The sequence below is a fragment of the Gossypium hirsutum genome, chromosome D12 (assembly GCF_007990345.1).
Source record: "Gossypium hirsutum isolate 1008001.06 chromosome D12, Gossypium_hirsutum_v2.1, whole genome shotgun sequence".
Lineage (NCBI taxonomy): Eukaryota > Viridiplantae > Streptophyta > Magnoliopsida > Malvales > Malvaceae > Gossypium > Gossypium hirsutum.
In genome coordinates this window covers 7354653-7426741 of record NC_053448.1, presented here as the reverse complement: position 1 = coordinate 7426741, position 72089 = coordinate 7354653, and the positions used below count along the sequence as shown (strand labels likewise).

The window sequence follows — 72089 nt, the reverse complement described above, 5'->3', positions numbered from 1 at the left end:
CTCAGTAAGACTGGGCACAATTGGGCTTATAGTCTTTGCTCTGTTCCCGTTACACGACAACGAGCAAAGAGGGGCAGCTGTAGGGCCCAATTTTTTTCCCAGCCCACTAAAGAGAAAACAGAAACAAACAAAAATAAAAGACCCAATACAGTGGCCCAAAATTTAATTAATTACAGGCCCAAAATAATGTCAGCCCAGCAAAAATTAATTTGTTGAACCCTAGCCTCATGTTCAGCGCCGCAAGCCCCCAGCAATCTCCAGCAGACGTCCCAAGCACCCCACGTCTCGGGGCCGACTTCTCCACGCGCGCCGTTCGCGCGCACGACACCTGCAAAGAACAGACTCAAAAGAGTCCGATTGAGATAAAATAGCAAAAATAATTAGCAGATATCTTTTATTTGTTTTCGATTTTTCGGGCTATAAAAGCCTTTGAAAATCTGTAAAAATAGGGGACCGAGGAAAAAACCAAAAGAAATGCAAATTTTCTTCTGAAATAGGAAGGTGTTCTCTTTTTCTCTGTTTTACCTTGTGGGGGATTATCATTCTTTTTTTTTCATATATACATATATTTTTTTACATAGTTTCTTTTTATTTTTATTTATTTTTGTTTAAAATATAAAGAAAAAGGACGAACATACCTTTTTTCGTCGGAATCGCTGGGTTGGCGCCCCTCTCCGTCGCGATCGGAGACCAGGGCATCGACGGAGGCCGTGGTATGCTTCGATTGGCGGCGACGGCATAAAAGAGGAACCCTAGCAGAGCTTTTCTATTATTTTTTTGAATCAAAGAGGAAAATTTGGCATTTATAAGGGCTATGAAACGACGTCGTTTAGGGCCTGCTTCAATGGCCTCAAAACGGCGTCGTATAAGCCAAAACCTGACGACCCGACCCGTTTTCTCAGGATCCGCGTGTTTTTCTCTAAATGGTCCATTTGCGCGTTCAATCCTTCAATTCTTTAAATCGTTTTCAAATCAATTTTTGTTTATTTCTTAATTTGGCCCGCATGTTTCTGCCGTTGTTTCAATTTGGCCCATCTCTCCGCAGCGTTTTGGGAAGGCGGGAATAATTTCCCTTTCGGTCCTCCATTGTTTCCTGTGCATTCAAATTGGTCCCTCTTTTATTTATTTCAAATTTGCCCCATTTTTTCGTCTTTTGTTCAATTTAATCCATTTTTGAACTATTTTACTATTTAATTATTTATTATTATATTATATTATATTAGTACTTGTATATCATTATTATTTATTATTATTATTAATATTGAAATTATTATTTTCATGTACATACAATCATTTTTTTATATTTTTTTAATTTCAAAAAACCCTTTTACTTTTGTAAATATGTATATACGTGTATTCCTATTTTTTTTATATTACTTTCTTTATTTTACAAATGTGTATATATATACAAATATATATATGTAAATATACATGCACATTTTAAAATACACATACATTTCCCATATTTTTTTAATTTTTAAAAGAGAAGTACATTCGTCCTCTATAATATATATTTTTTTTATATTCTTAACTTATCGTAAACATTTTTTGATTGTTCTATATTCCCTTATTTTATACATATTGCACATATATATATATGTATTTGAATATATACGTAGGCAAATTTTCAGGATTTACCTATGTATATATACTTATACATTTTATTTTTCTATTTTGTAAATATATATGATTCATATTAAAGTGTCTCTTTTATTGTGTATTTACATTTTGTCATTTTTTTTATATATTTTTACATCAAAGTCATTTTCTTTTGATTCAAAGGTTTTTTTGAATAAAAGTAATATTCAAAGTTTGGGATTTTCAAGGGAAATTGAGCCCTAACGTATTGGGTTATGATTTTCTTTGATGATCTTAAATAACCGAGGATATTCCTTATTCAAAATGCAGGAGCACCAAAAAAATCATTTTTGGGAACTTAATTTGTTGTGCCCTAACGTATTGGGTGTGACATGTTACTTTCTCAAAATGAAAATTTTCACATAAAATAAAAGTGATATTCAAAGTTCGGGGATTATGAGGAATTGTACCCTAACGTATTGGGACTCGATTTCTTTACATGACTTGAGCAATTGATTATCCTTTTTCAAATTTCATCATTTGAGTTGATTTTAAAATCTTTTTAAACCTTCGACACTAAGACATTAAATGATCAATTTGGTACCGATTTTGGGCATCACGAGGGTGCTAACCCTTCCTCGTGCGTAACTGACTCCCGAACTCATTTTCTCAAAATTCGTAGACCAAAATAATTTTTAAGGTGACCCGATCACACCTTAATAAAGGATCGGTGGCGACTCCAGTTTTGTTTTTTAAAGTTGACAACTAAATTTTTTGTTTTTCAAAAAACGGTTTCGACAAAAAGTATTTTATAATTAATTGGGACTTGTTTGGACTTCGTACTGTGTTTACTTATTTTGAACTAGGGATTTTATTTTGGTAATTTATTGCATGCATAAACTTTGAATTTTAAACTATTTATTTTAGTGAACAAAATGTTTTATCACATTAAAATTGTTTTTAAACAAAAAAATGAAATTTTAATTTATTCTGCTACAAAGTTTGATAATAAAATTTTGTAAAGTAACATTTTCAATTTGAAAATAAGTTTTTTTTCCAAAACAATCAAAATGTAACTATATGAGTTAAAATGTAAATTTACTTCAACTAAACATGTTTTAATAAAAATCTCAATGACAACCTTCTCTTTTAAAACGAGCAATGTTTTCAAAAAGATGAGTTAAACACAATTCATTTAGAAGTTATTTCTTAGTGGTGGTTGTAACTTTTAGGATTTGGCCATAATGTCTAGGTCAAATTTGATGGTATCAGAGCTCAAGTCCAAAACTCAAATTGTGGATTTTAAATGTAGTCTACATGCATGTTTTAAAGGGTATTTTAGAAAAAAATTAAAACTAAATTTTCAAGAATTCGAGACTCCGATGTCGATTTCTCTTTAAATATTATCACTGAAAAACTATGGTTAAGACTAAAATTATTACTGTTATTAAAATCTTGAGCATAAGACTATAAATGCGTGAGAATAATTAAGAAAATTATTTCTAAACTGTATATATTCATAAAAATATAGCATTTGGAAATTGAAAATGAATACTCACGGAATGTGAAATCGTAAAGCATGTAGTCGCGAGGCTCAAGATGAGTCATCTGCGTCACAAGTGTGTACACCAAATCTTGGAGTCAACCCTACCGAGAATGTACCTGTTGTGGATAATGTAACTGTAGTTTTGTGATTGAGAGGCTTCGTTCTAATTGAGTCAAGTTGTTTAGGGGAGTTGTTGGGACGACCTTTATCGATCAGTTCATCGTTTCTTTATCGGCGACATTTTAGTTTACTCTAGGACTAAATCTAAGTACAATGAACACCTGAGGGTTGTTCTGCAAATTATCCAAGAGAAGAAACCTTTTCCTAAGTTAAACAAGTGTGAATTCTGGTTAAAGGAAGTTATATTTCTTGGTCATATAGTGTCTTTTAAAGGTATCCGTGTGGATCCTAAGAAGATTGAGGCTATTGTGAAATGCAAACAGCATAGGAATATGTCTGAGATCTGAAGTTTTCTTGGGTTTGATGGTTATTATAGAAGGTTTGTCGAGAGATTTTCTCTAATTGCTACCTCTTTAACGAAGTTGTTAAAAAAGAATGCTCCATTTAGATGGACCGGTGATCGGCAAGCCAACTTCGAGAAAGTTAAGTCTATGTAAACTCAAGCAGTTGTTTTGATTCAGCTCCAGTTGAAAAAGGATTATGTGGTATACAGTGATGCATCTCACACTAGTCTTGAATCTGTGTTGATGCAGGACGGCAAAGTTGTGTATTATGCTTCGATGCAGCTCAAGCCACATGAATGTAATTACCCAACTCATGACTTAGAGTTGGCAGCCGTGGTTTTCACACTTAAAATTTGGAGGCACTATTTGTATTGTTAGAAGTGTATTATCTACAAAGATCACAAGAGTCTTAAGTATCTACTCACCTAAAAAGAGTTGAACTTAAGACAACGAATGTAGGTTGAATTTATTTAAGATTATGATTGTACCATTGAGTATCATCCTAATAAAGCCAATATGGTAGCTGATGCTCTGTGTCGTAAAGCGATGGTCGAACTTAGAGCTATGTTCGCTAGATTGAATATGTTTGAGGATGGTGGTATTTTGGCAAAGTTGCTAGTGACGCCCATTTTGGTTAATGAAATAAAGGAAAATCATCCTCTAGATGTTTCTTTATTACCTCGATTTAAGCAAGTTGAGGATGGTTCTACGGATGATTATGAGTCCTGTGTTAGTTTAAGAGACTAAAGGTAAGGTTAAGTTTATTCAGGATAGATTAAGAACAGCTTGCGATAGGCAGAAATCTTATGCAGATCTAAAAATAAGAAACATCGAGTACTATTTCAGGGATAGGGTTTTCTTAAAGGTGTCTACATGGAAAAAACTGATGAGATTTGAACGGAAGGGCAAGTTGAGATTTAGGTTTATTAGGTCCTATCAGATTCTAAAAAGAGTTGGACTAGTTGCTTATCAGTTGGAGTTACCACCAGAGATGAATCGTATCCATGATGTTTTTCACGTCTCTATATTGAGGAGATATCATTCAACTCCATCTCATGTGGTTCAAGTTGAGGAGATTAAGGTGAAATCGAATTTTTCTTTTGAGGAGGAGCCTGTTAAGATTCTAGATTGCGAGATTAAGGTTATGAGAAATAAGCAAATTCATTAGGTCAAGATTCTATGGCAAAATCATGGTTTTGAATAGGCTATGTGGAAGCCAGAAGACTCATTTCGTCAACAATACCCTCATCTATTCCAACTCCCTTATCTCCTCATGAATGCCATGTTGGAAGTTTGAATTTGGAATTTGAATTGGTTGTGCTTGGTTGTGTTGTTTCTCTATTGCCATTTGGTAGCAATTTTTTTTTCATACAATTCTCTCATTTCCTCCCCCCTTTCAACCACCGTGAGTCACCCTCTCTTAGAAGTTTTCACTACTTTTTACTTTATTTTCCTTTTGTTGTTTTTCGTCTATCACTTCTCTTATACCTCTATTATTTTTGCACCACCACTTGTCGCCTATAACTACCATACCACCACCAAAAAAAGCACGTTGTGCCACTACTCTTCGCCAACTTTCACCTTTACATCACCACTCTTAACCCTTCTATCTTTTCTCTTTTTCTTTTTTCTTTCATTTCTTTTCATTTCATTTCTTTTGATCAAAACAAATTGTCATCCCTCTTCCATTTTTTTTCAATTCATCTTTTTGATTCACCACCACTGTCCACCATTGTACACCACCGTCCGCCACCGTTCGTCACCAAAAATTGTGTATTTTTATTTAGTTCTCCTTTATTTTCTTCTGCTTTCTTCATAACATATTTTTTTATGAATTTATCATACTAATTTCTTCATCTTGTGGGTTGTAGGATCTCACATCAATTCCAATCAAATCCTTGATTAAGTTTTAGTGTTGTTCCGACTTACCTTTAGCATTTGATTAGGATTTTGATTCTCGTTGATGGTCGAGTGATCATGCTAACCACGAATTATTTTGGATTGAAGGATTCTTTACCAACATTTCAAATCAATCACGAATTCAAGGAGTAATTAAATAAGAAGTTGTTTAAGTATTTGTGATGAGGAGTTTACAGGATTTAGATTGGTGATTTTGGATCATTTGTCAAAGGTGTGTGTTTTATCTTGATAAGTATAAAACATGTTTTGATTTTTGATTGATTTTATGATGTGAAAATTTTTACAAGTAACATAAAGTGGTCAAATGTGCCAAAGGATTTTTGAGTTAAAAAAAAAAGAAGGTAAGTCTTCTGTTTTTATCTGTTTAATGATTGTTATGTGATTATTGATAAGTTATAATTTGTTCTAATTCTCATGGCATGTGACATTGTGACAGTTTTGATTAAATTAATTTGTTATCATTGAAATTTGATATATCTGTTCTGCAAAGCATGGAATCCTATGCCTACTGATTTCTGTTAAATATCTAATTGTATGTTCAACATGCTTACTATTCTGATTTTGTATTTGCATGCCATGTCACATTGCATGGGGTTGGAACAATGTTGCACGGAGGAAGTTCTCACAGTTTAATGATCTGCACTACCTAGTGGTTTAACCATATATATGTTTTGGTAGCTTAACTGCAATTCTGGTGGCTTGACCACATATATCTGTTATGGTAGCTTGTTTGCGATTCTGGTGGCACTATTCACATTTATCTGTTGGCATGTTTTGGATGGACGAGTTCTAGAGAACTCTATTTGGTGTGTAGCGGAGTTGGGTAGGAATTTTATGAAAAATTTGCATTTTCATAAACATGCATTCTAAAGTCTACAAATTTAAAATTTGTGAGTTCTTTATAATGAATTGATCTGTTTGATATGTTAACTGTTTATATTCTCGAGTTAAAACTCACACTGGGCTTCCTAGCTCACCTTTTATTTTCCAAACCTTTTTCGATCTTACTCATGCCCAGGACTTGGATAGTACATCGAAGGGCGTCTCTCGGAATAAGATTTGATATAAGTAATTTATGATTAACTAGGACCTGTTTAGATTTTGGATTGTTTTTATTTGTTTTGAATTGTGACATAGGAATTTTACGTTGGTAATTTGTTTGCATGCATATACTTTGAATTTTTTAATTGTTTAATTATTTATTTTAGTGAACAAAATGTTTTATCACCTTAAAAATATTTTTAAACAAAAATACAAAATTTTCATTTATTCCGCTACAAACTTTGATAATAAAATTTTGTAAAATAACGTTTTCAATTTGAAAACAAGTTTTTTTTTTCTTTCAAAACAATCAAAATGTATCAATCAAGAGTTACAATGTAAATTTACTTAAACTAAACATGTTTTAATAAAAATCTCAATGACAACATTCTCTTTAAAAACAGGCAATATTTTTAAAAAGATGAGTTAAAAACAATTGATTTGGAAATAATTTCTTGGTAGTCGTTGTAGCTCTCGAGATTTGGTCATAACGTCCAGGTCGGATTTGGGAGGTTACATTAATTTTTTATTATGCTTGCATTCACTTCGGGAAATGCCACAGATCTAGTAGGACGAACTTCTAAACGTGGACATAGTTTATTTTTATTTAAACTATATATAATCTCCCAGTGTTTCATCAAAAAACACCTACTTCAAGTTATTTCAATTGATTGAAATTTTTATAGTTCAATGACTCCACAAATTTGGATGAAAGTATGAAATCAATTTAGAGATAAATTACGGCCTCACAATACATACATATGAATATTGTTTAGATAATATAAGTTCTTTTAACATCATAAAAATAAACCAATAAGATCAGCCAAAGAGAATCATAATTGCTTCATTTATTAATAGGGCACACGGAAAATCATTTAATAATTTCAATATATATCAAACTAATCATAATTCAACTATCAAAGAAATTAAATAGATCATGAAAAAACATTGAGTCTAAGCAAAGAGGAATTGATCCTACAAGAATAAGTTATCAAAAAGTAAAATATACCACAATTGAAAACAATAGTCGAAATATATAAGCTTTTTATCAAATTTGAACTTTACCTATGCTTATACAATGATAAATCAAAGATCAAGAATAAAAACTAAGATCCATTCTGAAATTAAATATTTCAACATCCTTAACAACATAGAAATAAAACAGATTAATCAGACAGAATCATTAAATAAAAACTTCTCGCAAATTTCTGCATCTTATCATCTAAAACTTTAGATAAAGAATCTTGTTGTATAAATCTGACAAGGGCTTGTAAAGTATGTGCTTAGCACAACTTTGAATATTTTCCGACATTTTTCAGCTTTGTTTTTCTTCTATGCAACAGTAATTAGCATGAGATATTAAAAATTTCTAGAGTAGCCAAGCAGTTAAAATTGACTAACGTCTGAACTTGGTTGGGAGATTGAATCTTGCTACTAGCGATTGGTATTTCAGTTTCTTCACATATATGGTATCCAAAGGTTTGGTTTTGGGTTATAATTGGGGTAAAAATTAGATATTTAATCCGTTGAAATCACATTAATATATTAGTTATTAACATTTTAAATGGTATTTAATATATAGTTATAAAAATATAAAATGTGACATTATATATATAGTTATTATGTCAGAGATCTTTTTGCTGCTGCAAAGAGATGTTGGTTGTGAATCAACTTCGCCACCCAGAGGTTGGAAGCCACGTTCGAAAAATGAGTGAATTTGCATAAAATATAAGGTTTGAAATTTGGGTTTAAGTAAAATTTAAAGTTTATCTTTTTTATGGGTTAAATTTTGGGTAAGATTTTTTTATTTAAGTTTCGCTTGAATATTATGTTATAAAATAATATTATATTAATTATATATGTTAAGTAATAATTATATATTTATATTAAATCACTAATCCAAATTACAATTAAACTTATTGCATAAGATTTAAAAAAAATATTTATTATATTTATGGTAATATTTTTTAATATAAATATTTTTTAATATGTTAAAAAATTTATTTTAATTTATTTTAGTATATTTAGTGTACTATACATTGTTAAAAAATTTAACTTTAAATAAAAATTAAATTTTAAAAAATCAAATATGAAGGGACTGGGTCAAATTTAAATTTACTTTTCTTAAAGCGAGTGGATTTGAATAAAAAAACAAACTCATTTTTCAGCCAAAACTTAAAAAAAAATAATGTAAATACCTTATATACACCCAACTCTGAGTAATTTTAATTGTGAATGTGAGTGAAAACGTTTGGTAGAAATTTCCAAACACAGTCCATAGTATAATTTAATGATGTTGGTTTGAAAGTACAAAGTGGTCAGAAGAATGCTTTGAAAGCAATGAAAATAGAAAACCAAATACATACAAACCAGTCCACCTCCAACCTCATCGTTGTGTGTTGGGCTGGAATACAATTTCCTTTCATCTTCCCTTGGCTCTATGTATCCATTTATTATTGGTCAACGTGGGATTAAATTCCAGTCAGATGTCCCTACCACTTAAATAATCATTTCTGCAATGACTTTCCAGCAGGATATATATGCCATTTCCACGGAGGCCCTTCGTAATGCGTTTTGGTTTCCGGTATTTAAAAAAATAGATTAATTAATGTGCGATAAATTAAAGAGTAAATTATTATTATTTTGTTAAAATTTTATTTATTTTTACTGTTAAAAATTAATTTTTGTATATCAGCAAGAGGTAAACATAATGCGTCATGTACATTATCTAATTGTACCGTTAATTATGTTTTTTTAACAATATAAATAGTTGAAAAAATTAATTTATTATTTATAAAAAAATAGAAAAAGTAAAATGTGCATGCATCCATAATTCTTTAACCGATGTAACTAGTGTTAAAAAACTAAAAGTTGGGGGTATTGACAAAGTAAAAATTTGGAATAAATTAATTAGAGATAAATTGATAATGAAACAAGGGGAGGGGATTGACTCAGTGGCAGCACTGCCTGATATCAGCCTTTCCAAATGAATTATACTACCAAATTCTTAATTCCTTCGATACACGACGCTTTAGTTTTCAAATTCAACATTAACCCAATAAGACGGGTGGATCTGTTCAAACTTCAAACCATCTAAAAAAATAACATTACTTCTAGCCGACTTAAAGAAATATGCTGAATTTTAACATATTTAAGGATTTATGTATTTTTTTTTATATTTGTTGAGATATATTATTTTTGAAGAGAGAAACAAAATACATCTTACAGACACATTTTTAGGCCAACAGTAACTTTTTCCCCAACGGTCACAATTCCAACAGCTACAATATCCCAACAACCATATATTTTTTGATATAAACTCCTCAAAACTTTATTTTTTTTTTAATTTTCAATTCTCTCAATAATTTTGTTTTAAGTCTTTCTCTGAATCCTATTCTCTTCGCTTTTATTTGATTCATTATCATTTGTAAAATGACAAATCAGTTTATTCGTTTGGATGACAAACACATCTCCGGTGTTTAATTTACAAATGGTAAGAAGATATTATGAAATTATTTAATTTTAATTAGTTAATTATTCATCTTTTCTACACCGCACAATAACTCGTCCCTGCCGGAGATCTTGTTGCCCCCAACTCTGTCACAAATTATAATAATGGGCTCCTCGCCTTTAGTGATGATGAATAAAATTAATTACTTGATTATACTCAAAGTCCCCTATATTTTTCGTCTTTAACTTCTGTATGGGTTTTATAAAGCATTCTCCTTTGATGAGGTGAAACTCGTTGTCATGGCCACATAACCACTGCCAACTAGGGTCCATATATGCTTCATCACTTGACAGCATAACCTTTGTAAATTTGAAACTCTAGTAAAACTTCAACACGGGACCATATAATCACTGTCAACTAAGACCTTGAGTTGCAATGCGATCCGACTTCTCAAGGTGATGACTCCATATTCACATGACAGATGAAAATTGTAGGTCGCTGAGCTCCACAACATCGTCGTAAATGCAAACATACCTTAAAACTATAATAATTTCTATCTTAAACACAAACAAAATAAATCTATAAACTTTAATTGTCAATCGCAAGAAAAAAAAAGAAAAAAAATAAGTTTCAACAATGTGAAAACGCATCCTACAGGCCGCATTTTCATTCTCTATCCTAAAAACGCATTTCCAACAGCAAAAAAAAATTCAACTAAGTGAAAACGCGCCCTATATGACGTGTTTTCATTAATCTCTCCAAAAACATCATATCCCGAAAAATATAAAAAAAATATAGCGCAAATCCTTAAATTTTTTTTAAAAAATTCAGCATATAAGTTTAATTCGGCCAATTATTTTCCGATGGATTTTTTTATACAATATGATTAAAGCATAATAAATTTTTTTGGTCTTCCAAATTTATATATTTTAGTCTTTCATTTAATTTTTTTTAATCTTTGAATTTATATTTTTTGTTAAATCATCCCAAAATGGATGAAAAAATTAATGTTTGTTAATTTTACTAATGTAAGTCGTGACATACACGAGGATAACATGTCAGGATTTAATATTTTTTAATTTTAATTTTTTTTAAAATGTAATTTTTATTCCTTTTTAAATAATTTTAATGATTTTTAATTTTTTAAAAAAAATTTATATTTTTTTTGAATTTAAAAAAATTAATTAAATATTGACATGTCATTCACGTGGCAATCCACATATATGCCACATCAACAAAGTTAAAAGACATTACATTTTCCATTTATTTTTGGGTCAGTTGACAAAAAATGTAAATTTAAAGACAAAAAGAGAGAGAGAGAGAGAGAGAGAAATTAAACGAATAAAATGAATTTTTTTTTGTAAAATTGAAAGGCCAAAAGAATTATTATACCTACAAGTAAAAATGAGATAAAGTCTCATTTGTTTATAAATTACTTTTTTCTAATATAATTTATGAGACACATGTTGTACACTGAACACACTTGTAAAATCTAAAAAACTTGAAAAGTTATATGTAAGATAGTTTTCTTTACTCCTATAAATGTATACTATTATTTACACTAAATTTTTATAAAATTATTTTAGTTCATACAATTTTTATCATTTTTATTTAATTTGAAATTAATATTTTGTTTACATGAATCAATTCATACCATCAAAATGAATTAATATATTTAATTATCTATTTAGTATTAAAAATTAAACTGTTAAAATTTTTAAAATAGTGTACTTAATTTGAATCCTGGATAAGGATATTTTCTATATTTTTAATTAAATTTTTAGACCCACAAACCACGTATTTGAGTGACATATAATTGTATGATATAGTGTAGTAAAAATAAAATATGAAAGTTTTCTAACCCTAATACTAGTTTACCGAATAATTACTCTTGTTTTTAATCTAAAACATTATGCGTACAAACAATCTATTATGTTACATTTACTGAAATTATAATCATAAAAAGGTGTTGATTATTTAATTTATGCAAAGGTTCTTGTTACATTTACTTCTCCTAAGTAATTTAATTGCTATATTTTTGTTAAGTTCTCTCTGTTGTTACTTGAATTTATATTTTTACATTTAACTATAAATGTCCAACCTCACATTTGGTTAAGTAGGGTAAGTGATTATATTCCATGAGATTTTACGAAGCATTTTGCTTAATGCCCCATTGTTTCTTGCGTGTAGGTTTTGAGTAGAGATCATGAAGCCAACTCATCTCCTTGAATCACATCACCATTGCGAGACTCAAAGAGTATGAAACTTTGATATTTGTAGTTGTGGCTCCTTAGTGGCACGTACTTAGAGGTTCAGTTATGTTGCATATATATTAGTTTCATATTACTAGAAGGTCGCAATGTTGGAGGTTATTAAAGCTTGAATTCGAAACTACATTTTGAATGATTTCCAATGATTTGGACTTAAGGCCACGGTTGAATGTTAATTAACTTCTAGATGCATGTATGTGCTATAACTAACTATTTAATATATTTTGCTTATTGTCTGAATATGATATATTTTTAGATGGTTATTTGATCACTATATTGTGTTTTAATGATTTCACTAGTGTCTTAAAGCTTTTTTAATGATATATCATATGTTGATTATGTTTGGGTGTGGTTTGGAATGGTTTAGAAGTGTTTTAGTATCTAATTTTTGGTCCCCTGCTCCAAGGTCTCGAGACATGACACTTATGTTTGGAGACATAAAAGTTCAAGGCCAAAAATCTACAATGGACAAGGTCATGTCTTGAGACATTGACCCTAAATCTAGAGACACGAGGACAATGTCTAGAGACATGCCCTACTAAACCTACAAAACTTGAATTTTTAGTTGTTTTGAGTTATCGAGAGTTTGCATTATGCATTTGTCATATCCTAACACCTAGAAAAATGATTCAAAAATATTTTAGAATGTGTTCAAAGATTTGAATATGACAAATGATTTTCAGTGGATTTTACTAAATTTATTAAATGGTGACTTTGGTTAGACAAAAAATAAAATATGCTTAGGACGTGTCAATATGGCATCACTTAATCGTGTTGGCCGACAGACTAGGTAAGGGGTGTTACAATGATAGAATCAATCGATGTTGTAGTACATGATGAATACGTCAAGTGTAAAGGTTTATTTTAAGATTTTGAAATTGTTGAGCTTGAAACTAATAAATCAGAGTCTGAAAGTTCAAATGTGGCAATTGTTGCCCAACCACAACCAATGATTGTTATGTAGAATGACAAACAATGATTGTAAGATTTGCTTGTTACACTTCTATGGTTAAACCTAAGAAAGTAGAAGAAGCCCTATAATATGAGTTACGGACCCCAGAAATGCAAAAAAAAATGTTTCAATTTTAAATGAATGATTGTCACACCCGGTTTCCCCTAAGGACTCGAACTTGAAGAGGAGTCAAAGAGTATATTGTATAGAAATAGAAATTTGTAGAATCTAACAGTATATTTAGAAACTTAAGTCACTAGTTAGGAAATAGCCAGGGTTCAATACTGGTTTAGTTAGATTGGAATCGGTTGGTTCCATAGTGGGGGACATGATTAGAATTTAGAGGCGATAATGGTCTGTAGAGATCGTGCCGATGGAGGATATATATAGGTGTGGGTGTGTGAAACATAATCCCTCTCAATTTTGCTTCCCTAAAATCTTTTTCTCTAAGCTTTGTCTTCTTCAGCCGTTCCGAATAAGCAAGGGATTAACTGAAGGAAGCTCTGCATGTTGCAGTCATCGTGTGATTTGGAATATGGAAGGAGAGAAATTGGGAACTAATAATTTTCCTTTATCCCTCTGAACTTGTGGATGGAAGAAAATAAGTAGAGTGAAAACTCTCAAAGCTTTTGAATAATTGTGGATTATGAGTTTTAAGGGTTGAACACCTTTAGTTTAACCAATAAATGGTTGTCATTCTTAGTTGCCTGAATGGAGGAGGCTCTGGCGTTTGAACAAGCTAAGTTGTCAAGAATAAGAAAACAAGGTAAGTTTGTGCACTTGGCCTTCTAGTTAATTAATGTTGTTGTGTGAACTTACTCGTAATTTTCTGATCGTTTAATATTAGATAGTTTTTGAATGGTTATCTGGCATGATGTATACAAAATGATATGCTTGAGTATTGTATGCATGTTACGATAGGAAAAATGGTTCGCGGATTAAATAAAGTTAAGATTGGAAAAAGGGTGATTCTACTAGATACCGGCCTACAGTGTTGCTGAGTGCACCCGTGATAATCGAAGCTCTGGGCCTTACGAAGGGGACACTGCGGTGTTCAAGCATCAAGGTTAGGAAAGGCACGATGGAGGAATGGGAGGAGGAATCGAGAAATTGGAATTCCATTAAGATTTTATCATTTGGGATTGTTGGGAGCAAACCACGATATGCAAAGCTTCAAGCCTTGCCGGGGGGACACTTCGGTGTTCAAGCATCAAGGTGAAATGTGAAACAGGTCATTCAGGATAACACTGCAACAACGATCAACAAGCTTTATGGGGGCAACATCACGATGGCAATAAAGTCCTTTGAGGTGAAACCTTCAAGAGGTTAAAGGTGTAAGACCGTAACTCGGTTATGGCGACCAATAAAGTCGATCGAAATGGTAAACACAGGGTAGTCTACCGAAACGGTAAACATGGGGTAGTTCGTCGAGACAAAAAACACGGGAACATTCGCCAGGACATTTAACATGGGCTGAAGGCGTGTAAGACCATAGCTCGGCTACAATATCATAAGGGATCCGTCGATATGGTGAACCCGAGAATTATAAAGTCTCAATGGTGGTGATAGGTGAAGATTGTCAAATGGGATGAACTCTAAGGATGATAAAACAAGGTAAATATCTTTACGATGATTTACCATGCCAAGTTATGAAGAACTCACAGGTACGAAGTTACAAATCTTTGGCAAATACCTTGTAATGGGGGTTATATTAGAAGATTGAAAGGAACATGGGGTTTCACTAAGAAGAGACAACTAAAGGCGGTATAGTCTGCTGAAACCTATATTGAGGTAAATTCATTTGGACTAATTGAAAGGATTGTCCACCAAGGACTGACTTGACACGGGAAATCCACCCAGAACAAGGGAGGATAAGAAATTGAGACCTAAGAAAGTAAATGTAAGATAACCAAAGGCAAACATTGGGTTCACCTCCAAGGTTGCGAGAGAAAGGAAATTTAGGTTGAGGTGTAATCAAGATCGTATTTCTAGAGGAACCTTACCTTGAAGAAATACATGTATTCTTCAGCCAAAGAATAAGTCAGTTAATGATGAGCTGCGGATAAAAAATGGGGCATAAATTTCATCTGTAAAATCTATTGATGGCCAAAGATGACTAGGGAATGGAGCAAATTTTTTAAACTTTCGTTTCCTAACATTTTGAATTTTGTTATATGGTCGTTATGCAGAATCTCACTAAGTTCTATTGACCTTAAATATGGTTAGCTTAATTGTAGGATGAAATTTTCACTTGAGGATCGAGTGGAGGGTTAAGCTAGACCTCGCCAAATTGAGGATAAAGGGAGCAGTAGCCGTAACATGCATATAGAGGGCATTCTTATAGGTTTCACCTCGAGGGGTTATTTGGGTTCTTTAGAATACATAATGTTTTAATTCAATATATTCGATAAGATTGTATGGTAATGCCTCTTAAATCATGTATATGATAATATAGTTTAAGATGTACATTAAAATATGAGGAATAAATAAGATTTGTTCTTAGACATTCGGGTCTTTGTATCATTCGGTACCCAAATTCGGTGATCGAATCGGGCATAGGGTGTTGCAAGTTTAATAGTAATAGAGCCTAGGTTCAACCGATTCTCTAGACTTAAAAGGGTAAGATATAGATTTATAAGCATGTTACAATAGGTCTAGCTAAGTCCCTCAAGTCATTATATAAGGCTAATGTATATTAAAAAAGTGGATGTAGTGATGCAAATTATGGAAGCCGGTATTGGGCATGCCATAGCCGAAGGAAATGAATGCGAGGCAAAGCATTAAAGACAATGAGATAAAGCAAAATTAATTTTCATTGAAATTCTAGAGAATTATTAGAAGATATATAAGCATTTCAATTCTCCCCTGAAGCGGACTCTCTTGTAGAATCAGAATTGGATGCATTCACGTCTTGGTTATAAAGGAGTTTTCCAAATTCCATCCATTCCCTCTGGAATTCCTCCTAGCTCACTCCTGAAAGGTTGTAAATGTTAAAGCCAAGGTCAGCATGGTAAACTAGCGAAGGCTACTGAAGTTTATTTGACTTAGGTCAAAGGGACCTGCGGCGACCTGTACATGTAGTACTAGGTCTGCCTTGTACTTTGTCAATGTCTCCTCATTCTCTTTCTGGATATGCACCATAACGACGAGGTAATGTTGCTCGTATGTCTCCAACTGGCTGACCCTTTCTTCCATCTCTTTTTCACTGGTCCCTAAGGATTGGTACTTGGTCTCTTAGATGAAGACAAAATTTGTAAGCTTTGTGATTCGTTGGGCAGAAGCCTCATGTAACTGGTGAAGCTGGGCAAAAGATTGGTTGCTAGAGAAAATGGCCCTTTTAGACTCGGCCTACTTGGCCTCAGATTCAGCATAAGCCTATAGGATAGCCTAGTTCGCGAGGCCACTCTTTGCTAATAACATGGAACAAGAACCCACCAACTCGCGGAGAGTGGGCTTGTGAAAGCTAAAATAAGGGGAGAAAGGGTAGGCTAACTCCTTTAATTTTGTATACAGCTCCCAATCCTAACGTTATTGGATAGCAAAAATGAGAAAAATGATACTAGCCCCTGTGAAGATGATTTCGCTAGGGAAGAAGGTTTGGACTTTTATTGAAGGAGGAGTATAGGTAAGGGCACCGATAGGGGAAGTGTGGAGAGCTGAAGTAGTAGCATGCAGGGTAGCACTACTGACAGACTCAACGCGAGACTCTGGAAGAACTAGAGGTAGGGACAAAGAGCGTACTCGAGAAATGGATGATAGGAATGTTATGTTGGGCACTGATAGGGGAGTAGGGGATTCACCCTCTGGAAAGGCCGGTTTTTTATCAGGCTTTAAGTGAGGCAACCTATTGCCACTGCTCTCTCCAGCGCTAGAGAACCCTATTTCAAGTCTCGACCTCTTACGACTGCTAATACCAGCATGCACACTTGAAGCAATCACATCTATGGTTTGTTGTGCACTCTCAAATAATGCCTTAATGTCCATGACTCTGGGCTGGGACGGGGGTGTTGGGGGCAAGAAATAAGTAAGACATGCAGGGGGAACACTGGGATCAACAATGGTTTTAATTAATTCCCTACCTAAAAACTCACCCATGAACCCCGGAGTCAAGGTAAACTAGTGGCAGGGTGTAATATTGGAAACTATATAAAAAAAATTCAGTGGGCTCCCTTCATTTTCCTACAAGAGCCCAAGCTAACTTGTTATCGACACCAAAAGGCCATGCCTCTCCGACGAATTGAACCATTCTAATGGTAAGAAGACATCTTAACTCTAGAGGCCGCCCTAGACTCAATCTATCAACTTGCGTTATTGCGATTTCCGTATCTAAAGGCTAAGATTAGGTGCAAGTAGACTCGATAGGAATAGACCACCTCGTGGGAAAGTTGAAATTGTAAAATAATCTTCTCAACCCAATTAAATAATCTTCTCAACCTAGTTCCAATTTCGTTAAAATCATGACGAATTTACCGTAAAAGAATCTATGAGAAAATATATTTAATATTTCTACATTCAACAATTCACTATGACCAAATGATTTGTTTCTATTTTTGAATATAATTTCATTTGAAATACATAATTTCATTTCTAAGTCATTTTCATTTTCATTTTGGAAAAAATCATACTCATTTCTAAATGTTTCCCACTTCTCTATTTTTCACCATTTCTATTCATTTCTGTTAATTTAATTCAACTTGCAATTCATTTTTGGCTTCAACGAGCTAGCGAATGGACTGATTGGACATGCAATTGAGGCTAAAATGGTTTATAATTAAGTTTCAGCTTTTTACCTATTAATCATAAACTTATTTAGTCACGAACTCATTCCACTATAGTATCATTACTGAGTTCTCTCCAACAACATACCATTATGAAAGCAACTTGATCAGTGTTTGTCGTATGTTATATCATGTTAACCATTATATCTTACTTCATGAAAAGTTAATTACTATCAAATAGTAATCAAGTCATTCATCAAAAGACGAGACTTGTGGCCACGTTTACTTTTCATCAACCATGTAATTCTAACGAGAGGATATCATTTACCCATGTCTCGGGCTATAAATTCCACTATTTTGAATGACGCTACATACAACAGAAGTCGTATACCCAACGCACCAAATTTCGGTTCCTTATCTATTTAAGTCAACCTTTTACTTACATCAAATTATACGAGTCACATATACATAGTCCGTCATCCACTCAAATTTTAGGTATAGCACACTATGAACATCACAAGTGCATAAATCCATAAACGAATTTAGGATATATTCTTCTGGGGTCCAGTCCAATGTACTCTCAATCCAGTCAATCACATCTATGTCTCTATCTTCTGAGAGTCATTCACTCTGATGCCCAAGATAAATCATCTCCCTAATTGGACTTGATAGATGACATATTAGTCTTTCAATCGATTTGCTCGTTTTTTATTAGACTAAGGACATGTTTAGGTTCATCTGCTAATACAAGTTGTCTTTCCATATTACGATCTGACCATGTAATACCCTTTAGTATTAATTAAACATTAGACAACCAGTAGGCTAATATTTTTTTCTATTTTACTTTGCATGCAAAAACCATGTGAGGACAATATAAAAAGTATTAATGTAATTCATGAATAAGTTTATTAATCAATCTGTTCGAAAACATTTCAAGTGTACTTAGACAAAAATACTACACTTAGAGTATCGGATGCAACAATATCACATTCATATAGCCATTGCATTTTCGTTCTTAACTATCTTTTAATTGGAGCCCATTGTATACTTAATCGAACTTGTAGGATATATGGAAATATCACAGAGGTTCTTCAAAGAGCTAATATAATAGAGGTGCACCAAAGTGCCTTTACAACGTAACACCAAAGTGCTATAATAGAGTTACACCGAAGTGCTATAATAGAAGGCATGCTAATTGTTTCCTATGACATGTCATCTATATCCTACTAGTTCAAATCTTGTCTACTTGGGCAATTAAAACATTTCTAGTATCATATTTACATTTCAAATAGTCATTTATAAACTTTTACATTCTTTACAATTTAGTCTTCATCATCATGGAATTTCATAACCACTTTTATAACACTTCAACATTACTATATATATAAGGCATAATGTCAAAAATAGCCCCTAACGTTTAGTTGTTTGGTCACTTTGGCCCTTTATGTTTTTTTGGAGCAATTTAACACTTAAAGTTTTTTTTGGTCAAATTGGTCTGTTTTTAACGGACATGCTGGCAGGGCTTTTAGTTGACTAACGGTCAATACTAATTACTAACGTGGCGATCCAAATGTAATTAAATAATGACGTGGTATTATTTTGTCTCATATGCCACATCGAAAAATACTTTTAAAATTATTTTAAAAAACCCATTCCATCACGTCCCAAGTCTAACCCCAATCCTCTTCATCTTCATCTTTCACAGCCAGTCACCTAAAGAAAATGCACACCCAATCCTCAACTATGCTTCTCCTCAATTCCTTCCTCTTCATCTTCTATTTTTATCTTTATCTACCCTCCATTTCACCTCCAAACACCTTAACTGTTTCTTACCATGAACCCTCATAACCCTCAGTAAAAAAGGATGGAATGTGGTTTAACATTAAACAAAGAGACAAATCTTTGCAAGATTCAGAATTTAGATTTTCTTTAGTACAAAATTCTAGGGTTTTTAGATAATCTTCTGGTTTCTTCAAAGGATGGGTTTTGTTTTTGTCGGTGGCTAATGGTTTGGGGTTTTATAGTTTAAAGCTCTTCCAATGGCTTCTAGAAAGAAATAAAAGAGATCAAGATTTGATTTTTGTGCTACAATAAAAAAAATAGTGAATTTCTGGAGAAATGAACAAGAAGAAGAAAGTAGTGAAATTAATGAAATGGGTTGATTTGATTTAATTGACTTGGTTATAGATGGGAACCAATTGCTAGAATTTTGTCCAATTTCGATTGCTACTAAATGCGGTAAGGAATTTGGTTGGTTCCAACTTTTCATATCATAATCCCTAAATCTTCTACACTTCCATTTATCCCTTCAGTCCAAATTAAGTCTGTTTGAGAAATATTACACTCAAACCCAAATTGAAATCGGAGGTAAAGTCGACAAATAGTCATCAACAATTTCCAATGTTTCTTTTGTGGCTTTATTTGTAGCTCTTCTTTTTAATTTGGTTGCCTTGTCGATTGCTATTCAGGCACAATCCTCTACTCCTGCCCCCGCCCACACCCAACAAACGACAATTTGTTCTTTCCCTCTCGTTGCTTCTTTTTTATAAACAATGGAGAAGAAGAAAAGATAATGATGATGATTTTAAAATAATTTTAATAATTTTAAAAGCATTTGCTGATGTGGCATATAAGATAAAATAGTACCATGTCAGCATTTAATTACATTTGGACCGCCACGTCAACAACTAGTGTTGACTGTTAGTCAACTAACGGCCATGTCAGCATGTCCGTTAAAAACAGGCCAATTTGACAAAAAAAAGTTAGGTGTTAAAGTGCTCTAAAAAAACATAAAGGGCCAAAGTGACCAAATAGTCAAATGTGAGGGGCTATTTTTGGCATTATTTCTATATATAATTCACTGTCATATATCACTTCATTTGTACACTCAAACATAATATTTAATTTCCATATCAGTTTTACACATTTTACAAATTAGTCATTTTCCATACTTTCAATACATAACATCTTATCATTTTGTAATTGAAGTTCAATTAATATCAATACATTCATTAATCAATATCATGTTAAATACTAACGTATCATATATAAATTATTCACATGATTATTGATATATCTAATCTAACATACTTTTACTGTTAATTTTCTTCTTCTTCTTCTTCTTCTTCTTCTTCTTCTTCTTCTTCTTCTTCTTCTTCTTCTTCTTCTTCTTCTTCTTCTTCTTCTTCTTTTGCACTTTGTATAAAAGAAACATTAAATTCATGAAGAAATCTTATCATTCTGGCCTTAAACCCTTAAGATTTCACTTAGACTTGAATTTCTCTCTCTTCCTAAATGAACATACTTTCTTTCTACTTGAAACTAAGGTTGCTATGTTTTTTTTTATATTGATTTCATTATGACTCCATGGAATATTTTGAAGGAATTAAGCTTGAAATGGGTGAAAATGGTGAAAAAGACCTAAATGTAATAAAAACAAAAGTTGAAAGGGTGAAGAGAGAAGGGTGGCGTGAGAATGGAAAGATGCTGAGTTTTCTACATTTTCTACCCAAAATATCTAATTAATTTAATAATTAACTTTTTTTTTAAAAATCTATTTAAGAAAAGACCATTTTGCTCAACTTTCTCTACAATTCCATCCATGATTCTTATCGTTCTCATAGTATATTTACTCTTCTAATCTTTCCTTTTTTCTCTTTTCTTCAATTTAACCATTTATACTTTTAATTTTCACACTCTTGCCCCAACACTTTTTGTTCTCTTACAATTTAATCTATACCCCGGATTTATTTCTCTCAATGAGTCTTTTCAATTACCTTAAATATCACTTTCACTTTAAACACTGGTAATTTCAATTTTATTCCCTCCGCCTATTCACACACATATGTTCCTAATTTTAATACCATTCCTGACTCAAGAGGTATTTGGGATATTATAGGTATAACTTTGGTATGTTGTCTAACATGTTTAGGTACATTTTAAAGCATGGTTGGATAGCTTAAAGACTTGTTTTCCTGCATTTATGGGCTTGCGTATCAAGACAGGACAATCATGTCTCGAGACAAGATAACAAAAATTGGGTTGAGCATGCATGTCTAGGTGCATACCTTGAGACTTGGTGGGCTAAGTCTCGAGACATGGCTCATCGTCTTGAGATATTCTGAAACAATAGCTAAATTAGCTTTAATGAGGCAAGTCTCAAGACATAAACCTTGTGCCTCGAGACAACAGAATTTGTTTCGATACATTGGCTTAAGTATTGAGATCTAGCTCTTAGATTTTGAATTTTGGGCTCAACTTTAATGTTTTAAACCCCATTTAAGCCCATTTTTTGCTTGTAATGATTTTTTGTTGCTTAAAATGATTAATTGCATGTTATTAACTCATATTTAAAAAAATATTGTTGTATGATTGATATATATTTTGCTTCGGTGATGACCGTTGCATTCTTTATTTGGTTGAGCTTCCAAACTGGGTAAGGGGTGGTATATTTAGTGGTATTTTAGAGCCTAGTTTAGTCGCTCCTAGGTTTGATTTGAATTCATTATAATAGTGAGTCTAGTGTACATGTCATTAAGATTTTGTATTGTGTTTCCATAATGCATTGAGGCTTTCATGTTGCTCTTTTTTGTTGTGAATAGATCGAGATGTCCTCTGATTCTTGGTATAGTGTGGATGATGAGATTAAGAGTCATGCATCTCCTCTACCTCAAATTGAGGAGGAAGCCAGGGATGAAAATAACCTCGAGATGGCTGATGTGAGGAGTACTGACAAGCCTGGGTGTTGCAGGGTATAATATGCCAAATCAAGGCGCACTTTTACATGCGATGGCAAATGCTTTCCATATAGTTGATGGAGTCATTCATCGGGCTCAACCTGTTGTTGTTGGACGAGCTCCAACGGAGAAGCTCAATAAATATGGTGTGGTGGACCTTAAAGAAGCAAAAGGAGATCGAGGTTGTACATATAGCCTATTGAGAGGATCCTCAAGTTTAGGCAAGTAACCTAACCTATAAATACACATATATAATTATAACTAAATACGAGAGAAAAACACTCATTCAATTTAGATTTATAATTTTCCCTTAAGCTTTTTCTTTCTTTTATCTTTTATCCTTAAATAAAAAAGATAGTGTTTTATTTTTTTTTCTCATCATTTTGGCATTTCCCCCCTTCTAACACAACATGGCATAAATAAACTTAATAAAAAAATGTTAAATCAGGGTGGAAAACGTTAACATAATATTGTAACCATATATATGTATTGCATGAGGGTTATCAAATTTGAAGTTCCCAAGTACAATATATAAAATAATAAGCACATGGCGGTTGGCCATGGTCAATGTTAAAGGCTTTATATTTTTTTTTTTAAGGAAAAGCGGGGTTTTTTCTTTTTGGTTAGTAAAAACGGTTCAATAAATAATCCTCTACAGCTTAAAATACCGTAGTATTAGCCTATCAACTGCAAAAAGTGAAAACTCAAAACTGAAGGTCGTTCTTATATTAATTATATAATATATTTGAGCCTGGAACGAGTGAAGTTTATGATATGGACTTGAGGTGTTATTTGATTTGTGAAATGCTAATTAACTTTCGTAGTAATTGTTTTTGGCAATTTGTCTGTTTAATATTTATTTATTTTCATATTTTATCGTATATTTATAAAATATTTGTCTTAAATTTATGATATGGAGTTAGAACTGTTTATAATTCTTCCTCAATTTATAAATAAGAAGATTATACGTTTCAATGCATTCGGACCCACATCCTCCTACATTGGTAACAATGCTCATACCAATCGAATTAAGACTTAATCGACATTTTATTTTTATTTTTTATAACAATTTTTTTTATTTATAACAACCATAAAGGCTAGCTCATTAACAATCTTTTATTTCAAATTTTAATCAAATTAATTTTATTCCTAAATGAATTAAAATAATAATTTTCAGTTAACATATTATTTCAATAAAATGTTGAAATTTTATATAAAAGTATATTTATCATATTTTATTACAAAAACAATATTTAATAAATAAAATTACATTTGTAAATTTTATTAAAGATAAATTTTATTAAAGATACTATCTTTTTTCTTTGAGAATAATTAAATATACTATCTAAATCTCACTAATTAATGTTATTAAGATATTATAATTTTATTTTAAATTTGAATTTGAATTTTTTAAATCAAACATATTCTAAAATTTAAATGTTAGCATACAATTGAGGTTAGTTGTAAAGAGGGTTGATTGTATTATATTTATATAATACCATTAAATTGGAAGTAAAAAAAGGTAAAAAAAAAAATTATGGAAGCCCCTGTACTAAGTCAAAGTGTATTTTGTATTCTTTACTAAAAAATGGGTAATTAGTTCTTATACGTTATATCCAAGAGTAAACTAGTCTTTTTTGTTAACAATTTTATCCATTTCTACGGTTAAAAACTGGCATGGCTAACGGATAACCAAACAATTACATGTTGCATACCACTTGTACTTTATGTTGACTCACATGAACTAATTTTTAATAGTAGAAATGAATGAAATTTTAACAGGAGGGCTAGATTACTCTTTAATCTAATGTATATGAACTAGTTTATCATTTTTTTTAAATAGAAGAACTTTTAGCGCAAGGAAAAAGAGATTGAGAAAAATTGAGTATGAAGCAACAGTGTTTTATGGGATTATTAATTTTCCCAGTCTAACAAATTGATAATCAAATGGTTTTAAAATAATAGATGAATACATATGAAGCAATCAGTAAAATGAGGTTGAGTTGTTTTCATAACAATATTTTGACCAAGAAACGAGGTGAGAGAGCATCATTTATATATAATATCTTTATTAATATAAGTATGTAAGTGTTGGATAATCAAATGGTAAGGAATTTGATGTGGTTTAAGTTTAAATATTATGAATGAAAAAAATAATAGAGAGTTTTTAATTGAAATATATATAATTATCGAATATCAAAATAGTATAGAAATAAGAGAGAATTAATATATAGACATATGAGTTCATAATCTCGGAGATGATGATCTCATTGACATAAACAGGGGCTGCTTCCAGGAAATTACATAAACGTAAGCATCCTTCGGCAATAAGTCACCCCACTCTGATCCGTTAAAGAATGGTCAAGAATTGATGTGTTACTTTGACCAGGCCGATCCCTCCACAACTATTAAGGCTCACCAACTCCCTCTATATTCATACTATATAAGCTAAACAACCCCGCTTGAATTTGTGTGGTGGAATTGGGAAGCCTTAGTAACTAGTACTAGGAGAGAAACAAAGAGAAAAAAACCAAATGTCCACCACCTTTGGAACCATGAATGGAACTCTGTGTACCTCTTCTTCTTCTGAGTGGATGCAACTGTATGAACAAACCATTGATGCTTGTTTCGGATTCTCCGATGCTACTGCCGTTACCGTCACCACGAACAACTTAACCTCCAACACTTCATATGCAGCCGCCGTTGACCACTACTTGGCCCCCAAGGCCTGTATATCAAAGTCTATTAGGAGACGATCTAGAGCTTCAAAGAGGACACCCGTCACCCTCCTCAATGCCGACGCCAAAAACTTCCGATCCTTGGTGCAACAATTCACGGGCTGTAGCCGTCGTAGCACCTCCATTTCATTTGCCAAAAACCCAAGAGGTCCCGTCAATATAAATTTTGCCCATGTTAATCCAAAGAACGACGACCACCACCACCATAATTACACTAGTCATTCAGATCATGCTTCAACATTACCGCAGCCTGGCACTAATGATTGTTGGAAGTCTCAACTGCTGCAACCGCAAGAAAAGCATGAACATCATCATCATCATCAACAACATGATGATGAGTACCAACAGCGAGTGTCAAATGAAGAACAAGAAGGCGAGTTTTCTTTTGACAGTATCACGTCGACTGATCATGATGATCTATTTCCGCAAGGGTTTGTGATAGATGATTTGTATTAAATTATTATATAGATGTTGTAGAGAGAAAGTCAATAAAAGTAACCACTGAATCTGAAGGCTGTTCATCTTCATCATCAAGTGTTTTGACATTGTCATAATCAAAGCAACGCAAAACATATCCCCCCAAAGTTACTTACATTATAATTTTTTAACTGGACATCTATACCCTCCAAGAAATTATATACATTAAAAGATTTAACCACTTATTCATTTTGAAAATTTTCATTTACTCTTTCAAATATTCAACTTGGATTATTTTATTAAAAAATCACACATCAATATATGGATATATATTAAAAACAGGTATAAAAATTATAAAGAAATTTACAAAGTTTAATTCTCTCATTTTCTATCCACTTTCTAAAAAATGGTGTTTTTATAGTATGTGAAAGAGATGAGGCATCAAAGATTATTGCTACTTATCTTTTGTTGATGAGCTTAGAGTTGTGAGAAAGTAATTTGGAATTTCTTCAAGTAATTTGAGTTTTTAAATGCAAATAAGTAAGAGGACTACTCTCAGAATAAGAGGTTATTGAAATTGTCTTACCTATTCTTTTACATATATAGGAACTTCATGTAATTTTATGTTCGATAAACGTAAATTAGATGTATATTTTGTAAGTGGTGTAAGCTATGTAATGGTATAAAATTTATTTTTTTTAATAGTTAATATATTTTATGTATTAACCTTGTTTAATGTATTATGTTGGTGCTTAAACTTTTTCTGGACTTAGTCAATACCTGAATTTATATTTTGTCACTCAAGTTAGTACCTCTGCATTAACATCATTAGTTTGTGCTAAGGTGGCACTGATAATCAATCAAGTGGTGATACGTGATAGCCTCTCAGTATGCGTGGGACATAAATTAAAAATATATAAATTAATAAAAAAGTATATTTTTTTCACATTAAGAATTAACCTAGACAACTGATTGTCCAGATACATTTCTAGACACCAATTTGTCTACATTCATTTCAAATGGATCTTTTTTGTAAGTTTATATTTTTTTAATAATATATTATGTTATTTATATTTTTAGTCTTATTATTTTGAAATTAAAAAATATATAAAAAATTTAAATTTTAAAATATATAAATTGATAAAAATTTATATTTTTACATCAAGAATAAACCTAGACAAATGGTTGTCTAGATTCAAATGCATTTAAACAATCAGTTGTCAATATTCACTGTAAACGTGCTTTTTAATTGATTTATATACTTATATTTTTATGAATTTATAATTTTTTGTTTTTTTGTATATTTATATAAATTTATAAGTTTTTTATTTTTGTTAATTTAGTATAATATTATAAATTTTTATATGCTATCCAAAATATTATAGGTTTTTTTATATATTTTTATTTTTATATATTTTTATAAATTTAGAATCTATATCTATTTAAAATAATAACCTAAAAAGCTTATATTTTATAAAAAATTAAAATATATAAAGTTACTAAAAATACATCTAGAATGAATCTAGATAAATGGGTGTCCAAATTCTAAGGTATCTGTAAATTATTTGACCATGTTAATTCTTAATGTTAAAAAATTTCATATTTTTTATTAATTTATATATTTTTAAAGATTTTTTATTTTTTAATTTATGCCCCCATATGGTACACTGAAAGGCTACCATGTGTCACCACAAAATCGGCTATTAGAGTCACATCAGCACAAATTAATGCTATTAGTGCAAAGTACCAACCTAGGTGACAGAATACAAATTCAGATACTAACTAGATAAAAAAAATCTAAGTACTGTTAAATAAATTTGAGAAAATAAACTACATATTAACCCTAAAATTATTATTCATATTCTCTAAATTTCATGATGTTTGCTATATGAAAGCATGACTCAAGTTTATATTTCACTCTATCAGTTCCAATAAAATAAGGCTTAATGCAACTTTTTGTTAGTAGTTTGCAATGTTATTGATTTATTTAAATAAATAGTATGAAATAAGCTATTTTTTATGAATAAACAAATAAGCTAAGTGACAAGCCCGTTAGATTAAGCCTGGTTAATGGGCTTTTATATGCCATGTCCTTGATATTTCTAGTGTAACTTTTTTTTATTTAAATGGTAAATATTTGGTTTATTGATCGTATATGTTTTTTATTTCACAAGCATTCTTAAAAAACTAACATGTGTACTAAATAATTATTCTTATTTTAATTATATTTTTAAGGATATATTCTTGCATTAGAATGGTTGTGTTGAAATGACACAACACTTTAACTAATTGTGTCATGTGATGTAACAACACAAATTATATCAATAACTGCATTCTGAAAAGACATAACTTGTAATGAATAATATTCATTCAATGACACAAGTTATGGCAATAGTTAAGTTATATGTAGCATTATTTAATAACTTTTCATTATCAACCATTTACCATTTCTTCTTCTGGGACGTTTTATGACTTTGTTGTATTCTGGAGACATAAAAAACCTCAAGGAAAGTTTGTCATGCCTCAAAGTTTGTCTTGATTATTTCCTTAATTATTTTCTTGTGTCACAAGTTTGTTTCTTGCACCACAATTTTTATAACACTTTTAGTCTCTAAAAAGGTTAGAAAATGATAAAATATTTTCATAATTTTTGTTATTTTTATATTTTTATTTTATTATGATTTTATATTTATATATATTTATTTTTTAATATCTTTTTAGGATTTTTATTATTATTTTCATTTTTCTTGGATTTGATTTATCACGCTTTTGATATAATAACATTTAAGATAAATTCTACATATTTATTCCTAAATCATTTTGTTTTGAAAATCTAATTAAAAACATTTAAGTTTTTAAAATACTCAAGAACATGTTCTAAATGTGTTCTATTTTATACCAAATCTTTGAGTTGATCTCAAGTTATTTTAAAATGTTAAGATAATTTTAAAGAAATTTAGTGGCTAAGTAACGATACCAAGTGTTTAAGTATCAATATTGTGGGCAGTCATTAGCCACAAGCAATCTAGAGTGGCAAAGTATTGATTACCTATTCTTGAGGTATCAATACTTGAACCTTAAGTAATGATACCTTGCTTCATGGTATTGGTACCTAAGTTTATTTGTGGGCAACTTTTTCATAGAGGTATCGATACCCACTTTAATAGTATTTATATCAAAGGTTACAAGGAACCTTTTCAACACGATTTTTTACATTGCGATGACTATGTTTTATCTTCAATAACTCCAAATGATTACAAATCAATTCCTTGATATATAAACACTTCAAGTGCACTACAAGACATGGAAGATCAATATCCAAACAACAAATCAAGATAATACACTTTTTTCTTCATTTTCTTCATTCTCTCATTCATAATTTCGAGAAAGCTTTCATTGATATATCTTTATATAAGTATTACTCCATATTTTAGTGAACTTATTCTATATAAACACCTCCCATTGAGATGTTTTATTTGTTTATATAATTTCTCCAATGTAAATTGGGAGGGTTACTAGTTTAACCACAAAAGTTAGAGAGGTTCTAGTTTAAGCCTTGAAAACTAGAGGGAAGAGGTTTCTATCTTAGCCCAAGTAAAAGATAAGGATTGTATAGGTTATACCTTGTCCTTGAAAGATAGCAATTCAAAGTAGTGAATTGGAAAAATCATTGGCAAGTGGTACTAAGGTAATAAAGGTAGGCAATTGAGGTCAAACCACTATAAATCAATTTTGTCAAGTTTTTCTACTCCTTCTTAACTTTTAGAAAAGATTTTTAAATTCTAATTCACCCCCTCTTGGTATTTTTGAGCTTAAAAATTAGTATTAGAGCAAGGTCTCCTTCAAAGGTTTCACCATTAAGAGAAAATACTCAAGCTCAAAAATTTTGTATTGAAGAATGATGGTTGATTTCGGCTTAACAAGCTTAGGTGAAGGCCAATCCATTGTGAGACCTTCATTCTTCAATGATGAAAGCTACTCTTATTGGAGTACAAAGATGAAGTTTTTCATTGAAGTAAATGATTATTTTTTTTGGAAAATAATCATAAATAGTGATTTGGAAGTGGGCAAGGATGAAGATGATTGGGATGCAAATGACAAGAACAAAGCTTAACTAATTTACCAACACCATTAACACTCTTTTTTGTGCATTGAGTCTAAATAAGTACAATAGTGTATCCCAATGTTAAACTAATAAGGAAATTTGGGATAAATTGACATACTCTCATGAAGGAACTAGCCAAGTCAAGGAACTAGAGATTTTTTTGTTGGGATTTTTCTTCCTTTCTTCTTCATTTTTCTTGTTTTTTTCTTGGGGGGATTTTTCCATAACCCAACACTCAAAATTTGAGACTTTTTTAACATCACTTGAGAAATCACCTCCTAAACTTATTATCATCATCAATCTTTTAATTTTCAGCCTAGGGTTTAGATGAATTTAAAGAGAGAAATTGAGGCTAGAGAAACAAAGCTTCATGAAGGTTTGTAATGGTGTTTTCCAACTTTCCTAACTTGAAATTTGTTATAAGTTGTTAGGAGATAGCTTCGAAAGTTTATATATTAATATTTGGTTGTGTTTGTGTGTACGAGAATATGAAGAAATGTTGAGAAAGGGGTTTCCAAGCTATTTTAAGGATCGTAACAAGTAATCGGAAGCTTGATTTTAAGCATTGAAGCATTCAAGAGGTAAGTATGTAACATAATACACCCGACTCGATCGTCGGGTCCGGGTTCTGAAAGTCTCAATTAACTTGTATTACTTAACAACATTTCTGACTTGACTTATTCACAATACTTAGACCACAACGAATTTAAACCATGTTTACTATATAACTTTATTCCAATTTCTTAGCTATCAAACACGTTCTATGAATAAACATTCAATAAAACTTCTTATTATATGAGTAACAAGATAAGTTGATTATAGTTCTTACAATTGTTTCGTTTATTGAATATATATCATATGCATCCCGATATTAAATTCTACTAATTGAGCTTAACCTAACCTCGAGGCGTAACCTCTAAGGGTGCCTCTCTATATATATGATACAACATCAAAATGTTCACGTTGATTTCGCGAGCTCTAGCTTGGTCCCTTCCTACAGTTTCCATGTCAACCTTTGATCCTACAATCAAGGCAAATCACTCATAAGTCCAAATGAACTTAGTGAGATTCCATACATCAATTATTAAATAATAACTATTGATATTACAAATAGTAAGAATCAATGCACGTAAATAAACTCTCTGAGTTTCATATAAACTTTTGCAATTTGATTGGCGTGGTCGACGCTTATATTTTCTTCTTGAACGAATCATTGGCGGACCTATCGAGAGCAGATTTGGACATAATTGCACTTTTTTTGACAACCCTTCTTTGAGACTTGACTTTGTTAAGCTTCATCTCAAACTTTTATTCTACCTTGCTGGTTTGACTCATCAAAAGATAGCAATGCAAGTAGATATACAAATTTTCGTCTAACTTTGGCAGACTTGCAGGCGCTTCGCCAAAAAGATAGATTCTTACCATGATTCCTTCATTCCATATCGAACTCAATATCAACTTATTGTATTACCCCAACATTTAATTTCTTATAATTTCTTATAACTTATTGTATTACCCTAACTCACCGTGAAGAGTTAGAAGGCGGACTTGTTTAACTCGGTCAACTCCTTTGTACACCTTTGCTAAAATGTCTCATGCTTCTTTTGAAGTTGTCGGACTTGCAATCTTCTCAAAGCCCGACTCGTCAACAGCTCGGAATAACATGTACAATGTCGCGTTATCTTTCGATCGCATTTCTTTCAACGCCTTATTTTGAGCCGCCGTATATCCCGCAGTAATTGTCGGTTCTAAAAAACCTTCTTGGACCACTTTCCAACCATCTTGAGACCCGAGAAGAGCTTCCATTTGGATGCTCCAAATCTCATAGTTCACCTTTGTTAGTCGAGGCAGCGGCACATTACTGGTCACACTCTCCATAGCTCAGATACGAATTTGATAAAATTGTTCTCAATGTAAAATTGTTCACATTCATATAAAATGCTTACAAACTATTTATAGATTATAGATAACCCTTTAAAACCAAAAAAAAACTGAAAATATTAAAATCTAATAATAACCAATGACTCTTGACCTTTCATTCTACTAAACAAAAAACTACTAATTTAAACCCATTAAAAAAAACAACATAACTCTTGACCTTTCAACTCTTGACCTTTCACTTACATAACTCTTAACTTTTCATTTAAGTTTATTTAACAAAAAAATAGTCTAATTTGCCATAACGAATTGAGGCAGATCAGACTTCCCATTTATAATTTAGTCCTTAATGGACTCATCAACACTAGATAGTCCTAATGGACATTATCTTCATTTGTTAGCTCCTGGCGGACTTTACAGAACAAATAGTCCTTAGCGGACATTCCACATACGATAGTCCTTAGCGGACTTTCCACGTAAGATACTCTTAAGTAGACTTTCCTTTTCTAGCGACCGTTTTGCCAAGAAACACTTAGAAATAGAATCTGGAGAACCATATCGCTTTCTCATAAGCAATGTTGGCTTGTTCGTTACTTCTGGCAGACTCTTAATGGCGAATACATATTTCCAAATAATATGAAGGAAAACCCATTTTTCGATACATATCCACGTATAATACATTTTCACATATTTCTCTTGCCTTCGCATCTTGGCGAGGCCTCTTATCCACAAGTTTTCTAGCTCTCCAATACACGTCATAACCGTTATGACGAACTTTTCATCAAACGAGTCATATAGTGGTTTTCATATATATGCCCAGACGGGCTTCCATGTTTATTGTCCTGAAAAACTTTATTTTTTTTATAAGGACAAACTTGTCCTCCACTAGATCATGCCATGGCTAGCTGTGGACTTTCGACTCCAAAAAGTTAGTAGACCATTTTCATTGTGTCGCTCCGTAGAGCCAGTAGATCATTTCCATGATGCCACTCTGTAGAACTAGTAGACTATTTATCCAACCAAACCTTCTCAAATCCTCCTTGTTAATTTGAACATCTAAGTGTTCACCTGCAAAGTCAGGCCATTTCATATTTCAGTGACTCCAATTCCCATTCAGTCTTCCCATTCCTCCATTACGACAATTTTCCTATCTTCAACTAACCCTTCAAATAATTCCTTCCATACTCCACATTTAATAAACATATATTCCACACACAACATTACGTTCACTATTATAAAATCAAGTACACCACATATCAGCTCATTGATACACAACCATATCATACATTCAGAAAACATACTTGCAAGCATTCATAGGATTGCACAGCCATATGCATGCATAACCTTTCCAATCAGCAACAATCAGATATAGCCAAAGAACTCAAACTGAACTCAGTGCAGAACACACAAGTAGCACAGAAACCAAAAAAACACCCAAATAGTGGGGTACAGAAACTCACCTGCTGTCCTTCCTCCCTACCAGCTAAGTTTTTTCCAAATACCATAGTCTCTTCCATCCTAGTTAGCTAAGCATGACAACAAAAAATTCCAGTTAAAATGAAGGCATTCATGCTTTAAAATCCAAAATCCAAAAACTTGCAAAAACCTTTCAAATTTTATAAAAACCCTCAACTTCTTTGTTTTATCAAATCCACGAGCACAAAAAGATTAGAAAGCTTACTAGCTCATCAAATTCTTATCTTTTCATATTCAATCCTCTTGTTCATCGCTCCATGCAGAGTTTTCCTTGAACTTTCTCTTCTTCAAAACAGCTAAATAAGAAGATGAAGAAGAGGAGAAAATGAAACATAATTTAGAGGAATTTTCCCCCGAAATAACACTTCTCAGCTATAAATAATCTTACATGCACAATCACCTATAAACCCCATCAAAACTAGCAGCCGACGTCATTATGTTTCCCACTCAGGAACCAGTCAGTTCCAAGGTAACTGAACCAGAATTAAAACCCAACTATTTTCCATTCAGCCACTAAAATTTTTAGATTTTACAGTAGAGGCCGTCAAACCGACGGCTTCTTTCAATTAACTCTCAACTCTTATCTAAATTTCAGACCTCTATTGAAAATTGGGTGTGACAAAGTTTCCTCAAATACTCATACTTTTCCTATGTTAATTTGTTTAAGAGATTGGTAAAATTGTGTGATAAGATTGTGAAATTGGTTATATATATAAATGATTATAATATGATAACATGGGAAATTCCATGGCTTAAAGATGTGGAAATAAGTGATTGGGTAAATTTTTTACTATAAAGTCAACTATCAATTGTTAATGTACTATATAAATTGGTTGTCATGGAACAAGTAATGAACATATTTTGTAATTTGTGAATAAATATGAAAATGAGTAAGTAAAGGAATGTGTGTAAGTCTTCATGTGTTAAAGTGTTGAAAATAAGAGATTAGTTGTAAAATGTGTAATTAATCCAAAAAAATTTGCTAATGCCACATTGGTAAATTTTTGGATTAATATGTCATTATAGGCCTTTCTTGTTTAATGAGACAAATTGGTGTATGATAATATGTACATGTAGCTATAAATGAAGTTTTGACTTTGAGTATATATTTGAGGTCATAATAACCCATCTCAAGTTTTGTAAGACTATGATGTTAATAAGAAAATGTACATATCATAATGCTTAAATTTGAATATGAATTTGAACATGTTTGTGGAGGCACTTAAAGTGCCTTTTTGAAAAATGTGAATATATGCAAGGTATCTCAAAGTGTCACAGTCCGCAATTCAAAGCCCATGACCATCGCACCAAATGTATCTTATGGAGGTTTATCATTTAGATTGGGATAATTTGTCCTACAAGAACTGGCTCGATTCAAAGAGTTATTGGAGAAACTTGTCAGATTGAAGTCTAGGTGGCCCAATGATAAAGATATGACAACATAGGCTACCTTGGTAAATAGGAAAATTAATCTTAAAATATTGAGGGGTACCATATCTTGTAAGATTAGATTAGATTTTATTATGTAAATCAATAATGCAATCTTGTAAAATCCCTAGATTTAAGGGATAGGCTAATCTCGTTCGTTGATGTAACTTGATCTAAATCGTCGATTTTAATAGAGCTCAACTATAAATAGAGAGCATCCCCCTCACTTGTAGCATATTTCATTCTTTATTGTTTCTTGTATTCTTTGAGAGAAAGTAATACAATTGAGAGCATTTACTCAAAGACCTCTCGTGCATAATTTTTTTGTGGCTTTTTGTTCTTTTGTGCTTTCTTTTAGTAATATTGCTTCCGCTATATAAATTGGTGCCTTGGAGGATTTCTTTGTGAATCCTCACTTTGTGATGGTTAGGCTAACTTAGGTGAGTTTGGAATGAATGGATCACCTAAGGTCGCACCGAACGTGAGACAAAAGTTCTAGCCCTGTGACAAAAGTGACTATATGTGTATTTAGACCATGAGCCATCTTAATGATCTCTGAATTTCAAAATTGAATATGCCTCTGATTAATTATTAAATATGCTAATGGCCTTGAACGATATAAGTTATATGCGACTCTAAAGTTCCCTTGTAAAATTAGTGAAATAGTTGGAATACGATTGGCATGCCAATAGGGATATATGTGTACCTGGAGTTATGTTACCTTTAGGCTTTACACATATTACGTGCACTCTCTATTGCCTTTGGGATATGCAGTCACATGAAAATTTTGATGCCTTCAAGCTTAGTACTTCGATGCTCGTTGGTGATTTTGGTGGGATTGCCTTTGGGCTTAGCATTTTAGTGCTCACTTTGGTTTGTTTTGGTGGCTCAACCATTGGTGCCCCTTGGTGTGTTTAGGAGGGATGTGGTGTGGTACATAACACTATGTGCTCATTGGTTTGTTCTATAGTAAGTCTCGTGTATTTGAGTCGTTTCCCTAGTGTTTACTATGGGCTAATTGAACAAATCTAGATAATAAGATCAACTTATGACTAAAAATTGAAAATTGTATTCTAAAGTGTAATGTGTTAAAATCTTAACAAGTTAAAATACTATGTATTTCACAACAAGGTTAAAATATGAGCCATAAGACACACGATTGAGAGTAAAACTTATGAGTTTCATATGCCCTAATAGAAAATTGAACAAAGTTGTGGATAACTTGTATAAGGAACCAATGGTCATAAGTAATCTTAAAAATTTAGGGAATTTGATTAAAAATATGAACGTAGGTATGATTCAACACTCATTAGGGCTACATGTTTAATATCCATAATGGAAATAACCAACATACCATTAATATGTAAGTTGAGCCTCATAATTTGGTAATTAGATATGAACTCGTTAGAAAGATTAATTATGACATTTAAGAATACTAAAAATTTTGTACTAAAGCATCTCAACGTCAATAACCAAATAGGATAAGCAGGATTAATCTTGAGTATTTATTGAGCTCATTGAGCTCACGTGTTAGTTGTTTATACGTGTAAGTATCAAATTCATCAAGAAATTTTGAGTTCGGCTTGGAAGCTTCACATCACCTTGAAATTGAGGTAAGTTTATTAGTTTTTACTTATATAAGGATTTTTCCATATACATAAAGACTTAGTTTGAATAGTGTATTTTGAAAATTTTGAGTTGTAATACAAGTCATTTTGATGTTATTAGTTAAGTTGTAATCCATCATTTAGATTTAACGTGTTTATGACTTGGATTTTAAGCTTAAATGAGTTCAGAAATTGAATTATGATGATTTGAATCTTTATGAAATGATATGGTAATGTTTGAGGATGATTTTAAGTGTTTTTGAATTGAATTTCAACTCCAAAGGCCCAAGTATGCTTAACCTCTGTAGTATTGCAACAAGTCAAACAAAATACAAATTGCTATAGTTCCAAGTAGTTGTTCTGCAACAATTGTTTCGCAACATGGAATAGTTGTATTGGAACAACTACTCCTACTCCTACAAACTCATGTTCTTGAGCTCCAAAACGACCCAATTGATGCCCAAACATTCTCTTATTGTAATGAGACTTTGGAAATGGTCTAAAATCACTTTTAAGACTTCAAAAAATATTTGAATGAAGGGTGAAAATTGATGATGGGTTTTGATTTTGGATTTAATTTGTTATTATTCGAATCAATTTTGATTTAACTTGTTTGAATTGGGTGTGCCCAAACACTTAAGAAATGATTCAAAATAATTTTAAAAATATATTCAAGCTTATTAATGTTGAGACTTGTTCTAAATATTTTTTATATAGTTCCTAAATGGTGTTTTATTAAAATAAAAAAAAGTATTATATAATTTAAGAAAGTATTTCAATAGCATCTCCTCTTTGTATCAACTATCAGGACAAGCATGGGATATTGAAAAGGAAGTTAACTCATTGTAGCACTCCTAAAAGGCAAACACGTATAAGCTTTTTCTTTTTCTTTGTTTTCTTTTTGTTTTGTCAAATTAGATTTGGGAAATGTTTTTGAGAGAAATTAAAAGGCCAAAAAATGGGTTGAAATGTTACATATATGTAAAGTATATTCGCAATCACCACGGCTAACTAGACAACCATTTTTTTAATTAATTAAATCGCCCACTCTTTCATCTTTTTAACTAAATTTTTTGTTGGGCATGAGAGGATAAGCAATTGGCATTTGGAGGTCTGGTGGTAATGGGGTTAGATGATGGAAGATGATAGATGGTGATGGAAGTTTGCTGGCAATGAGGTTAGGTGAAGGAGAATAGAGAGAAAATATAATATTTTTAATTTAATTTAATTTTTATTTTACATTCATTTTCTTAATTATTTTCTTTTCTTGCTCCAAGCCAAATGAAGGGAAAATAAATTTTTAATTACATGTCAACTCTTTGACCGAATAGGCTCAAGTCAAGTGTAAGTATCTAGTTCAATAAAAAAAATTTTAAACATAACTCAAAAAGAAATAGTTGCCGCAGTACAAGAAAAGACATGCGCTGTGATAATTCATGCACAAGATTTCATTCGCCCGATGCAGTCAGAAAAAACTAAATAATGTGTTATATACCCGCGATCCAAGCTACATCAAACGTTACTTTAATGCCAACAGTGTAAAGTAGAATGAGTTGACATTCAGGAGGATAACTTTTACAATTATGAAACAAAAAAAATTGCATAACCCAGATAGCTTGAAGATAACATATGTAGGTGGCAGAAGCTTACTGCAACAAGAAACAAACTTCCCTCCAAATTTTATCACCTGGTTTGAATGAAGCTCATTTCGCAGATGAAAATTCCACTGTTGGCAGCTGCAAATAGTTGTGAGCTCTCAACGTGGAGGCAAGACAAAAGAATCCGTTGCAGGCAGGCAACACTATATATTTCCTTCCTCTTACAGAAACTTTACACTAGAGATGTCCTAAATGATCCCTATATATGCTACTTAATCACTCGCTGCATCATGCCTACAAAAATTCGAGCACATCAAAGAATAATTGTTTCACTGTTTACTCCTGTATACCAGCTTCATGCTCACTCACAGGATGATCTGACACAGTGCCTTCTGATGATATTTCCTCTACATCAGGTTGTTCAGGTCGAGAATGATCTGACTGAGTCTTGCTAGAATCCCCACAATCAGGTTCATCTTGTCTCTCCTCTGGAGATTGATCCTGGACATCAATGATCGGGCTCAGTTTAGCTTTCCCTTTGACAGATACACCTAGTGAATCTGGATATCCAACTTCGTTAACAGGTTTTGGCAATGGAAGTTTGCCATCATGCGAGCTAGAATTCGTCATGCCAGAAGTTAATGACAAGTGTGGCCCTGGAGCAACACAAGATGCTACCAGTTGAAGCACTTCAGGGGAGGGGGATAATCCCATGCTTGATTTCTTTGGTGGAATAAGATACGCCGATGAAGATGATGGATTCATCATGCTTAAGTTAAGAGGAGACCAGCTGTAATCGGATTCAATCAAAGGAAGCCCTGCAGCTCCAGTAACTGATTGTGGAAGCAATTGAAATGGTGGTGCCAACGGAATTGAGCATGCCGGAGAGAGACTACTACTTCCAGCTGTGTCCGGTAGGACCTGCCTGAACATGTACGACTTCCGTTTCTTTTTCTTTTTTAGACTGTGTCTCGGGTCCTTTGGTTGAGGAGGAGGGGGCCCAGGTACCACAAATGGGGGAATGGTAGGCTTATCTTCTCCATACAGTACACGAACTGACTGAGCTATTGCTGAGACAGTTGGCGGTAGATCAGGATCTGGAGGTTTTGCAGGAGCGCTAACAGCTTCACGAAGCCAGTGAGGTAACTTGTTCTTGGAAGAACTATTTCCAGCTACTTCTTTTCCCTTTGAATAAGAAAGATTCAGCCCTTTGTTTGGATCGGAGAGAAACCCAGAGCTGGCAGATTCACCATTTCCACCATTATTGAGGGAATCACGTAACATATTTAGCGATTTATCAAGAACACTAGGCAACTTCCCATGCTTCATTGAACCATAATCATCCTCCTTCCTGTGTAAATCATGGCTACTGGAGCAATTCAAATTTGAACCCAAGTTGCTGGCTCCAAAGGAATTGAGAAAAAAAAATTTCTCACCAGGTACATTCACAGACGGCCCTGGCCTATCAGAGGGCCCAGCAACTGAATCTCCAGAAAAGTTTGCACGAGATTTGTCAGGATTCCATGTTGGAATAGGAGGAAAACTATCATTTTGCAAACCAAGTTGGTCTGATAGCTCAAAGTGAGGCAGGCTAGAAGCTAGATCACCAAAACCCAACTTCATATCAGTCAGGTGAGTTTGAAATTTTGAGGGTGCAACAAATCTACTACCCTGCAGTGCCCGCGTCATCATTCCATCAGGAATGCTTGGAAACAAGGAAGAAGGTTTGGTGGTTTTTGTTAGCTTGGGGAATTTTGGAACTGGAAAAGCTGGCCCATCCAGAATTTTAAGTTGCTCCTCCTCCCACCTAGCTGCCAAATCTTCTGAAGTTTTGTACTTTGAAAATCTTAACCTGGGGTCTCTAAGCATGGCATCCCAACTACCTCGTCCGTGTCTACGAACACCAATCCAGAGAAAATCCAGTTCATCCTCTGACCAGCCCTCTACCTTCGATTTCTTTTTATACAAGTTCCCAGATCCAGATCCAGTCCTCATCATAATATTTTCAAGCACCCTCCTATGGTTTTCAGGAAAAGAAGAAATGGGAGGCAACTGACCCAGACCCAATGTTGGAGGCATGTCCCTCTCTTGTTGATTGTACCTAGGCACATCTTGTGGAGGATATTTTAAATTCGGCAGCAATGGCATTGTAGGAAGGTCTTGCACTGACTCAGTCACAGCATCAAGCCTACTCCCTAAAGATAAGCTGGGCAATAGGTCATGATGTGATGTCATCATGCCTTTGGTAGGAAGGGAGAACCGAGGAAGCAATTTCTCATCAAAAGGTAAATTAGGCAGTGGCATCTTTTCCTGAAAATCAGAAGAACTAGCACCAGAATTTTCTAATCGCTCAAAAATTTTTCCTTGTGAAGAAGCAGAAGGATACTGCAAGAAAACAAGTCTTGTCATCATATATTAACATGGAAAGGAAGGTTTTGTATTTGACAACTAAAGAAAAACAAAATGCTGACAAAAAGAGTTACCGGGTTAAATGGGAGCCAACTATCTTGGTTTCCAATTTTAAGACGTTGTAAAACTTCGGGAGGTGAATCTTGCAATTTAAATTTGTCCAAGGTAGTCTCTTGACCTTTTGCTTCTTTCTCAATTGAAGCTCCTGTAGTTGGAGCTAAACTGAATGGAAACTCTGGTCCAGTTCCTGGCCTGCTTTGCCGACCATTTGATCTTGAAAAGTTTTTATGAAATGAGTCAAACTGACTAGCATTGGGAGCACAAAGCCCAAGAACCGGCAACAAGTTGTTGGAAGGTAGAGATTGGTTATAGCTTGTGCCTTGATGATTGCTACTTGGAAGGATCATGTCAGGAGAAGACTGGTGGAGAGGGTTGACAGAAAGATCCAATTGTCCACTTGTTTTATGTTTTGACAGCCTCCCAAGCCTTAAAATTGAATCATCTTTGTTCTTTGGTTGATCTAATGATTGAGCATGTTTGTCATCCTCCAAGTCAATTACCAAACACTTATCTTTATCTGACTGTTGATCAGATTGATTAACATGATCCGCTTCTCTTCCATTCATGGAAGGACACTGTGCTACCGACTCAAGTCCAGGAAATCCCTCACTGGGATGAACTTCTTCAATTGCATTTCTCCTAGCAAGCCGTTCTTTTTGTCGAGCACGGAGTTTAGTACTGTCAAAAAGGATTACAGAGTAAATTAATGCACCCACTATATAAAAAATTTAAGAATGTATCCTACTAATTTACCAGAGAAAGCCAAGCAAATGTTATCTGAGAAAGTAAAAGATTAATAGTAGAAATGGCTACTACATTATTCAAAGAGTTCCTGTAATTGGAGCATGTGTGTTCTTCAACTAAAGACTTAACAGTTTAACTCCAACAAATTCATTATATGGTTTCATTTCTATGTTTAACAATAAGTCAGCTAACATGCATTCAACTTATTGACAGTGAAGTAATTTTGAAAATACTACTTGACAGGCATCTCAACAGAAAATTCAGCAAGTGGAATTCTCTGAAAGGATCTGAACTTACTACTTTGCTTTAAGAGCACGTCCTGCTGGTGTATAATCCCGCTCTGGCTCTGTTTCTGGTTCCTTCTCTTCTTCCCCGCCACTCTGCTTTTCAACAGAATAACAAGTTGCTAACACCATGAATAAGCAATACAAGAACTAGAGTAGGTTACAAGTTACAGGCTACTGAGCAAGCAAGTGAAGGTGGAATAAAGTAAGAGCATCCATATATTTTGAAAAGTATTAAATATAAAAGAGAAAAGCCAGTTTTATTGCAATCTAAAGCAGAAAGCTAAGTACCTCAGTTGTTGTCTCATTGGGATGTGGAGTATATGCCTCTCTATAGGAGACGGCTTTCCTTTGTCGCTTCCCTCTACCAAGGGCTGCTTCCTCCTCACTTTGATATTTCTCCCACCTGTTACACAGTAAATCAAGCAAGAGAGTTCAACATAAGTCCATAACAAAAAAACTAGGGCCAAAGTGGGAAATTAAGTTTTTCACATACAATATAACGACAGTATCTACTTTTGTTCTTTTAACAAAAGTTCAACAGCATTTTTCTCTCAAAAGAGTCGGACAGCATTTAACGTCTGATTCATTTCAACTAGATTTAATTAAACTCTTAATGCTATAACAAAAGTTTACTCAAAGTTAATCTTCAATGATACACAACAGATTTAAGCTTAGACCAGATACTTTTGGATATACCATCTGAAAGGAATTTATTGAAAAGTACACACATCACATCATATTCTAACAAGATGACTAAACGGCCGAGTGCTTAAATTTATCATATAAGATTTTCATAGATCAATGTTATGCATTGGTTGTTTTCCAAAGACTTCATTAAAATTACAAGGAGAAAGAGTAGCCATTCTCAAGTCAACATAAGTTGATCTCGACTCGTTATTTTGACCACTCATTCTGTTGAATAGCATTTATTTTTTCTAAACAACAGCAGCAGAACAATTTATTTATTATGCAAGTTCTGTTTCATTCAAAAACAATGACCAGTTCTGAATTGTGGACCACACAATATCAAGCAGGAAACTAAAAATTGGGACTGTAAACTACTATCAATGTCATCATATAGAAGCTTTGCAGGACCTGCAGCAGCAGCTATCTACAAAGCCAAAAAAAATAAAAAAGATAGTGGGACAAAGAGCAGGATATATTTAAGATAATAACCTCAATTGCAAACATCGGATTTGGAGGCAAAGTTTACAGATCTACAGGAGACATGCTATCAAAATTTAGTAGTACCAATAATGCCAAAGAAACTACCAAGAACTACCAAAAAGAACTCAATATAACCAGAATTTTCAACCTCTAAGAACCCAAAACCTCAGTTCTCAATATCTCAAGTCATTTGAAAAAAAAGTTCAATATTTGAAATTACTAGAAAACAAATAGCATAGGTATTTATAGCCTAATTCCTAACCTAACATAAAAAAATGCCAAATTAACCCTAAATTCCCTCATAATTCCTTAGATACTTGAACACAAAAAAACATACATTACCAATAAAACAAATCTCTTTATAGTTTAATCCATCTCTACGCATGTTTGTGCAGTTAAAACTAGCCACTCATCACCTCAAGCTCAGTACAGGCAACAAGAGATCCCTACTCTGACTTAATATTTTAAGACAAAAGTGAAGGATTGCATCTTATTATCTCAGTGATTAGCAACAAGTCTTTCCTATAATTGAAGGAAAAAGAGAGGAGTTTTTTCAAGTTTTAACATCCTAGTGGTATGTCCGGCGATCCTCATAACTTCAATAAACTAAAGTTCATAGCTGTTGAACTCATTCCATGGCTCTATGCTGTGCATGAATTTAATCACATTCTCAACTATTCTACTGGGTTTTTCATGTGCAAAATTGGATTTTCCTGTGCATTTAAATGTAAGGAACCTTTAGTTCAACAGCTTTTTCATAGAAAAGAAATGGGATGGGAAAAAGAAAGATATACCTCACACGCAAAAGTTTGTCCCATTCATTTTCTTCAGTACCATTTAGCACATTATCTTCTTTCTTCTCAGAAGTCTGCTCCAAAATATCATCAGCAACAGCTGGAGGAGATTCACCTCCCCTGGTTCTTCTGTTGTTTCATCATTCCATTCAACAGACTGCACAAGAAGAAAATGAAGAAATGTTCAATAAAGAAACAACAAGATTACGGCTTTCTTTGAAATTAGAATGACTGCAAATAATAAAAATAGGAAAGTCTAACACAAACACAGGTAAAGACCAAAAACAATAAAATATTAGCAATTCTAAGAAATTTTTAAGCAAAATGAAATCCCATCAGGAGCTACTTTTAAGACCCCACAAACAGTGGCCAAAAAAATATGCATAATGAAATAGTAAAACATTGAATAAACTGCCAATTTTTAAGAAACTCTCACATAAACATATATTCTCGGGGCAACATAATTTAAAAGAATAACAGATGCAGTAACCTCAACAGCTAGGTCTAATAGTTGGCAATAACATTCAAGCTTGCATGCATAAAAATACTTATAAACTGTAAACAATTTACAAACTAAAGATACAAGGAGGCTTTAGGCTTGCTAAAACAGGTACAGCTCGTAACAACTAAGGGGCAGACCCTAGAGCTCCTACTTTGACCAACTAAACCATATATTTTAAGCTCACTTCAGTAGTCTTTCTTTTTTGTTGTTCCTTTTTCTTTTTTTTTCTTTTTACATAGCAATTCTATTGCAAACAGAATATAGAAGCAATAAAACTGTGATTCCAGGTTTGACTGCTAATGCCAACCATTAGAAGCAACAAAACCATCAGCGTATCATTCCCATGCAGAGAAAAAAAGTACAAGTCATTCCATTTGTTAGCCAATGAATGTATTAACATACAAAACCACACACACTTCAACATAACATAAGTAGAATACCTCACCTTTACTGAGCCAAGCATATCATTTTCCAAATCCCCCTCGGCATCAGTTGGTCCAGACTGAAGGTTTGTACGATCAAGCAATTTCAAAATTGCACTTTCATCCCACACAATCTTGTTGCTGCCATTGGTACATTTGTCTTGGTACACATCTCCGAGACCTCCAACCCTCTTCCGGTGCTTATGATCTGTATCCACTAATGCATCTTCTTTATTGTTATTACCTTCACCTGAATCTTTCCCACTAGAAGAATCAATGAAGAGTTCTTCCGTTCCCCATCGCAGAATGTCTTCTACTTCCTTTTGGGATCCAGACTTGTTGACAAACAGCTGATCAAGCATTAGCTTCTTTTTAGCAAGTTGCAAGATCCGCTCTTCTACACTGGCACGAACTACAAGCCTGTATACTAAAAGTCTGTTTGATTGTCCAATTCGATGTGCCCGATTCATAGCTTGGATGTCAGCATGTGGGTTGAAATCAGAATCATAAATTATAACAGTGTCAGCTGTTGCCAAATTGATACCAAGACCACAAGAACGTGTTGATAGCAAGAAGACAAATCGACTTTTATCTTGGTTGAACCTTGATATCGCTGTTTGACGATCAGCAACTGAAACAGAGCCATCAACTCTCTCGTATGTTTTAGGGCCAAATTCTATGGTTAAATAATCCTCAAGGATATCAAGAAGCTTAGTCATTTGTGAAAAGATAAGAACTCTATGGCCTTCTCTATATAGGACTTTAAGCATGGAATGCAAAAGAGTCAACTTGGCTGAAGCTTTTATACGCATTTCATGAAGAAACTCTAGTGATCCAGAATCAGGCTCAGTACCTGGTATGAGATATGGATGATTACAAACCTTTCTCAGTTGCATCACAATGTTTAACATTGACTGCTGTGCAACCCCCTTCCCAATATTCCGTAATATCTGGTAGTTCTTAGTTAGCATTGCACGGTAGTATTCAGCTTGAATGGATGACAGTTCAACAGGCACCATTCGTTCAGTTTTAGGGGGAATATTTTGCATGGCATCCCTTTTAAGCCTTCGAAGCATATGAGGAGCAACAAGTTTCTTTAATTCTTCCACCTTTTCCGCAGTTGTGAGATCATTAAATTTCTCCTCAAACGAAGATAAAGAAGGGAAGGAAGCTGGCTGCAAGAAATTAAGCAAGTTATACATCTCACCAATGTTATTCTGGAGTGGGGTTCCGGTCAATAGGACACGATGCTGGAAAGAGAATGTGTTGAGCAAGCTAAACAGCTTACTTCCTGAATTTTTCAAGCGATGACCCTCATCAACCACAAGAACTTCCCAAAGTACACCACGCAAATGAGATGAGTCCACAAGAATCATTTCATAAGTAGTTAAAAGAACATTAAATTTGTACGAAGCTGTTTTCCTACTCAATTCATTCGAATCACTAGCATGCCATTCATACTGGCGAATGATGGCTCTTGCTTTGGCGCAACCATGATACTCCACAACATTTAAATCAGGAGCCCATAATGAAAACTCAGCAAGCCAGTTAGGCATAGTAGAAAGTGGAACCAGCACTAGACATGGCAGAGTAGCTTTAAACTCAAAATAAAGTGACGAAATAAAGGCGACGGCAGATACAGTTTTTCCAAGCCCCATTTCATCAGCAAGTATAACATTTTTGGATTTATGCCAACATCTACGCAGCCAATTAAGTGCTTCAAGCTGATGGGGAAATAGAGAGCCTCCCTTCAGTTCTTTAGGTTGCTCTGCCAAAGTAACAATATCATGCTGCTGCTCACCCCTTGCCCTAGCTTCATCCTTAGTAGCATCTTTTTCCAATGTTTGACGTTCAAACTGTTCAAACAGATCAATTAGATGAGAAGATTGCTGAAGAACAGGTTCATCTAACCTTTCCCAAGTGCATTCATCATATGGAAGACCAGTCCACTTCACAAAAGCTTCCTGGCCATTATTTGTAACACGGAGAGAAATAACTCGCTGAGGCTTCTTCCACTTTTCCTCACAGATATTTATCACAGTTGTCCCATATTTGGCCTTATAATTTTCTAGTTTTCTCTTCGCCAGAATTTTCAGCTGGGATTCAGAAATCCAACTATTATGGATATGGGACATCCCCACCCATTTAACAAAAAATTCATATGAGACCGTCTCCTCTTTAGAACATGCTGATTCAATCACAGCAGGTTCTTGGACTTTATTTTCAACACTGCTACATATTTTCATTTCTGCACCCATCTCTTTCGTTTTAGCAGGCGTTTCACAAACTTTTGGAGCTTCAGTGGTGCCATGACTTTTCACATTAACATCAGCAGTCAACTCTTCTACTACCGTTTTTTCATTTCTTTTTCCTGAATCTTCTACACTTACCACGGATTCATCTTGATCCTTACCATTTATGATTGCACAATCTGAATCCTTAGTGTCTTTGTTCAATAAGTCCAAAGAATCCCCTCCTTTGCATTTCTTAGTGACAGACCTTCTATATACATTCATTTTATCCACTCTGACATCATTCTTTGTGCTTTCTTCTTTATCAGAACCTTTCAGAGTCTTAGGGCAACCCTCAGTAAGATTTTCAGCAGTTACTGTATCTGAATCAATATCACAAACAGAATTCTCCTCTGAAAGTCTGCTTGGATTTACTGCAATTACAAAATCATCAGAAAGCATGTCCTCTGAAAGTGCTGCAGATGCATGATGCAAAATACTAGCATTATCACCTTGAACCCGACAGCCTAGAACTCGATCAACCTGTGAAGCAGATAAGTAAGATATTTGGGAAAAAGGTGAGCAATTATCCACAAAAGTAAAGAGTTTATATCGGATACATATAAGTCAACTAACCTGCAGAAGTTCGGCAGGAACACCGTCTTCACATCTCAGCGGGGGATTGAGAATTCCTTTATCTAACTCATTGGACTGTTGCGTTGCACCCTCAGAAAGCTTCTGATCAAGAAAATAAAAGGATTTAAACAATCAGCCGAAAGAATTCCAAGAGTAATCACAACAATGTGATTCAATCAGCAATGAGAAACATTAACAAGTGAAGAAAACAATGGTACTTTTGTAAGAATTCATATACTGGAGCATTAATATGTGTGTATGTATGAATGTGTATCATATTTTCAAGGCATTACCTTTAGGAAGTCACACTTACATGTCCAGTATAAACAGAGTACTAAATTTATGCACCAATAAGGAAAAAAAAGACCATCCTAAGCTGCACCTCTAAATTTATGCATCAATAGGGCAATAATAATATCAGACAGTTATTGAACTGTAAACCAAAAACTTGAACGCCAACATAAAATCAATAGACAACTTCATCTAGACATTCTAGTTCAAATATGCAGAACATGTGAAGTTTAGAAGACAAAAATAAAAGATAAAGAAAGACAACACGTGCATAAAATATAGCTTATATTTAACTCTGAACCAGTACAAGTAATGCAGGAGGAAATCCAGTAACTCTATAGTGTAAGCTCTTACAATCATGATCTGATTAGTTTGAGAAGTGATCTACTCATCTTAGGTTTGAATTTGTATACCATATGGGAAGAAGGCACTCAAATAAAAGATTAATGAAGTTTTCCATTTTGGATTCTCATATAGAACGATAAATCCATACGATGCAGGAGAACACTGCAAAAACGTAGCAAATAAAGGAAACTAGTTCAAATTTTAAGGGGGGATCTCAGCCACGGAGACTACGGTTCAGAAAGACCCTAAGCCTCTTATATGAGCTCTACTCTGATTTCAAGGTATCTATAAAACTAATCCATCATATACGACAACGGAACTAATTGTCCAGATATTATCTATCCCAGAAGAAAACTTCTAAGAACTCTGCTTTTCACCAACAAGTTCCCCCAATTACATATGCATGACTACAGTTCAGAAAGATGAATCCATTAAAGTGCAAAAATTCCTAGAGGACAATAATAAATATCTACAAAGACTCATTTAAATTAAAAAATCATCTACATAATTCACATCAAATCTCACCTGAGCATATGAAAGAAAATAGAAGACCTCCAACATCCCATTAAAAAAAAAAAACCTATAAGATTATAACATACCTCATCTTTTCTCTGAGTATCAAAATTCTTGCTCCCATCATCATCCTTTAACAAAGATGCAGAAACCCCATGGTTAACAGGCTTCTGTTTCTGTTTCTGATGAGTTTTACTAGTTCCAGGGCCAATATTATTTGCTTTGGACCCCTTCTTTTTAGAAGTACTGACAGTACGCTTACCCTTATCACTCTTACGCTTCTTTTGACTTGCCTCATCACTGACTTTCTGCTTTCTTTTTCTGTCTTTCCTTGTGGCTACACCAATTGCAAGAACAACTTTGTCTGTGGGAGACTCATTATCACAAGACAATTCATGCTTCGCTTCAGGTGCTTCATCATTTTTCTCTGAGTTTGTACTCTTAGAATGAAACAAAACCTCACCAGCTACAGGAGTTAACTTCCTTTCAGCTGATGAACCTGTTGGAGATGCAACTGGCTTCATTCCATCATCAAGATTCATACATGATGAACCACCAGCTACAGGAGTTAACTTCCTTTCAGCAGATGAACCTGTTGGAGATGCAACAGGAGTCTTCTCATCATCAACATTCACACAAGAAGCACCACCTTCCTCAGCACCACCAATGGATGTAAGACTTGGTTTAGGGGTAGAAGGTACATCTATATGAGAGGTTTCTGGTTCCTTTTTCAAAGTATCCACTCCCTGAGCTACATCAGATTTTCCTTTACTAGAGAATGATCGTTTCTTTGCAATAATGGATGTTCCAAAAATCCGGGACACTTTCTCAGTGGTAGGTGACTTTATTCCAGTTTGAGCTTTTGTATTGATAGTTTTTGATCTTGCTCGTTTGGAAATTGAATCCAGATGAGTAATGGGCTTGAGTGAATCGGTCTTCTTACAGCACTTTGGGCATTGCCACTTTCCCATTGGGATGCGCTACAATCATGGATACAGAAGAACAATGAAAAGAGAAAAGATAGAATGAGTGAAAAATAATAGCTAATGGAGCCATAAAACAAAGAAGAGGATTATCTCAAGTTAGCTGTGATATCCTACCTTAAGAGGTGGATCAAGGCATTGTAGATGATAGGTCCTGGGACAGTTATCACAACACAACAAGTTCCCACCAAGATCACAAATAACACATTCATAGTAGTACTGAAGACAATAAAAATCAGAATAGTTGTCAGAAGTAGTTTAAATGTCTATAAAACACAGTCAAAACACAGGATTGCAAATGAATGTATATTTCATTGAATTTTGTTCTCTGTACATTATTTGTCTCCTCACACCAATGCAGTATGATACTAAAATGGTTTTCTTTGAGTTTCTAACAGCAAACTAGTATACACGTTTCTCAAGCAGAACAAGGTGAAGGAGACAAGTAAAACAATGAAACGTTTTTGAAAACACAATCCATAATCATAGACAGAACTTAGAAGTTCTCGAGGTCACATGAACTGATGCATACAAGAAGTGCACTAAGCCTATTGCAATGAAAAAAAGTTCTGAAAACCCAAATCCACCAATAGTTCTTGTTCAGAGCCTGGTTACTCTTGAGTAAAAAATTATATTGAGTTGAAGCATGCATGATTCAAATTTTAACTTCTGGCATGTCAATTCTGATACTTGATAAAAACCTAGCTAAATTCGTAACACTTGATCAATTTTGAGTAAAATTTGAACATATTGACAACTTTCCAGAAAATGACTGAGGAGATTGTTTACCTACATCAACCATGAACAACCAAATCAAAAGAAGAAAAGATAACTACATTGCCATGAGGGGAACAACTCAATGAAGGAACAAGAATTGAAAAGAAGCATACCCCATCATTTCCCTTCTTTTTAGATGATGACTGGTCGGTACTAATTTCACCTTTCAGCCTACGCTTAGCTGAAGAACCCCTTGGAGATTCTGATGCTAATAAGTTTTCTTCTTTACCATTGGCTAGGGATGGACCACACGGAAGCTTTCTTCGTTTGCGCTTCAGGACCCAGTTTCGGTTAATCATTTTACTATTCAATGAACTAATGTCTTTCATCCTTTTCTAATCATGGGTATTAACATTGCGGCTAGAATAGCAGAAAGTATGTCAAATCACAGACAGAACAATGATGCTTCCAATTGGCAATCTTAGCCCCTGCAAATAATCACGGTACAATTTCATCATTTTCAGCACTAAAACTTGTTACAAGACCGAAAGGCAACTACCAAGCAACAATGGTTTTATTACTCCAAAGAAGGGTGAAGGATGCATGCAAACAGACTGAAAGCATTTCAGATAAGGAGAAAAAAGGGTTTTTTTTTTTTTTTTGTTAAAAAAAGAAGAGGGTAGGAGGAGGGAAATCATACTGAATTACTTAAAACATAAACTCATGACATTGAACACCTCACTTATTCCAGTTTCTAGACGAGGCCAAACAAACTCAACTTCAGATTAGTCTTTTGTAATTCAACCAACTTCAAACTGCCACGAATAGGCAACATCACAGTTCACATTATTCTCAGTGCTTGTTTCTAAACTGTCAAAATTGAAGTACCAATATAAAAAACCTAATTCAACTAAAGCAACAGAATCAATCCATGTAAATACCAAAAGAAAGTCACTATGGTTTAATTAAAAAGGTGAACATAATAGTCAAACCAAATCCAAACTCCATATTCTACATAGAGCAGAAGCAACAACGGAATCAGACAATATGACAGGAGTAGCATCATTAATCCAGGCATCGTCTTTGGGATAAAAAAAATGAAGAATCGGAAGTAACAGCATTTACCCAGGTTTGACACATTCTACACTCAATTCAATCAGCAACAAGAACAAATGCAAGCCTAATTCCCAGTGGTAAATTAGAACAGCTTGGGAAATGTAATAGCTAGGAGCCATTATCTAGTCTAGGAATGAAATAAAACATCTAAACCAAACAAATGACCATCAAATGCACAGCAAGTTAACACGGAAAACAAGCCAAATTGAAGAATCGGTTTCGAAAATTCAATATATGCATAAAACATTGAGCTTGCATTGAACTGAAAACCCCATTTCAACAAAACTCACCTGCAATGACAAACTCAATCACAGAACCCCAATTTCGGAATTACTGCAAAAGCCCACCAAATTTCAATCAAAGTATAAACACAAACCTCCCAAACATGAAAACAACAGAGAACATGCAATAAAACATCAGAATACACATAATAGACAGCTCAAGGCACCTAAATTAGAAAACCCCAAAGCTAAAAAAAGGAAATAAGTAATACCCAGATAGGAAAAGAAGCTTGCCAACCTTGCTCGTGGATCAAAGAATCAAAACCAAGTGGAATAATATGAAGAGTAACAGATTGAGAGATGTAGTGAATAAAAACAGATGGAGGAGGAGAGAGAAGGGGAGGGTATTAGGGTATAGCAAAGCAAAGAAAAGGGAGCGAAGAGAGAGAGATACGAGAAAGAGAGAGAAAAGGCGAAGACACGAGAAAAAAAATGAAAATAAATATAGAGAGAATTGACAAAAATAATAAAAATTAACCCCAACTCGAAAAATAAAAATAAAGAGAGAAAAGGTGTAAAGAGAAGGATAGGGGGTTTTATAGAGAGTGAAGAGAGCATACGATACGGATTCGCCGGGGTAATAGGGGACGGACGGGGTTACCACTCTGACATGGCAGCGCATGAGAAAGAGAGATATTAAGGAAAGGGAAAGCAGCCCTTCCTCCTCCCCTGTCTCTCTCTCTCTCTCTCTCTCTCTCTCTCCTACCTAACCACTGATGATGTGCCACGTGGCTTCACAGACGCCACTTCCTATTTTGTTTGCCCTTTTTCTTTTTGTTTTTGTACATTCCTTGTCTATTTTTATTTCCTTTCTCTTCTCCCCAAGCCCAAAGCCACCACACCACTGCCCACGAAAGAACCTTGCTTTCCTTTCGCTCTCCTCTCCTCGTAATCGCCGCCATGCTTTGCCTTTGCTTTGCTTTGCTTGGACTTGGATCAGACCCCTCTTATTGTATACGCTGCTGTCTCTTAATAATATTATGCCTTCTTTTCTTTCTTTACTCTTTTTTTTTTATTTCCTCTTACTGGGTATTGTTTTGTTTGATTCCGACATTTATTCGAGGTTTTCTTTTATCAATTTTCGTTCTGTTGAGATGCTCATTAAATCTTTGATTTTCTAACGAGCACTTTTCTTGGTTTTAAGGGTTAAGCTTATAAGTATAACTAGTTTTGCATAATAAAAACTAACAGATTTATAATTTTTATAAATTTTAAAGTTTACTTACTAAATCTAATCCAGATTTACTATTTGCAACTTAACTAAACTATCCGTTAAGCATTTAATAAGTGTAAATAATTTCAAATAACAACTTTAAAAAGTAAAATGTATAAGTTTTCCTCCATCCAATTAATTTTGAGTAGCTTTATCGATATTAGAAGTGCAAAGGTTTCTAATTCGGCGAATTAGGTCAACTCCAATTATAATTTACAAGCAACTTGTTTTACAGCTTTAATTTAAGTTGCCAATCCTATTCTGGAGACAGAAATCCCCTCATTAATATCATATCTGATTCCAACATTGAATAGATCGATGGATAAGAATATTTGTTCATCTTTAATGAAAACCACATTAGTAGGAATATACGTCATAACTTCTCTCGACTGGGTCTCATCTATTGCTAAAACAGTCATACTTCCTTCACCTAACTGAAAACTTGATTTAACGACTATTTCTAAAATGTGTGAATGTAAATAAAAATATTTTCTGGATAAGCTTCGTGACCCAGCGATCTTCGTAATAGAAGAGACATTTGACTCTTATCGTAATATTAAAAGACTTGTCTCACTATGACATTCTCTTAAATTCTCAAAACTTCTCTCACTTGATCCCCACAGTGGAAAAGAACCCCTTGCCATCTCGGCTATGCTACTGGAAGTTCAGGGGAAGTCGAAATAGGGGAGCGCTCATCTTGGGGTGGGCACGATAATTGGTACACCAGAAGTGTGTCCTTTTCGGTCCTCTCAATGTTCTAATGTCCACATCAGATATGGATCAAATTATCTCACGACATTCTGAAATCAGCTTATATACCGCTTTAAAGGGCGAATAGTCCAATGTGTATTAATCAAATTTTATTTATTTCTTTCTTAAAAATTTTAAAAATTTCTGTAACGTTTTGTTGATAATATAGTTATGAAATTTAAACATACTAATACATAATTTTAATTTTTAAAACATTGTAGTTGATATTATAATGAATTTAAAAAAAAACATTATTTTGAAATTAATTTTAAACATAAATATCATAATAATAGATTGTGTAAAATTCTATTTTTATGTACGGATTCTAATTTAATTTTAATTATTAATTACTAATTAATGGATCTGGATTGTTTGTTAAATTTAAATAATGTGACCAATAACTAAATCACTCAAATATTATTTTCATTTTTAAATATATATTTCAATTTAAATAGTATATTCAATTTCTAAAAATAGTGATAAATTTAGAAAGAACTTTTTAAATGGTTTTAAAAATTACAATAGCTTTTTTAAGTAAAATTGTAAGTTGAATTTCAAAATTATTGAATATAAGAAAATTGGAATGATTTATTCTGTAAATATAACTTGCAAAACACCATTAAAACCAGTTTGAAAAAAGCTGAGAGGTTTATGTTACAATTTTTCCCTCCCTCCGCCAATATTTACGATTTTTTTTAAATGGATACATGTCAATTGTTTAAAGTGTTAACATGTTGTTTCTTACCATTTTATAACCGTACTTTGTAATATATGTAAGATTTATTAAAGGAATTGCACCATTTTAAATAAAAAAAGTTTTCTTACCAAAATTGTAGAAACTTTAAAAGTGTGTGTTTATATATTAGACCAGATCATTGATCGGGTCACTCGCCCAACTCTAAAGGTTCACTTGAGATGTAGGGGGATTTGAGTAAAAATATAGATTTGAAAAATAGAATTGGACAATAAAAAATAATGTATGTTTTCTAAACGAGTCATGGCTCATGTAAGATTTTTTTGGGCCCAAGCCTGGCTTGAATCAACTGTTTTTCTGTCTTCTACCATTTCGTTGCTATTTTGTTGCATATTTCTACTATTTTGTTGTTATTGTTTGAATATTGTGTAACTTTTATTTTATTGTTAATTTTACTACCATATTAGAGGTATTTGTTTGCTAAATTGCAACTATTTTAATTTTATTTAAGTATAACAATTTTTTAATGTATTTTCAATTTGTTGAGAAATATTTATTTTAATGTTTTTAGTGTATTTGATGTATTATATTTTTTAAATTTATTTTTATATAAAAATAATAATCTAAAAAATTTTAATATGGACGTGCAGAGTCGGGCTCGAGTTTATCATCTTTAATCTTAGTCGAGTTTGGGCGGAATTTAAGTTCATTTCAGGGCCGAGCTAGGCCCAGGCATAGAAAACGAGGCTTAAAATTTTGCATCAGTCCGATCTGGTCCAAACCAGACCCAACCCATGATTAAGTCTAATTATATCTCTCCTAATAATTAATAATATTTTATCAAGATAATGATTTAGAAAATAATATATTTATCCTCAAAAAATTAAAATAAAAAATTTAATATAATGAATAATGCATTCCATGCAATTTATCGTTAATAATTGATTCGTAAAAAAATTAAATATTATCTATAATTATTGCTGTAATTTGGTGATGTTATTATTATTATTATTATTATTATTACTATAGCTCAGGATTATAAATAAGGTATTGATTTTAATATAACAATTTATCTATTATCTAGCATTGCTCATCCTATAGATTCCTACATAACATTGTCTTCAATCTTCATCTTTCAATACATCATTCACCCTTCATAGTCATTATAAATTATAAATGTATAGCAATAAGAGATTTAAAAAGTTGTTATACTGGATGCACTGCTTTAAAATCTTACAAAGACAAATTTTTAAAATATTAATACAAACAAATTTAAAAATAAAAACGCAAAATTAAATACATAAGTTATGTGGTCATCAAAATAAATATTCAAAAAATTATATTTTGTCAAAACAAAAAATCATCACCAAAATTTTCCATAACTTTCCATTTTTTACATCATCCCATTTCTACGTTATTTTTTTGTAACCTCCACTTAAATACATAAGTTGCACATATTTTCAAGTCATTTACTAAGATATTATTACAAACAGTCAATATAAGTTATTACATTGTTTAACAATCATGATTCAGCCCAATGAACTAATACGAAGATATACGGATACGTGGTTATCCACTCAAGACACGTAAGAATGCTCAGCTGAATTAATCCAACCAAGATAACGCCTGGACACTAATTGTCTACCCCGAAGGTTAACATCCCTCCAAAAACACCCCTGGGCACCAAGTGTCAAGTTCTTAGGCTTCACATCCTCTTCCAGAAACATGCCAAGATCACTATAAATATAACTCGGTAATCCGCAACAATTCAGTGTATAATAACATATCACATATCATCATCTCATCACGTATTAATCTCGTACAATACGCAAAATAACCTATTTGCATGCCAATTGTATCACATCCTATGTTCATTTGGGCTTGATACATATAACAATATAACACTTTTCAATTTAATCCATTTTATCACCTTGTATCAAACTGTAACAACTTACATATATTCATAATTCACAAATCAACTTAAACATTACAAATTACACAAAAATATACCGTATGAACTTATCAGGGCCAAACAACAAAGATAGGACTATCAATGACCAGTCCGCAATTTTCTCTTTTCCATGATTATCTACCGGTTCTTGATCTATACAACAAATTTATCTCAATTTATTAGCCTCAATTGTAACACCCTATACCCGGCCAGGTCGTCAAGCCTGAATATCAGGATGCCACACCACTGTCTCATGCCATACTTGTAGTAAATTGTCACATTATTAAGAAATCATTCTCTTTTTCAGTGGTCTTATAATTTTTTAGTCAAACATAAATTAATCATCATTAGAACATGCCAAACATACTTTAAATAAACTTATAGTAATAATTGAACATGCATTAGGCTCACTTAGCAAAATTTTCAAGACAATCACGTAGGTATTGATACTTTTTCGGTATTTTCCTTGCACGCTATTGATACCGCATGGAAAATCGGTACCAAATCAGCATTTTGTTTCTCGTCTAAAATCAAAACACAAGAAAATATCGGTACAATTGAAAAAGTATCAATAAAATTACCCTGAGTATCGATACTTGTGATAGGGTACCGGTACCAATTTATGATTCTGACTTCCTACACATTTCAAAACCACAAAGGTATCGTTTTTACAACAAGAATATCGATACCTCCGCTTCAGACTAGAAAAATACAACATTTTAAGCATATAAGTCATTCCAACTTGTACCAATTCATCATGTTATCATATCTTCATCAAATAAACATCAATACGGTCGTAGTAATAGTCTCAAACATCGAAAGTAAGTCCGAGCAATAATCAACGTAATACGAAATTAATCTCATAAACTTAGGAACAAATAATCTATAGAAGCATCTAAAATATCATGGTAAATACCAATAAAAGTCTACCACGTTGATTTATTCCCAAAACATAAACAAATAACAATAACACCTACAAAATCACAGATACGGACTTACTTGGATCACCCCTCGGAACCACACCGCTCACACCGACACACAACTACTCTACAAGGGTTTAAAAGGAGTGGGTAAGCTTAACAAGCTTAGTGAATGCCTAGAACAACTACCATGCAAACAATTCATCAAGTATCAACGAAACAATCGTATAGCACAACCTCAATAGTTCTAACTCTAGTGTCATATTATACTCACTCATACATTATTTACTAGTTCATATTATAATCACATTCACTTTTAAGCATATATCACATTCACTTTAAAGCATATATCACATTACACATATAATCACACAACATTCAAGTATATATCACAATACAAATATAATCACAAAACATTCAAGCATATATCACAATACTCATATAATCACATAGCATTCAAGCATATATCATAATACTCATATAATCACATATCATTCAAGCATATATTACAATACTCAAAAACATGTTGATAGATAAATTGGTACTTGAGCTATGAAACATAAAAGTAGGCACTATCACCACTCATCGGATACACGGATCTCCAACACACTACATAGACTCATAGAGTCAAACATGTCCCAAAAGTGAAGCATAAAGCTAACACTCCCCTTATTCCCCATCACATGTCCCGTTGAATGGAGCTTAGCTCACATTCCCTTATCCCTCCAACATGTCCCAAGGCCTCAACGCCCAAAATCATTGTACATATAGGTGAGTACTCAAAATGCTATGGCATGCCAACTATATTCAACGGTTTCAAGATCACGAGGCCAAAATATCCGAAATCAAACACATATCCTTATCGATTATCTCGTGCACTATCACTGCATTTTTACATTTTTAGCAAAACACTATCACTAACATTTAATATATACATAACATGTACACATTTTTACTTTCACGACAGTTATCATAACCACATATCACATGTTATAGCATCTCATCTCAATTCACATATTCACAAACACATAAGCACATAGTTCACAAGATAACATAGGTATGAGAAAGCTTACACTCGAAATTTAGATTAGGGGTTTAAGCTACTACTAAATTCCCAAATAACGCATTGAATCATGTCCACAGGCAATTATTCCAAACACTCACCAATTACATTTTTGCCAAAAAGCCAAAAGCTCAAACTAGCTTTTCCTAACTCGTAGATGGTCCTAGCAAATCCGAAGCTTCAACACAAGAATTTCACACAACAATACATTCAAAAAAATCAGCCAAGGACTCACCACAAGCAATAAAAAACATAAGTCTAAACTAAGTTTTCATGTAACATAAACCTTTAACATATGAAACTTAAAACTCAAATATCTCGGTCTATACTCAATCTTTTCGCCTAAAACCAATTACATTCATCTTATAATTCACCTATTGCTAATTCCCAACCTTTAAACTACACAAAAAACCCATTTCATGGTATTGACTTTTTTGAAATGTTTATGCCAATTTTAACGAAAATTCATTAAAAACTCAAGAAATCTTTAACAATCTTTCAAAGTAAGTTTAAAAACCTTTTAATCTCATCAAAACTAATTGAAAAACATTACCCAAAATCCTGAAATCCACCATTAACGACTCAATTTTTAACTTTTATTTAAAACATACGATTTAATGGCTAAAAATTCAATTTAAAAGACTAGATATCAATTAAACTAGTTAGGAATTGAATCGTTACCTTAGTTGACGAAAAATCAAGCATTTGATCAAAAATTTAAAAAACTCACAATCTTGACAATGGAGAAATCAATGGTGATTTTGGGTTTTTTCTTGGTATTTAATGGAGGTCTAAGGCTTGAATGTTGATGAAAATCAAGAGATTATAGTTTAGAAATCAAAATTTGATTGGAAAAGCAAGAGGAAACAAGGGACGTCATGCACAAGCTTTGGAGAGAGAATTATCGTGATTATGGAACTATAAATGGGGTTTTTAGGTTGAATTTAAAAATCTGGTGTAATTTCCTCTTAAAAATTCTAAGTTTTGAATCTTTTACAAATCAACCCTATTTTCAAAACTAAAGGTATTTAAAACTCATTTTCAGAAATTGATTTAATTTTCTAAAAACCATAATAAAAAAACATTACCGATAAACCATGTCGTAAAATTCCGAACACTCTAAGGCTAAAATCCCTAAAAAGCCCTATTTTGGGTTGTTACATCAATTACATTATAACATTCAATTTGATACATATGACTTCTTATTAATATTTTCATAATTTTTCTTAATTTTTTTCATTTTATTCAATTTAGTCCCTAAAACCAAAACAAGCTTATTTTTCATAATTTAGCCCAACACTAAAATGTCAAATTCATTAGAAACCCTATCCAGCCCTCAAGTAACAAAATTTACATGAAATTCAAGAAAATTTCAACATATTATCATTTTAGTCCCTAAACTTAAAACTATTCAAAATCATTTTACAAAATAGTCATATTTCATCATCAAGCTTCAAGCTCAAGCATTAACAGCTAAAAAGCTTCAAGAACATCAATGGTAAGTTTTCAAAACTTTGACAATATTTCGTTGGCCTAGCTAGATTAAGTTACAATGATATTAAAAACATAAAATTCACAAAAAACGAGTGTGAAATTGACTTGCATGCAAGGACTAAGCTTGACTGAATGCTCTTAGGTTCCAACAATGGTGTTTTTCGGTTGGAAATAGAAAGAAATAGGGAAGATGACCTTGGCTTCTTTTTGTTCTTTTATTATTAATACATTAACATTATTTTAACAAACATTTTTAATTATAAAACTTAATTAATTAAGCATATAAATGACCACTAGCTTGAATGGCTTAATTTCCATTTAAATCCATCCAAATATACTTTTATAACTATTTGGCTCATTAAAGCTAATAGCGATTGACTTTTTTGGTTATTACGATTTAGTAATTTTTCTTTAATTAACTAACTAAATATCAAAATTATCGGACCAAATTTCAATATAACATTATAATGACCTAATAAATATTAAGTAAATAATATTTATGGACTCACATGTCAAAATTGTAGTCTCAAAACTACCGTTTTGACACCACTAAAAACGGGTTATTACAGCATTGCATACATAAGGCTTCCAACTGCCGAAATATATGAAACCTTACTCATATGCTCTCTTTCTTCTACTGTCTTAGGACAGTCATCCAAAGAAAGATGAAAACTCGATGCAGTCTGCTGAACGCTTGGCTTCACATTGGCTATTGCAAACTGTTTCAGTACCTTATTGATGTGTGAATCTTATGATAGAGTTGTCTTTTTATTCTTTCGATCCCTAAAGATTCGAATTCCAAGGATATAAATAGCTTCACCCAAGTCTTTCATGCTAAAATGTTGAAATAACCATAGTTCAACTGATGTCAATTCTCATCAACATACAGAACGAGGAAGACCACCTTTTTGTCTTTTATATGCTTATAAATACAAGGTTCATTAGTGTTTTGCTCAAACCCAAAAGTCTTGATCATTTGCTCAAATATTTTATTCTATGAGTCAGACGCCTTCTTAAGCCTATAAATAGATCTTAGCAATTTGTAAAATTTCTGCTCATTTCATTTGACAACATAACCAATGGGTTGAGCCATGTAAATGGTCTCATTAAGAAAGCCATTCAAGAATGTTGTCTTGGCATCCATTTATCAGATCTCGTAGTTGAGAGCAGTGACAATGGATAAGAGTATGAGGATAGACTTGAGCATGGCTATTGGAGTGAAGGTTTCATTGTAGTCGATGCCTTCTTTCTGTGTGTAGCCTTTCCCTACAAGTTTAGCTTTATGTTTTTCTATTTTCTCTTTCGCATTTCTTTTCTTCTTATAGATCCGCTTACAAACTATGGGTTTAATCCCAATCGATAAGTCTACAAGTTCCCACACCATATTGAATTCTATAGAATCCATCTCGACATCATGACCTATTTCCAGATCTTGGAATTAACTTCCTGCATAATCTCCTCGTAAGTAAGTGGATCATCATCCTTGTGATTGGCTTCCGTATTATAAATACTACCATCATAGATGAAGAAGTCTGATTTCTTAGAAACTCTCTCACTACGACGAATTCACCTATGCTGTTGATTTTTTATAAGTCTTTCTACAACTTTTTTGATAATTAAACTTGGTGATTTTTCTACAACTCCCCTTAAGTACTATTTCACTTTGAGGCTTAAAGTTATCCATGTAGCTTTCCTCAAAGAAAGTACCTTGAGTAGAAAATTTAATCGTATTATCTTTCGGATTGTAGAATAATCCACTATTTGTTCCTTTTGGATATCCTACAGACATGCAGAATTCTATCAGTGCATCCAACTTCTTTGAATCCTTATCCAGAACGTGTGATGGACAACTCCATATTCTAAAGTGATTTAGAGCGGGTTTTTTTCCATGCCACAATTCATAAGGTGTCTTACAAGTATACTTGACTGGCATACCATTCAGAATATAGCAAGCCATTTGTATCGCATATCTTAGAAGGAAGTAAAGAGTTGTGAATAGCTTAACATTGAACAAACCATGTCAAGCAAGGTTCCGTTCCTTCTCTCAACTACGCCATTTTGCTGTGGAGTGCCCGATGTAGTTAACTAAGATAAAATTCCATTTTTTATGAGGTATTAATCGCCGCCAAACATGCGAATGTTTGACTAAAAAATACTACACCAAAAATATAAGAAATAAAATAGCAGTGTCTGCAAGTATACGGGTCAAATTGTAATATAATATTGTGTTACAACAGAACACAGTAAAGTATTCCGAGGATTGTACCCAATGGAGGATAAATTAAATCTATTGAAAACCTTTTTACAGTAATAAGTCTAAATAGTAATAATTAAATTCTATATTATGATAAATCATAAAAGAGATAAATGTCATAAACTAAATGACTAAAATAAATAAATAATAAAATAAACACACAACTAAACCAATTAAACTAATCATGAAGATTAGCTCATTTCTGGGATTGTAGTTAACTTCAGATTCGAGTTTTAGGGTGAATTAGCTATTAACTGGTTGGCTGCCTCCCGACGTATTAACTTCAGAAGTGAGAATACTGCTACTAAGGATATGAATTAAGGCGGTGTCTATAAGTAAACGGGTCAGATTGTAATATAGTTTTACAATGAAGTATGAAAGTACTCTGAGGATCGTACGCAAGTGAGACGATACTAAACTGAGATTAATTATTACGTTAATGGGTCCAGTTAGTAATTTTATTAATGTAACAGCCCGATTTTGGGCCTAGTCGGAACAGTGGTTTTGGGACCACAAATCCGACGAGGATAAATTTTTTTATTATAATATTTTTATGGTCTACGATTTTACAAAATGATTTCGTGAAAATTTCGTTTGAAAATTTCGACGTTTGGGCACTTAATTTAGTCAAAAGGACTAAAATGTAAGTGAAAAAGTTGAGATCTACATGTTAGAGGTGTCCAATTGCTATGAAATTTTAAATTGGAGGCCCTTATATGGTAATTAGACCATTGGTTAAGTTGGTGGACAAAAATGGACATGGTTAGGCATGTTTCCAAAGTTTTTCATTAAGGGCATTTTGGTCATTTAGTTATTAAATGAATTAAAAACAAAATTAAAAGCCAATTTTTGTCCATCTTCAACCCCTAGGCCGAAAATTACATGGAAAAACCATGGCTAGGGTTTTTCAAGCTTCCAATCTCGATTGGTTTGTGTTTAAAAATTTACCCATGAATGATATGCATGTATTTTGATGTTTTATGGAAGAATATGAATGTTTGGAGTGTGATGAACGTCTTTTACTAAGTGATTTTCGATGAAAATGCCTGAAAGGATTAATTTGTAACAGTTATAAAATATGTCACAAGTGTGTGAATAAGTGAGAATTGTGGACTACTATAGTTATGAAAATGGTTCGGCTAGGCCTAAAATGCAAGGAAATTGAATAAAAATTATTTTACGAGCCTAGGGGCAAAATTGTAATTTTGTGAAACTTTAGGGGCAAAAATGTAATTTTTTTCAAAGTGTTATTTTTGGACTAAATTGAATAATGTGAGTGTTAAGTAAGTTAAATGTGTTATTATAAATCAAGAAAGACGAGAAATAGACTTTGATCAGTGAAAAAGAAAAGTGAGAAATTTCCCGGTTGAACCTCCGGAATAGAAAAGATACGAATGAAGTGACAATAATGATCACATGTGTGGCATGGGCTGTGTGTACGCCACTATGTGAAAGAGATAGTAATGGTCACGTGTGTAGTACTATGTGCAGGCTACTACGTGTACTGGGTACCATTAATTATAAAGGTGGTTGTTGTGTGCTGATTCCACCGGGTATCATTGATTATAAAGGTGGTTGCTGTGTGCTGATTCCACTGGGTACTATTGATTATGAAGGTGGTTTCTATGTGCTGATTCCACCGAGTATCATTAACTATAAGAGTGGTGCTATGTGCTGATCCACCGTGTATCTGTTATTATTCCGAAGTGTTCATCGGGAAATTGACTAAGTGCAGATACATAAGATCATGTAACGACTAAGTGTAATTGAATATGACAATGTGATGAATAATTCCAAGTATAAGTGTGAAAATTTATGAACAATGTGCTCGATATTTGATCAAACCATCGGTAAGATGCAATGGAGTAAGTGAAATTATGAAAGAGTAAATTTAGCAACAAAACAGTTTTGGACAGCAGCAGTTGTGTGACTTTGAAAAATAACTAAAAATGGTGGAAATCAAATTAGAGAGTGAATTAGATATGAAATTAAATATGAATAAGTCAATTTTCACATGAAAGAGACAGAGCAAGCAAACGAGTTTTATATTATGAGATATTTGAATTTTAGTGAGACAAGGCTAGAATGATTTCAGAATCCCCTGTTCTGACTTTGGAAAATCATTAAAAATTTGAAAAAAATAATTATGGGATAAAATTTACATTTTTAATGAGTCTATTTTTAAAAGAAACAAACGAGAACATTATCCGAATTTTGTACTATGAAATAATTAATTTTTAGTGAAGAAAGGTCAGAATTGAGAGCAGTGAAATAGGGGAAACTTTAAAGAATAAACTGTACTTATTGGATAAGAAAAAAATTCTAAAAATTTTATAGGAAAAAGATATGTGAGTCTAGTTTCGGGGAAAATTAACGGATCTTAATTTGGAGCTCGGTAGCTTGAGATATAAATAAATTAGTGACTCTAACTCAGACAGACAGTTTGAATTTACATACAGGAAAATAGTGAAAGTATGGATAATGTTGTTTAAGTGTGTGATACACATTAAGGATGTGGAATGGAGAGGAGGAGGAGGAGGAGGAAAATTGGGAAATATATGAATGATTTGTGTATAATTGGTAATATGCTTGATTATAATTGATAAACGATGAAATAGAAATGATGCTTATATTTGCACATTATTGGTCATGATTTAAGCTCATGTAGGAAAATAAAGTTTCATAGTATGTGTGTATGGTATATTTGAAATATGATTTAGCTTGAAGTTATGTCATGAATGGTTTATGAATTAACACATGTTGGTAAGTTTGATACATTAATAAATGTTGTGCTTATCCATGCTCATAATGCTTATCCTATATGTTTATTTGGTTAACATATTTGATGTACATGCTTAGGCTTTGACCAAGTTGTGGCTGGATTATGCCACGTTAAACTTATAAGTTATGCATTGAAATGGTAAGTGCCTAAATGGAAATATGCTTGTGATCATGACAGGGGTAGTAAGGTTTAAATTATGTAATCTCTAGTGAAATGGTTTATCATGTGGTTAGTTCCAAAAAGAATTATGCTTAAATGCACTAGCTTGCAACTATGGTTGAACAATATGTTTATGTCTTGTGTGACATGCATAGGAAACGGGTGTGGAAAGGTAATGAAATAGTAAGTTCATATTTGAAGTGAAAAATGACGAAAAAGGGGATGATGAGTTGAATTGATGTTGTTATTTAAGATAAAGTGATATTTTCATTGCAAAATTGAGAATTTCATAAATGTGTTAATGAATGGTATAATCGAAAAACGTTGAGTTAAATGGTAAATACGTATTAGTATTGAACTTACTAATATTGAATTGTACGTGAATTAAATAGAAATTGCTAGTGATATGATTTGAATTGTGAGCATGAGAAATTGTTAACTGAATGAAATGGAAATGAAGCATTGAATTGCATGGGTATGTATCGGGTCTCATAGGCCTTATTTATTATGAATATAATATTTTGAGGATATATTGTGAAGAATTATAAAAGCATGTTAAAAAATTTGAAAGTTTTAATTTAGATGAAATTTTATAATACGGTTAAATACGTTTACAAGCGTTTGTGTTCTGGTAATGCCTCGTACCCTATTCTGGTGTCAAATACAGGTAAAGGGTGTTACAACTAAACTATATTATGATTAATCCTAAGGTGATGGGAAAATCTTTTCTATTGAAAATAATAAAAACTATGGTAATTTAATTATTTTGATTCACATTTTGTGTTTACCATGTATCTATATTGTAACACCCCTAACCCGTATCCATTTCCAAAATAGGGTTATAGAGCATTACCGGAGTTTACAAATTAATTTACAGACATTTCATTTCAACAAGCATTGATATTTAAAATCAATCAAAATCAAAACATTAATGAGCTAACGTTGGCCAATTTAACTCATACATGTCATTATAACCAGAATCAAAACATCCAAAATTACTGATAGAATTAATGGATAGTGTGATAAACATTCATACATCCAATCAATGCATTATTCTCCTTTTTATCAAATATATCAATGTTTCATCAATTTTCATACAATGAACATTCAAATTATATTCACATCAATAACATACATTTCAAGCATTTAAGAATATAATTCAAGTTACACGAACTTACCAGACTAAATTAAAGAAATACCAAAAATTCAGGGACATTTTGGTAATTTTCTATTTTCCTTAAATTTCCACCCAATCATGATCTAAATTAATATTTCATTCAATTTATTAACTTAAATAATAAAACAATTCATTTCATGCAATTTGGTCACTTTTTGACATTTTTACCAATTTACCCTTAAAATATTACTTTTATTCAATTTAGTCCTTGAACCTAAAACATGCAAATTGACCATTTTTAATGAAAACTCATGCTAGTTGAATAATCATTTATTTTCCTCCTCCTCCTCTCCATTCCACATCCTTAATGTATAATATGCTTATATGTAACATTATCTATAATTCCATCATTTATTTATATATTAATTCAAAGCTGTCCACTTGAGTCATAGTCACTAAATTATTTATATCTTGAGCTAAAGAACTCTGAATTAAGATCCGTTAAATTCTTACAAAACTAGACTCACATATCTTCTTACCATAAAATTTTCAGAATTTTTGGTTTATCCAATAAGTACAGTTTATTCTTTAAAGTTTCCCATGTTTCAATGTTTGACAGTTCCGACTCCTCTTCACAAAAAATTAATTATCTCTTTGTACAGAATTTGGATGATGTTTCTGTTTGTTTCTATTGAAAATAGACTCATTCAGGATTTTAAAAATATAAATTTAAGCCTCTAATTATTTTTATTAAGTTTTTTATGATTTTCCAAAGTCAGAACAGGGGAACCCGAATTCATTCTGACATTGTCTCACAAAATTTATTATATTTCATGATTTACAATTCCATTACTTACACCGTTTCTTCTATGAGAAACTAGACTTAATAATATTTAATTCCATATTTTTTGCATCCTCTAATTCAATTTCCACAATTTATGGTGATTTTTCAAATTTAACCTACTGCTGCTGTCCAAAACTGTTTTAGTGCAATATGTTGATTACTAAATTTATAACTCCCTTATTCCCTTTTATCCATAATATTTCCCATCATTTTCACTTATTTCCCTTCACTAATATATCAAGAACATAAGACTTTATTTAAGAAAACTCTACTATAACATCATTTCCATACTTTTTCAACAATAACAAACTTAAAAATATATTGAAATCTTGATGTTCTTTCTTACCTTATGCTATTGATTTCAATCTTTAACTTGATTTTCTCTCTTCTCCGGCTTCCATTTCTTGAATCTAACTTGACATTCTAGCTCCCCATTGTCTCCTTATTATTTTTCTCTCTGGGAAGCTATGGAAATTCTTTTGATTTCTAGGTGAAAATAGTGAATTTTTGGTGAAAGAACCAAATTGTAAAGAAATCAAAACTTTCTTTCTTCTCTTCTCTTCTAACGTTGGTTGCATGGAAAGATGATATTTTTTCATCATGTTTCTTCCCTTTTATATTAATCATTTAATAATAAAAAAATACTAAAAATCTTAATAAAATATTAATTAAATAACATTTATCTAATTAATTAATTAAAAATATCACAAACATCATCATTACCTTCTAGAATTCTCTCTCTCTATTTGACCTTTTTGCCCTTTATAATCTTTTGAAATTCCATCCTTGAGTCATCACTTAATTTGGTAAAATTACAATTTAGTTCTTCAAAATTCTTCACCTTTTCAATTTGGTCCTAATTCATCCATTTTCCTTAGTTTCTAGATTATTCCACCCTTAAATACTTACACTATAGGTCCTTCAACTTTTTCGTATTTATACTTTAACCCCTCAAATTTTAAGTATTTACTCTTGGGCAACAAAACTTTTGCAATTTAATCATTTATTGGATTAATATGTCATAATATACTTCCCAATGTTGACATAACTCAATATTACCCTTTTTATCACTTTATTTCATTCTTTTACTATATCAAGGATATTATCTTACTTTCTTACTGTAGTAATTTTCGAGGTATTACATATATAGTTTATGTTGATGGATAACATAATCGAGTATTTATTCATTTACATTCCTTCTAAGATTGTTAGTTATTTAACTTAGCGAACTAGGTAGATATTCTTTAAGAGTACTTAAGTTAGATAAACATCAATATTAAGTTACATGTGAGATATGTCCTGTACAAATTCAATATTCGATTGTCATGCTTCTTATTGTTCAACATATTCCAAGGGTCATCTTATGCATGTTTCTTGTGTTTGCTTGAGGACAAGCAAAGAAGTAAGTGTGGGGGAATTTGATCTGCCGTATTTCTATACATCAAATTAAGATCTTTTGACACTTAAAAATATGGTTCTCAAGCATTTTATGAAGTTTTTTTATTGCTTTTCTTTACTTATTAGGTATTACGTTAGAAGTTAGTTTTATTGCATTTATTTTACTTTTGAGATCCAAATTAGAAATATTGTTCCATTGAAAGTCTAATGATTGATTTGATCTTGTGTAGGGAGGTGATTGACGTCAAACATCAAAAAGGACTTCTACTGTAGACAAGGTCGTGACACAGGAGCCTTTGTGTCGTGACACTAACCCTTCCACCTCCTTAAGGAAGTTTAACTTCACTGTAACACCCAATACCCGGTCCGATTGTCAGTGTAACAGCCCAAACCCGGTCTAGATATTATGGTCGAATCTGACGATGTCATATGGTAGTGCTTTTCGAAAAATATGTCATTGCTAAATCCTCTTTTCTATTTAACCATTTTTTTATTATCTTATGTTAACTTCAAATCGTGTCGTTCGTTTTCAAAACATTATTCATTTACAAATCGTTATTCAATTTCAAAACGTTTATTTTTATTTTTATTTTTATTGCGGAAGCTTTTAAACAATTTGCTTATTCGTGGTATTTTTGATAAAACATTAAGTTCATTTGAAAACCCGAGTTTTACCTAACACTAGCATATTTAAATCATAAAAGCGTATAAAATCCAAATTTTAAACCAAAATTCGTAAAGGCCATAATTACAGCAAAATAATCTCAAATAAAAGTAAAATCATGAATAGGTAGTAAACAGTGTAAAAGAAGTCGTGTGGCCACCACTGAGTCATTTGCTGCACTGATCTTCTTGTATCTGGGGATTACCTGTACAGATTAAACAGAAGGGGTGAGTTTACGTAAACTCAGTGTGTAATCACTATACAAATGTACAGACAATAAACAGATAATCACAGTCTGGGCTTAAGCCCTTTTCGGTATCAGTATCAGTCCAGTTTGGGCCTTAGCCCATCTCAGTACAAAAACAATCATGTAGTAGGGCTTTAGCCCATGACAGTATTAGTAGCATTAATAGATATGCAGTCACAAAAATCCTACCCATCCAGCCTCTACACACCATCTCCGTCCAACCTTACACTCATTTCCAGACTCTGGCTGTATTAGAACAGGGGCATCAGTCATACAGTCTTAAACTTCTCAAAGCTCTCTTGGTGTGCATCAGTCCAGTTAAACGGCACACCCTTACGTAGTAGCTTAGTCAAGGGTGCTACAATCAATGAAAAACCCTCTAGAAATCATCGATAATATCCTGCCTGTCCCAAAAAACTGCGGATCTTAGACACGTTCCTAAGCAGCTTTTACTCCAACACAGCCTCAATCTTTCGAGGATCAACTTGAATCCCCTTAGTCGAAACTATATGACCAAAAAATGTCTCCTCACGCAGCCAGAACTCGCACTTACTAAACTTAGCATAGAGCTGTTTTTCCCTAAAAGTCTGAAGAACGACTCGAAGGTGCTCATCATGCTCATCCTCAGTCCTCGAGTAAACCGGTATGTCGTTGATGAATACCACCACAAACCGATCCAGATAAGGCTGGAACACTCGATTCATTTAATCTATAAAATCTGTCAATGCATTAGTCAGTCTGAATGGCATCACTAGAAACTCGTAGTGACATAACGAGTCCTAAACGCCGTCTTATGAACATCAGTCTCTTTAACCCTTAATTGATGATATCCAGATCGAAGGTCAATCATAGCGAAAACTGAAGCTCCTCGGAACTGGTGAAACAGATCATCTATCCTCGGTAGGGGGTACTTATTCTTAATGGTCAATTTATTCAGTTGCCTGTAGTCGATGCACATACGCATGGATCTATCATTTTTCTTTTCAAACAGATCCGGTGCTTTTCACAGAGACACACTAGGGCAGATAAACCCACGATCTAAAAGCTCTTGAATCTAAGCCTTAAGCTCCACAAGCTCCTTCGGTGCCATTCTATAGGGAGCGATGGACACCGAAGCTATACCAGAAAGGAGCTCTATCCCAAACTCCACTTCATGATTCAGAGGTAAACTAGATAGCTCAGTAGGAAAGACGTCTGAAACACCCTTTACCGTTTTGATATCCTTAACTGTAGAGTCCCTAGAATCCGAAACACTTACATAGGCCAAGAATGCCTCACATCCCTTACGAACCAACTTCTCCGCCACCAGTGCAGAGATCACATTAGATAAGTAGTTCCGACGTTCTCCGATCATGACTATCTTTATATCCTCCTCGGTGATTTTCACCTTCTCGACTAGGGCAGAAAGATCTCACTCCCGTTGCGGGGCTATAAAAACTCTTAAATTATCTTTGAAGTCATCCTTAAAGTGGACACATCACTCATACTCAGATGCCACCATACCTCGCACATAGCGGTTCAGTCTCAAAAACTCGGCCTCATGCTCGGTCACATTAGGGTGACCCTAGTGACATCCATGAAGAGCTTAGCTCCATTGGACCAGAGTCATTCCGTAACCGACCTTCGTCCCTCAAATCCAGTATTGGGCCCAGCGACCCTCTCCAAAATCCTTAGCATAGCCTGGGACAATGCATCATCCCCAGCCATGCGATCTTGAGACCTAGTCTCAGTAGCAGGCGACACTGGCGTCTCACTCGTATCCAAATTTGGCAGACTGCCTGATGATGGGGACACAGCTCGAGCCCTTCTAAAGCCTTTACCTTGGCCTCTAGTACCCCGTCCGCGAGTACCTTTGGTGCTCATTGTCTAATTGCGTTTTATCAGTATTAACAGTTTTATGCATCAGTTTACAGTTCCAGTGTTTATTAACAGATATTTTTTTAAAAACAGTATCAGAAGTGTAAAGTTTGTTTCATCCATCATAGTGTTAATCAATGTCTATCAGTTTTCTACAGTCTCAGTATACACTATTTTAAGTGTTTTCAGTATAGTCTATCTATAGTAGTCTCAGTATATACTATCTATAGTAGTTTCAGGATATACTATAAAGGACAGTTTCAGTTTAAATAATTCTCAGTTTTAGAAAGCTTACAAGATTAGCGCCGGAGACTTGGTGTACCACACTTTCAGTAAAAACATTTAGAAATCATTTCTCAGAAATCACGTCTTAAAAACCCACATCCACAGCCGATTTTTGCAACCTGACTCTGATACCACTAAATGTAACACCCAAAACCCAGCCTAGATGTTATGGCTGAATCTGACGATGTCACATGGTAGTGCTTTTCAAAAAATATGTCGTCGTTAAATCTTCTTTTCTATTTAACCATTTTTTATTATCTTATGTTAACTTCAAGCCTTGTCGTTCGTTTTCAAAACATTATTCATTTACAAATCATTATTCAATTTCAAAAAGCTTTTTATTTTTATTTTTATTTTTATTTTTATTGCGAAAGCTTTTAAACAGTTTGCTTATTCTTGGTATTTTTGATAAAACATTAATTTCATTTGAAAACCCGAGTTTTACCTAACACTAGCAGATTTAAATCATAAAATCGTATAAAATCCAAATTTTAAACCAAAATTCGTAAAGGCCATAATTACAGCAAAATACTCTCAAATAAAAGTAAAATCGTGAATAGGTAGTAAACAGTGTAAACGAAGTCGTTTGGCCACCATTGAGTCCTCCGCTGCACCGATCCGCCTATATCTGGAGATTACCTGCATAGATTAAACAGAAGGGGTGAGTTTACGTAAACTCAGTGTGTAATCCCCATACAAATGTACAGACAGTAAACAGATAATCACAGTATGGGTTTAAGCCCTTTTCGGTATCAGTATCAGTCCGGTTTGGGCCTTAGCCCATCTCAGTACAAAAATAGTCATGCAGTAGGGCTTTAGCCCATGACAGTATCAATAGCAGTAACAGATATGTAGTCACAAAAATCCTACCCATCCAGCCTCTACACACCATCTCCGTCCAACCCTACACTCCATGTGAGGATATAATCAACCCACCCATCCCTACACTTCAAGTAGTACCGAATGCAGCACTAGA

At 33.1% G+C, this 72089-nt stretch overlaps 2 protein-coding genes across 2 annotated transcripts; one reads left to right on the top strand and one right to left on the bottom strand.

The window, feature by feature from the left end:
• The first annotated feature begins 24927 nt into the window (after positions 1–24927).
• Positions 24928–25941, top strand: LOC107945232 (calmodulin-binding protein 25). Its single transcript, XM_016879155.2, has one exon. It carries the CDS (start codon positions 25211–25213, stop codon positions 25868–25870), a length of 660 nt encoding a protein of 219 aa, XP_016734644.1. The 5' UTR covers positions 24928–25210; the 3' UTR covers positions 25871–25941.
• An 11809-nt stretch (positions 25942–37750) lies between these two features.
• On the bottom strand, positions 37751–52473 carry LOC107945231 (protein CHROMATIN REMODELING 4). The gene is given in 14 exon segments (XM_041108361.1): positions 37751–40308; positions 40407–41070; positions 41434–41516; positions 41712–41826; positions 43385–43505; positions 43508–43541; positions 44332–46973; positions 47052–47082; positions 47176–47277; positions 48411–49304; positions 49425–49526; positions 50198–50512; positions 51431–51473; positions 51634–52473. Coding segments are annotated over 12 exon segments (7053 nt in total). The 5' UTR covers positions 50414–50512; positions 51431–51473; positions 51634–52473; the 3' UTR covers positions 37751–38259.
• Between the last annotated feature and the right edge of the window lie 19616 nt (positions 52474–72089).

Bases quoted from the DNA above. Each gene is read 5' to 3' on its own strand.
- LOC107945232 (XM_016879155.2), top strand. From the start codon at position 25,211: ATGTCCACCACCTTTGGAACCATGAATGGAACTCTGTGTACCTCTTCT.